The 72,089-nt window shown below is 42.4% G+C and overlaps 2 protein-coding genes across 2 annotated transcripts in view; both read left to right on the forward strand.

Moving 5' to 3' along the window:
- The window catches only part of TP53RK (TP53 regulating kinase), a 4,678-nt gene extending 3,858 nt beyond the window's left edge, over positions 1–820 (forward strand). Inside the window, exon 2 of the mRNA XM_063425614.1 lies at positions 252–820. Coding sequence (XP_063281684.1) covers positions 252–730 — 479 coding nt within the window. The 3' untranslated portion in view covers positions 731–820. The remainder of the gene's footprint in view (positions 1–251) is intronic.
- Positions 821–12,292: 11,472 nt separating this feature from the next.
- On the forward strand, positions 12,293–29,759 carry LOC134566204 (immunoglobulin gamma-1 heavy chain-like). Its single transcript, XM_063425912.1, has 7 exons — positions 12,293–12,382; positions 13,496–13,837; positions 15,520–15,840; positions 22,276–22,401; positions 24,535–24,888; positions 26,128–26,436; positions 29,443–29,759. The coding sequence occupies exons 1-7, from the start codon at positions 12,340–12,342 to the stop codon at positions 29,757–29,759; spliced, it is 1,812 nt and encodes a 603-aa protein (XP_063281982.1). The 5' UTR covers positions 12,293–12,339.
- The last annotated feature ends 42,330 nt before the right edge of the window (positions 29,760–72,089 follow it).

Raw genomic sequence — 72,089 nt, forward strand, 5'->3', positions numbered from 1 at the left:
TGCTGCCAACAATTAGTATAGCATTCACTAATGTGGAAGCTTTATCACGGCACAAAGTTTGTTGTTTTGTTTTTTCCTATATATTGTAGTTACAAAAATGCTCAGAGGCTATTCCATACCAATTTATATTTTTTTTATGTAATTTTTTTTTTTTTTTTTTTTTTTGACACAATTTGCGTATGGGGCACTTTCATATGAACTAGTAGATATATGACCAACTCATCTCTTATTTTTTTTTTTTTTTTATTAAGGCATTTCAGCTCCTGTGGTCTATTTTGTTGACTATGTTTCCAACTGCATTTACCTTGAAGATATTGAGCAATCCACCACGGTCCGTGACTATATCGTGAGTACGCAGCAGACCGAAAAAGCCGACGGCAAACTGTCTGATTTGGCAGAGAAGATAGGCCAGTTATTGGCACGAATGCATGATGAAGATGTAATTCATGGAGATCTTACGACCTCAAACATGCTCTTGCGCTCCCCGTTTGATGAACTGAACCTAGTGATGATTGATTTTGGTCTGAGTTTTATCTCCGCACTTCCAGAGGACAAAGGAGTTGACCTGTATGTTCTTGAAAAAGCATTTCTCAGCACTCATCCCAATACTGAAAAAATTTTCAAGGCTTTGCTCAAAAGTTACACTTCAACATCTAAGAAATCAGGCCCAGTGATTAAAAAACTTGACGAGGTCAGACTTAGAGGGAGAAAAAGATCTATGGTGGGATAGTGTAAATCTTTGATGGATTGTATTTGTTTATATTTAATCAGTAACATGGAAAAAATACTTTGTTTTATAATAAAAACGTGTAAAACCACAGTTCATATTCCTGTCATTTCTTTTTTTAAATAACTACTAAAAGCATCACAACCAAGTTACAACTTTTTTTTTTCCCCTCCTCTTTGGTTTTATTTTAACATTTATTTATTCATTTATTTATTTATTTTTCTCATCATCATTTTGGGTTGAGGGTTAAATCTAAACAGGCAATACTATAGCCTTAGGAATGCATGTTTGTATTTCTAACGCTATAATGTTCTTTTTAAATCTCTAAATAAATTATTCTGACGGGTATAAACATTCCTTATTATGAGTCATTGGGTGAGATCTGTCAAGGTGCGCTGTTCTAAAAATTAGTGCAAAAATGAAGAAGTGGATGATTCACTAATGGAATGTGCCTGTTTCCACGTTGAATGTCCCACTTTAATACATTTTTTTTTTTTTTTTAAGCAAAACACATTCACTGAACCACTAATTGTGGAGAATCTAACATTTTAGACAATATAGCCGAATTGGAAGCATTATCCAGTATGCAATTACCTTGTCAATTCACAATAGATGATCTGTTTACTGGAAAACACCCAACATGATTTTGTTTGGTTTTGCTCATTGAACAGAGAACTGTCAGGAATTAGTCCAACATATATTTCCGAATAGGAAATTAAATTTTTCTTATTTTTCTGTGTTTTGAACACTGCAATTTTGGTTTAAAATGTGAAATTCCTGGGGATTTTCTGGACACATTTATGAAAAAAATATGAACATACTCAAATTAGAGGGAAACTCCAGACCTGCAGATATAACGAAAAGTGAAGCTATAATGGCCCACTAGGTCCGTGATCCAGTTGAGAAGATTTGATGGCCGGGTGGGAGTACTTAGGACAGGATAATTTTGTTCTACCTCTAGGGGTCACAGCGTAATTTCACCATTACGAGATTAACTCTCCTCTCAATAGACTTCCAAGGAATCCTAATCTGTATATTGATATTCCAGTACGAGATTAGACATGAGAAAGAGAACTCATTCTATTAATTCCGTCAGTAGGTCTCTCATACAGTAACACTGTGGACACTTAGTTATTTTGCCTCAAGGACCTTCTCAATAGTTCTAACAAATAAAAGTTCAATTTTATTTATTTAACCCCTTAAGGACACATGACGTGTGACATGTCATGATTCCCTTTTATTCCAGAGGTTTGGTCCTTAAGGGGTTAAGAGCCACTAAACAGACACACTACCCTCGCTTGGTCATTTAAATGGACATATACCGGCCTTTTATTTCGAGGTCTACCATTGGTCATTGCCTTTTTGTAATCTGGATAAAATTACAACATAAATTGTACAGCGCTACGGAATGTGATGGTGCTATATAAATAATAAAATAATAATAAGTCCAATTACTTTTTTTTTTTTTTTTACCCGATTTGATAGCTATTTAACTCCTGAGGGATGTTCCTACTTAGCCCCATTTGATTTATTATTTAATTAATTTATAGCAGTCAGAGATATAATTGTCAAAGTAAGGTTGTTTATTTAACTGTGTTGAATCCCCTTAATTTAAACTGAAGCCTAACACTTGCAGTGGGCGTATACTTCATTTCCAGTAGCTCAGTGGTAACTGATTTGCACTGTGAACCTTCCTCCATGAGTTCGAATCCCCGGTACAGCAAGAGTCCAAGCACTGCAGTGTCAATGTATCTGCTGTGTATTTACACGCTTGCTAGAGAAACACGTGTGGATCAAGTGCCCGGTCTCCAAATCTAATATGGGACTGTGGTTCCACCGATCCATATTCATTTTATTAATCCATCTACGCTGTATCAAATCCAGGCACCCCCACCAGCCCCTGCAAATAATGTATTCTGATCGATATAGCCATTAATACTATATGCATACACAGCATTCCACAGAACATTCTATTACATTCACATTAATTACATTCATTCTCATTAGGGATTCTTTTGAACAAGAAAAATAATTCTTAAAAAAATGTTCTTACCTAGGAAGGAATGAATAGTCCCCCCCACCCCCCCATATTATTTGTTTTAAACAATATCACTATTTAATGTCATAACTTGACTTGTTTGTTGTCAATTATTTTTCAAATTTTCCTCCTTTTTTTTAAGAATATATATAAATGAAGAAATTAATTAATTGGCCCTTCTTATTGTAGGAAGTAGGTTTGAATTAATGGCAATTATTTGTACCAGTAATGGGACTTATTCACTAAACAGTGATCTGTGCTGACTTCAAAACAGAAATGTAAAATTTAGGTTGAAATGGATTATTTGTGTAGGAAAACAAAATCACCAGTTCAGGTGTAGAGACAGCACGGCTATTTTAGTCTGAATTCTCTGCAATTCGCTGTTTAGTGAATAAGCCCCTAATGGATATTAACGAGCGCGTATAATGGTAATTACTGTGTAGCATTAATTGTTTTCTCATATTTTTGCTAATTTTCTTATCCTGTGAGGCATTTGAAAGGTGCTCAGATATATTGTACTGTATAGATGACCCCAGACATGAGATAAGTGGGGACTACTAGTGCGATTTAAGGTGACACCCACTGGGGGGGCGGAGTCTGACCACCAAGCTGAACGGACGTGTGGGGAAGGAGCTCCTGCTGGGCGACCCGAAAATAGGGCAATATCGCCGGCTACACAGCCCCAAAGACCCACCAAAGTGTACTACCCACGTCGGGGGTGCACCGGGGAATCGGGGGATACCTCTCTGGAGCCTGTTGGGGCGCACAGACCGGGCCGTACCCTGAGGCCTACAGGAGTAAGAGCTGGAGAGAGGCGGCCGCTCTCTACAGCACAAGGTACCCCAAGACTCGATACCGACTCCCTAACCCCCCCCCCCTGGACCGGTGGGGGTCATCCCGGTCCCAGCTAGACAAGCGGGCAAAAGCCACAAAACGAGCAGAGAGAGCCAGGACAACGGGCAGTAGCAAAAAACGGCTGGAACTTACCCAAGATGGCTACCCAACGAAAGCAATGCAAGCAGAATGCGGGCGCCCAGGCCCACACGCACCCCGTGGAGGCTCTTGACCGGCTCTGCTCAACCCTCTGTATGCTGCTGCGAGCCAGGGGTATGCCCTACCACCATGCCGCTCGGACGGTGGCCTCGTGGATTCGCCCGGTGACCCGCCGGCGCCACTATGGAATCCCACTACGGGCCTTTGGAGCAGCCACCCGACCACGTAGGCCCCGACACGCAGGAGGGCGAGGAGTGAAGCTAGCCGACCCGGGCACAAGCATCTACCTGCATCAGCGCAGTAAGGAGGATGCCAAGCAGACTAAAAGGCCCTGCAACATATCGAAGCAAGGCACACTGGACAAGCGAGTAACCACGCGGCGACCCAGGGCTGCAGACAACCGCCACATGGCGACACAGGAGGCACCCCAGTTACACCAAGCCAGGACCAAGCACCCACTGAGGGAACCCAACTACCCTGCAAAAGGATTTGAACTGTGTCTGACAGCCATGGGCATAGGCTGAGTAGTACGAGCACAAGGGGACACTTGATATGTCAGGGCAAAGATTTGCTGTTCCCTCTTACACGCACAGCTCTGATATAGCATAGCAGCATGTGTTATGATATACTGTTTTATACATATACTACTGTTATACCCACTCGGTCATTCTACCGCTTGTCACACAATTCTTAACAGACCTGGTGGTTTCCTCTTATTAAGTAATGCTTAGCATCCTTAACCCCTTAGCCTGTGTGGTCTAAACAACAACCTTAATGTTTATGAAAAGTGTATATTTGAAAAAGTTGTGCTAGGTATTATAAGCCCCCAATCCTTCTGCTTATTCTAACTACAATACCTGAGCCTGCTGCTCTGCTGCCCCCTGATGGAAAACTTATGCCTGCAGAAACCCATTATTAAAAGAGTCCTTAACTCGCGTCCCACGACAAAACGCAGCTCTATGTTATGTTACTCACAACATCTGCCCTGCAAGAATGCCGACTTAGCTATGTTAAACGACAGTTATCCTGATGCATTTCTAGTAGTCCACTAGACCACTTATACATCTGCCAAGCTTAGCGTGATTAAACCAATCTATTATTGTTATAAAGCTTGATATCCCTATGTGCTTACATAAAATGTAAATCGATGTATCAACGTTACATTAATTAAGCTGGATAACCGAGACATACATTTTAATCCACCTGTTTGAATAACCCAATGTTTTAAGCTTGTTTAAAAAATATAAAATGAGGCTGATAATCCAAGGAGATTTTGTAACCTGTTATGACGATATTTGCCTGTATAACCCCTGCAAGTCTCCCTCTCTTTATTCTGTACCACCATAACCATATGCCTCAATAAAAGAAAGATTTACAAAAAAAAGGTGACACCCACTGCGCACACTAGCACAGCACCCTGTCTGTGTCCACGCACTTCACTCTGCCCTGAGTACAGAACTATGTGCCACACACACACACATGCTCACAGAACAGATACTGCAAGTGGTAATAACCAAGTCCCATTGCATCGCTGTGTCACACTAGTCAGAGCTTGGCTAGTTTACAATTTTATATAGCACCAACATATTCCGCAGCGCTGTACAATAAATAGACAAGGCAAACATTTAATTCCAAGAAAATGTGTTGAACATGCAAGAACAGTGAAGGTGAACATGGCCCTTTAGCCTAAATAAATTGTCCCATTTGCATTTCAATGAACTACCATTTTTAAAGAAGAAAACCCCCTTAGGGTCATTATTGCGTTGTGGAAAGCATTGCGATTACAGCAAATAATTTGTTATGGGTTTCCAGGGCCTATCGAATATGATGTCTGTTTTTTACCAATGAAGACCCACTAAAATGACACAGGGACCCATTTTTGGGTTCTGACACGGGGTGTGCAATTAATATGAGGATAGTATATATTTCCATAAAACATGGTGGATATATCAGCCCTAACTGCATGTCCCTCAGATACTAGAGTTTCAACGTCCTCCTGAATATAAAGGCTTTATTTACTGATTTGCAAAGTGTAGAGAACTGAACGAAAAATTGCAAAATTCAGATTAAAATAAATTGTGTTGCGACTTTAGCCGAGCCTGAATCTAAAGGATTTTTTTACATCTGCTATTGATTTCACAATTATTCGGTGGAATGAAATGGACCCAATACAGTATACTAGTTTATTAAAGGGACACGATTGTCACCCAGACCACTTCAGCTCAATGAAGTGGTCTGGGTGCCAGGTCCCCCAGATTTTAACCCTTCACATGTAAACATAGCAGTTTTAGAGAAACTACTATGTTTACATTGCAGGGTTAATCCAGCCTCTAATGGCTGTCTTCCTGACAGCCGCTAGAGACGCTTCCCCAACACTCAATGCGAAAATCGCATTGAGCATGTAGAACAGTGATGGCGAACCTATGGCACACGTGCCACAGGTGGCACGCCGGGCCCTTTCTGTTGGCACGCGGCCATAGGTCTGCCATTAATGCAGAGTAGGCACCTGCCTGCCCGAAACGGCAGGCGCCTACTCTGCTTCCGGGTCGGGAGGCAGGGGGAGGGATCTGTGATGCAGCTTCCCTGTCCTCCCGCGCGATGCTGTGTGGAGCGTTGCCGAGCGTTTCAAATTTTCCTCCTTTTTTTTAAGAATATATATAAATGAAGAAACGAATTAATTGGCCCTTCTTATTGTAGGAAGTAGGTTTGAATTAATGGCAACTATTTGTACCAGTAATGGGACTTATTCACTAAACAGTGATCTGTGCTGACTTCAAAACAGAAATGTAAAATTTAGGTTGAAATGGATTATTTGTGTAGGAAAACAAAATCACCAGTTCAGGTGTAGAGACAGCACGGCTATTTTAGTCTGAATTCTCTGCAATTCGCTGTTTAGTGAATAAGCCCCTAATGGATATTAACGAGCGCGTATAATGGTAATTACTGTGTAGCATTAATTGTTTTCTCATATTTTTGCTAATTTTCTTATCCTGTGAGGCATTTGAAAGGTGCTCAGATATATTGTACTGTATAGATGACCCCAGACATGAGATAAGTGGGGACTACTAGTGCGATTTAAGGTGACACCCACTGGGGGGGCGGAGTCTGACCACCAAGCTGAACGGACGTGTGGGGAAGGAGCTCCTGCTGGGCGACCCGAAAATAGGGCAATATCGCCGGCTACACAGCCCCAAAGACCCACCAAAGTGTACTACCCACGTCGGGGGTGCACCGGGGAATCGGGGGATACCTCTCTGGAGCCTGTTGGGGCGCACAGACCGGGCCGTACCCTGAGGCCTACAGGAGTAAGAGCTGGAGAGAGGCGGCCGCTCTCTACAGCACAAGGTACCCCAAGACTCGATACCGACTCCCTAACCCCCCCCCCTGGACCGGTGGGGGTCATCCCGGTCCCAGCTAGACAAGCGGGCAAAAGCCACAAAACGAGCAGAGAGAGCCAGGACAACGGGCAGTAGCAAAAAACGGCTGGAACTTACCCAAGATGGCTACCCAACGAAAGCAATGCAAGCAGAATGCGGGCGCCCAGGCCCACACGCACCCCGTGGAGGCTCTTGACCGGCTCTGCTCAACCCTCTGTATGCTGCTGCGAGCCAGGGGTATGCCCTACCACCATGCCGCTCGGACGGTGGCCTCGTGGATTCGCCCGGTGACCCGCCGGCGCCACTATGGAATCCCACTATGGGCCTTTGGAGCAGCCACCCGACCACGTAGGCCCCGACACGCAGGAGGGCGAGGAGTGAAGCTAGCCGACCCGGGCACAAGCATCTACCTGCATCAGCGCAGTAAGGAGGATGCCAAGCAGACTAAAAGGCCCTGCAACATATCGAAGCAAGGCACACTGGACAAGCGAGTAACCACGCGGCGACCCAGGGCTGCAGACAACCGCCACATGGCGACACAGGAGGCACCCCAGTTACACCAAGCCAGGACCAAGCACCCACTGAGGGAACCCAACTACCCTGCAAAAGGATTTGAACTGTGTCTGAGAGCCATGGGCATAGGCTGAGTAGTACGAGCACAAGGGGACACTTGATATGTCAGGGCAAAGATTTGCTGTTCCCTCTTACACGCACAGCTCTGATATAGCATAGCAGCATGTGTTATGATATACTGTTTTATACATATACTACTGTTATACCCACTCGGTCATTCTACCGCTTGTCACACAATTCTTAACAGACCTGGTGGTTTCCTCTTATTAAGTAATGCTTAGCATCCTTAACCCCTTAGCCTGTGTGGTCTAAACAACAACCTTAATGTTTATGAAAAGTGTATATTTGAAAAAGTTGTGCTAGGTATTATAAGCCCCCAATCCTTCTGCTTATTCTAACTACAATACCTGAGCCTGCTGCTCTGCTGCCCCCTGATGGAAAACTTATGCCTGCAGAAACCCATTATTAAAAGAGTCCTTAACTCGCGTCCCACGACAAAACGCAGCTCTATGTTATGTTACTCACAACATCTGCCCTGCAAGAATGCCGACTTAGCTATGTTAAACGACAGTTATCCTGATGCATTTCTAGTAGTCCACTAGACCACTTATACATCTGCCAAGCTTAGCGTGATTAAACCAATCTATTATTGTTATAAAGCTTGATATCCCTATGTGCTTACATAAAATGTAAATCGATGTATCAACGTTACATTAATTAAGCTGGATAACCGAGACATACATTTTAATCCACCTGTTTGAATAACCCAATGTTTTAAGCTTGTTTAAAAAATATAAAATGAGGCTGATAATCCAAGGAGATTTTGTAACCTGTTATGACGATATTTGCCTGTATAACCCCTGCAAGTCTCCCTCTCTTTATTCTGTACCACCATAACCATATGCCTCAATAAAAGAAAGATTTACAAAAAAAAGGTGACACCCACTGCGCACACTAGCACAGCACCCTGTCTGTGTCCACGCACTTCACTCTGCCCTGAGTACAGAACTATGTGCCACACACACACACATGCTCACAGAACAGATACTGCAAGTGGTAATAACCAAGTCCCATTGCATCGCTGTGTCACACTAGTCAGAGCTTGGCTAGTTTACAATTTTATATAGCACCAACATATTCCGCAGCGCTGTACAATAAATAGACAAGGCAAACATTTAATTCCAAGAAAATGTGTTGAACATGCAAGAACAGTGAAGGTGAACATGGCCCTTTAGCCTAAATAAATTGTCCCATTTGCATTTCAATGAACTACCATTTTTAAAGAAGAAAACCCCCTTAGGGTCATTATTGCGTTGTGGAAAGCATTGCGATTACAGCAAATAATTTGTTATGGGTTTCCAGGGCCTATCGAATATGATGTCTGTTTTTTACCAATGAAGACCCACTAAAATGACACAGGGACCCATTTTTGGGTTCTGACACGGGGTGTGCAATTAATATGAGGATAGTATATATTTCCATAAAACATGGTGGATATATCAGCCCTAACTGCATGTCCCTCAGATACTAGAGTTTCAACGTCCTCCTGAATATAAAGGCTTTATTTACTGATTTGCAAAGTGTAGAGAACTGAACGAAAAATTGCAAAATTCAGATTAAAATAAATTGTGTTGCGACTTTAGCCGAGCCTGAATCTAAAGGATTTTTTTACATCTGCTATTGATTTCACAATTATTCGGTGGAATGAAATGGACCCAATACAGTATACTAGTTTATTAAAGGGACACGATTGTCACCCAGACCACTTCAGCTCAATGAAGTGGTCTGGGTGCCAGGTCCCCCAGATTTTAACCCTTCACATGTAAACATAGCAGTTTTAGAGAAACTACTATGTTTACATTGCAGGGTTAATCCAGCCTCTAATGGCTGTCTTCCTGACAGCCGCTAGAGACGCTTCCCCAACACTCAATGCGAAAATCGCATTGAGCATGTAGAACAGTGATGGCGAACCTATGGCACACGTGCCACAGGTGGCACGCCGGGCCCTTTCTGTTGGCACGCGGCCATAGGTCTGCCATTAATGCAGAGTAGGCACCTGCCTGCCCGAAACGGCAGGCGCCTACTCTGCTTCCGGGTCGGGAGGCAGGGGGAGGGATCTGTGATGCAGCTTCCCTGTCCTCCCGCGCGATGCTGTGTGGAGCGTTGCCGAGCGTTACCATGGCAATGCTCCACACAGCATCGCGCGGGACGACAGGGGAGCTGATTCACAGATCCCTCAGCCTGCAGTGCTTTCCACCACCGGACCACCAGGGATGGCTGTGCCGCGCCCCCCCCCCTACTTAATTAAAGGTAAGAAGGAGGGAGGGGGGGATACTGACACCCAGCACCCACACCCCTACTCCCCCAAGCACCCCTATCCCCCCAGCAGTACCCCTACCACCCCTATCCTCCCAGCAGTACCCCTACCACCCCTTCCCCCCAGCATTACCCCTACCCCCCCAGAAGTACCCCTACCACCCCCAGCAGTACCCCTACCACCCCCAGCAGTACCCCTTCCCCCCCCACAACAGTACCCCTACCACCCCCACAACAGTACCCCTATCCCCCAGCACCCCTATCCCCCCAGCAGTGCCCCTACCACCCCCATTAAAGTTAAGAAGGAGGGGGTTAGGAGGAGGGAGAGGGATACTGACACCCCCCCCCCAGCAGTACCCCTACCACCCCCAGCAGTACCCCTTCCCCCCACAGCAGTACCCCTTCCCCCCACAGCAGTACCCCTACCACCCCCACAACAGTACCCCTACCCCCAGTAGCCCTTCCCCCAGCACCCCTATCCCCCCAGAAGTATCCCTACTCCCCCAGCAGTACCCCTACCCCCCACACAGTACCCCAACCCCCCCTTCAGTACCCCTACCCCCCAGCAGTACCCCTACCCCCCCAGCAGTACCCCTACCCCCCACAGCACCCCTACCCCCACACAGCACCCCTACCCCCACACAGCACCCCTACCCCCACACAGCACCCCTACCCCCACACAGCACCCCTACCCCCACACAGCATCCCTCTCACACACGCATTACCCCTCATACACACACACATACAGCACCCCTCTCACATACACAGCACCCCCACACACACACAGCACCCCCCCACACACACACAGCACCCCCCACACACACACACAGAGCACACACACACACACAGAGCACCCCCCCCCCACACACACAGCACCCACACACACACACACACACACACAGCACACACACACACACAGCACCCCCACACACACACACACAGCACCCCCCCACACACACACACAGCACCCCCCCACACACACACACAGCACCTCCCCCACACACACACAGCACCTCCCCCACACACACACAGCACCTCCCCCACACACACACACAGCACCCCCCACACACTTACACAGCACCCCTCATACACACACACAACACCCACACACACACACACAGCACCCCCCCCACACACACACAGCACCCCTACCCCCCACAGCACCCCTACCCCCCACACAGCACCCCTACCCCCCACACAGCACCCCTACCCCCACACAGCACCCCTCTCACACACACATTACCCCTCATACACACACACAGCACCCCCCACAGCACCCCCCACACACACAGCACCCCCCACACACACACAGCACCCCCCCACACACACACACAGAGCACCCCCCCACACACACACACAGAGCACCCCCCCACACACACACAGCACCCACACACACACACACACACAGTACCCCCAAACACACACACAGCACCCCCCCACACACACAGCACCCACACACACACACACACACAGAACCTCCCCACACACACACACAGCACCCCCCACACACTTACACAGCACCCCTCATACACACACACAACACCCACACACACACACACAGCACCCCCCCCCACACACACAGCACCCCCCACACACTTACACAGCACCCCCCACACACTTACACAGCACCCCTCATACACACACACACACACACACAGCACCCCCCCCACACACAGAGCACCCCCCACACACACACACAGCACCCCCCCACACACACACACAGCACCCCCCCACACACTTACACAGCACCCCCCACACACCCACACAGAACCCCCCCCACACACAGCACCCCCACACACACACGCACCCCCCCCACACACACACACGCAATTGCCGTGTTGGCACTTGAAGGAAAAAAAAGTTGGCATGTATTGCGGTTTGGGCACTCGGGCTCAAAAAGGTTCGCCATCACTGATGTAGAACGTCCATAGGAAAGTATTGAGAAATGCTTTCCTATGGGCGTTTTTAATGCGCGCACGGCTCTGGCCGCGAATGCTCATTCGGCTCCACTCGGGAGCTGACGGAGGGGGAGGAGAGGTCACCAGCGCCGAGGGAGCCCAGCGCTGGATAAAGGTAAGTGGCTGAAGGGGGTTCTAACCCCTTCAGCCCAGCGGGAGGGGGATCCTGAGGGTGGGGGGGACCTAAGGACTATATAGTGCCAGGAAAACGAGTTTGTTTTTCTGACACTATAGTGATCCTTTAAGTGTCTCCAGCTGATCCCTGTGCAGTGTAAGGTGTGGTCACAGCTGTCAAAGTCCACGGTTTGAGTACGACTCTAGCCCAGCAAGCACACATGACGGGAGTACTCCAGAATTATGAAATTCTTCATATGGCTATGGATCTTCCTTCCCTTTACAGGTATTCGTACATTTATCCAAATACTACTTTATTTATATACTTAAAAATCCATTCATATAATTGGCTTTTAATGGACCTTATGTATTGGTGACCCGATCTTACCTTAAACCCAGGCAGTGTGCTCTCTAATGTTTGAATAGTCATAATTTACTGAATGGTAAATTACAGGTCTAAATAATCTAATTTAAAAATGAGCTGATTTGTAAATGTTTGCTGTTAGTCTAAAATTTAAAATACATTTTAAGTTCATTTGGATTTTCTTAGAATATTAGTAAATGATTTTGAGAGTGGTTTGGGCACAAACTAGGGACTTTGTCTGCTAAACCAGGACTCTTGGGAAGTATGATTGCTGTATTGTTTGAGCTAGTGTTTGTTTATTGTACATTGTTGATATACTCTGCATGAAGAAACCTTTTCAGTGACAGCCACACACCCTTCCCTTCTGGGACAAATCAGTGCATCTCACAATGGACATTGGACATGCACAACTCCTTTTCGCCTCCAACAAGAGAATCTAATTCCTGTTAATCAGCGCCAAAACCAATCTATTTGTCCAGGGAATTACGTGTTGGACTTATTCGTTCAGGCCCAGATTAACAAGAATTTGATTCATTCGTCGCAAGTGAAAAGGGTTTGTGTACAAATCTAATGGATACTTCTATCTTCTACTTAGTACAATGCATGGATCAAATTCTCTTTATTCTGCTCTGAAGTTATTTGCAAAATACACATTTATGATATTCTATGAACTAAAGATGGGAATATACACTGAACAAAATTATAAACGCAACACTTTTGTTTTTGCCCCCATTTTTCATGAGCTGAACTCAAAGATCTAAGACTTTTTCTATGTACACAAAAGGCCTATTTCTCTCAAATATTGTTCACAAATCTCCCTAAATCTGTGTTAGTGAGCACTTCTCCTTTGCCGAGATAATCCATCCACCTCACAGATGTGGCATATCAAGATGCTGATTAGACAGCATGATTATTGCACAGGTGTGCCTTAAGCTGTTCCCCAAAAATGGGGGCAAAAACAAACGTTTTTGTTAAGTGTATGTGTCGTGATTTTATTTTTTATGTTTTTTTTTTTCCTTATATACTCATGTTCAGATTTAATGGAGGTTAAAACAAACACACCGGAAACTACGAGCATGTTGGGAAAAGACGTTTTACTTGACTGTCATTTTATAAACGCTGGATCCGTCAAACTGGAAGACATAGCCGTGAAATGGACAGTAGACAGAAGAAGTCAGATTAAAACTATTTACTTGTTTGACGGAAAAACAGAACAATATCACAAGGACAGAATCACATTGGATTTGATGCGGATTGAGGAAGGCAATGCATCGATACACCTGCAGGACGTCACCCTGGAGGATGAGGGAGACTATCAGTGCACCATCTTAATCACCCCTGACGTTGGTAGCTCCACTGTCCGACTGAAAGTGGCAGGTAAATTATCATCAGTCTTAAAAGGGATACTCTCAGCACCAAAACAACTTTAGCTTAATGAAGCAGTTTTAGTGTATAGGTTATTATTATTATTTTATTATTATGTTATTATTTATATAGCGCCATCAGATTCCATAGCGCTGTACAATGGGTGGAGTAACAGACATGTAATTGTAACCAGGCAACTGGACCTACAGGAACAGAGGGGTTGAGGGCCCTGCTCAATGAGCTTACATGCTAGAGGGAGTGGGGTAAAGTGACACAAAGGGTAAAAGTAGGGATAAGAAGTAAGTTGTTAGAAAAGTATTCACTAAGGGCTTAGTAGGTAATTTTTGACAGTTATACCCCTGTAGTCTCACTGCTCAATTTTCTGGCATTTAGGAGTTAAATCACTTTTTTTGATGTGCATGCAGCCCCAGCCACACCTCCCCTGGCTGTGACACACATACCCTGCATAAAAAAATGGTTTCATTTTCGAACAGATGTGATAGCACAGTGTGTTTACTTTAGAAGATTTTCTCTCCTGCTCTGTTAATTGAATGTTAATTACACACAGGTGGCTCCTGCAGGCTCTTAACAGAGCAGGACATAATACATTATTATTTAAACAGACTGTGCAGTAAAGGAAGTTTAAACATTAGATCTCTCTTTACAGGAAGTGTGTGGAAGGCTGTGCAAGTCACATGCAGGGAGGTGTGACTAGAGCTGCATTAACAAAGTGATTTAACTCCTAAATGGCAGAGAATTGAGCAGTGAGACTGCAGGGATGATCTATACACCTAATCCATTGCATTAAGCTAATGTTGTTTTGGTGCTTATAGTGTCTCTTTAAGCATAAGCAACTAGAAACAATAATTATTGGGGAAGTAACCACCACTTTTCAGAGTATTTAGAGGACTTGTGTGCCCCCCAGTTTAACTATTTTTAATTAAAGGCAAAGAATTACTGAAACTTTGTGTCACAATATTTATTCATGAAACTAAAACGTAACAATAATTGATAAACTCTTCATCAATTATTTTAACTTGCCTTAAGCCAATATGAACCAAATGTGAATAGGCTAACCCATTAAGCCCTTATTTAATTCTTTTGGATAAACGTTTCAAAATGATCTGTCTTAAAAAAAAAAAAAAAAATATTCGCATAGACTTTAACGGTCACTTATGTAGTCAAATCATTAGATTTTTATTTTCAAACAGATTGTGATTATTTGAAACGCTTGTTCAAAGGAATTGAGATGTATAAAAATGTAAATGCAAAAAAAATAAAAAAAAATGATTTTCTAAAATTGGATAAAACACATTGCTATATCTAGAAACATTCCTATTTCGCTATCACTGAGATTATGTGAAATATTAACTGTTTCCATACCGGCCCTTTCAGATGCTCCAACTGGTTAGGACAGATGACTATAATTATATGCAACCCTGGTTTATTTAAGGCAATTTTCAAAACAGACCATTAAACCCTAAATCCCAACCCATTAATTCGAAAATATTGATACGAAGGTAGACCATCTAAGGTTGAGCATCTATCTGTCCATCCGTCCATTTATCCATCCGTCCTGGCTGGCAATTTGCCCCTTTTGCCTCAATACAAAGACTGACATTGAGTCTTTGTATTGTATCCAGTACCACGTTAGTCGCGGTGGCTGTCTAAATGAAGTCTACTTTCCCTCACAGCTCAACCTTCCGTGGCATTGGCGCCAGTGAATCCGCAACTTTCTCATGGAGAGACTAAAACATTTTTTTGCGAAGCCAGTCAGTTTTACCCACAAGACATTGAGATAATCTGGCTTTTAAAAGCACGTGGCGAAGAGGTGCCACTGACCACGAAAATCTGCACCGGGCTTCCCTCACTCATTGATAATGGTACATTCAATGTCAGCAGTCAGATATCGATGATCTTCAGTGAGGAAGACGCTGGGAGTGTCTACATCTGTGAGGTCAAACACGAGTCTCTTCTGAGGCCACTCAGAAGAAATACCACTGTACTCTTTGCAAGTAAGTACCTGTAGCACCCATTATATATTGTAATACTGTAATTTATAGCCCCCCTGGTTCAGGACCCATAATTTAGTCCTCACGAGGCTGCTTGGGTACATCATATTCATCATCAAAAATGCAAATGCCTATAACAGGGGTGCCCAAAAGGTAGATCCCCCAGATGTTTTAAAACTAAAATATCCATGATGCTTTTTTCCTCCTAAAGGCATGCAAAGCGTCATGGGACTTGTAGTTCACCAATATATGGGGATCTACCTTTTGGGCACCCCAGGTCTACAATAAGGTATTGGCACAGTCTCCCCAATCTCTGACACTTCGAATATGAAACCATTGCCCTACATAGACCCAAACCAAAGATAATAGATTTTGTAATATTATGTGTTACCAGCAGGTGGAGACAAAGACTTTATTAAATGTTAGTTGGAAAAAGGCATAAAAGTTAGTGAAGAAAATCCCTCACTCACAAAAACCATGTAGCTGCAACTCCAAAATTAAAGGAACACTATAGTCACCTAAACAACTTTAGCTAAATAAAGCAGTTTTAGTGTATAGATCGTTCCCCTGAAATTTCACTGCTCAATTCACTGTCATTTAGGAGTTAAATCACTTTGTTTCTGTTTATGCAGCCCTAGCCACACCTCCCCTGGCTATGATTGACAGAGCCTGCATGAAAAATAAACTGGTTTCACTTTCAAACAGATGTAATTTACCTTAAATAATTGTATCTCAATCTCTAAATTGAACTTTAATCACATACAGGAGGCTCTTGCAGGGTCTAGCAAGCTATTAACATAGCAGGGGATAAGAAAATCTTAATTAAACTGAACTTGCAACAAAGAAAGCCTAAATAGGGCTCTCTTTACAGGAAGTGTTTATGGAAGGCTGTGCAAGTCACATGCAGGGAGGCGTGACTAGGGTTCATAAACAAAGGGATTTAACTCCTAAATGGCAGAGGATTGAGCAGTGAGGTTGCAGGGGCATGTTCTATACACCAAAACTGCTTCATTAAGCTAAAGTTGTTTTGGTGACTATAGTGTCCCTTTAAATAAGCATGGATATACTGGTTTTCATTATACTATAGCAGTTCAATAGGTGCAATAACAGGGTTACCTTCTCGGTGCTGGAATCCTTCCAATAATCAAATTATTTTACACAGGATTAGTTTGTTGATCCACACTCATAGGCAATCCCTAAAATACATCAGGAAGAAAAGTAAAAAAAGAAGATACATATGGCAAAATACTGGAACAGCAGTCCTCATATGCTGCATTGGTCCAAGCATGTTAAAAAAAAAAAAAAAAGTTGTGAGTGAACAGAGTATAGAAAGTCCAAAACCACCGGGCTTTCTCAACTTTACCAGCAGGTGGAGACAAACAGGGTTATTCACTAAATTAACCCCTTAAGACCGCAGGACGTTCTATGCCGTCCTTATTTAGATGGCTCTAAAATCCGCAGGGCGGCATAGAACGTCCTGCGATCTTATGTACTTACCCGGTCGCCTGCGATCCCACGCCGGCGATCGCGGTATGGGGGACTTACCTGGGAGCCCAGGGAGTCCCCCTCCGTCCTCTTCGGCCCCCCAGGGCCATGTGATCGCGAGGTCCTTGCGAGTAATGACAGGTACTCCCCCTGCTGTCTGAAATTCAAATAAAATCCGTTAAAACAGTGTAAAAATAAGATTATATATACTTAGATCATATATATATTTATTGTATATATATATACACACATATACACATAAATATACATACACTGTCTACATGTATTTTAATATTAATATATACATAATTATATATATATTAATATCAAAATACACGTACAATGATATTGATTAAATATATATATAATTTTTATTATATATATATATATTTATATTATAATAAAAATAAATAAATATATAAATACGTTAAAAAATAAAATTAAAAAATAATACAAAATAAATAGATAAAAAATATATAAACATGCGTAATTTCGTTCTAACTGTATTTTAAAATTAATATATATATAGATATCAAAATACATGTAGAACGAAATAATATATATATCTATATACATAAGTATATACGTATATATCACTAAATATATACCTATATATAAATAAAAATAATAAAAAAAGTATATACATATATATGCACACATATATATATACACACCTATATATATAACAATTCTACGCATATATTTATGTAATAATTTTACATAATTAGGTCATTTTATTAATTACAATTAGCAGGACCTGCCTGACAACCCATGCTGAAACTATAGGGAATTTAATTTGCTAGCACTATATTTAACCCTGTAACTTTCCAAGACACCATAAAACCTGTACATGGGGGGTACTGTTTTACTCGGAAGACTTCGCTGAACACAAATATTAGTGTTTCAAAACAGTAAAATTTATTACCACGACGATATCGTCAGTGACAGTGACATTTTTTGCATTTTTCACACACAAATGGCACTTACACTGACGATATAATTGTTGTGATACGTTTTACTGTTTTGAAACACTAATATTTGTGTTCAGCGAAGTCTCCTGAGTATAAAAGTACCCCTCATGTACAGGTTTTATGGTGTTTTCAAAAGTTACAGAGTCAAATATAAGGTTTGCGTTTCAGTTTTTTCACATTAAAATTCGCCAGGTTGCCTTTGAGACCGTATGGTAGCCCAGGAATGAAAATTATCCCCATGATGGCATACCATTTGCAATAGTAGACAACCCAGGGTATTGCAAATAGGGTATGTTTTTTTTTTGTTTTGTTTTTTTTTTATTAGCCACTTAGTCACAAACACTGGCCAAAATTTGCGTTCAAATTAGTTTTTTGCATTTTCAAACTAACTTTAACACTAACTTTGGCCAGTGTTTGTGACCAAGTGGCTACTAAAAAAGGCTGGACATACTCCATTTGCAATACCTTGGGTTGTCTACTTTTGCAAATGGTATGCCATCATGGGGGTAATTCTTATTTCTGGGCTACCATATGGTCTCAAAGGCAACGTAACCAATCTGGCGAATTTCAATGTGAAAAAACTGAAATATGTAACATGCTATATTTGACCCTGTAACTTCCCAAAACACCATAAAACCTGTACATAGGGGGTACTGTTTTACACGTGAGACATCGCTGAATACAAATATGTGTATTGTATTGCAGTAAAAGCAAACAGTATTATGACATTCACAGTTAGAATGTCACGTAGAACTAAAACAATTTAAAAAATTCTTATTTTCTCCCATTTTTTTATATTTTTTTCATATTAAATTATGTTCCATACCTAAATATTTGATGTTAAACGAAAGCCCTGTTTCCCCTGAATAAAATGATATATAATAAGTGTGGGTGCATTTAATATGAAAGAGGTGCATTACGGTTGGACAGACATGTAGCGCAAATGCCAGGTTTTGTTTACGTTTTTTTTGGATCACAAAGGTGCTTTACTTTAAGTTTAATTAAGAATGGAGATATTTGACCCCAAGTAATTAACATATATGGACAGGGGTCAAGTCCTGGGGAATAAAGTGTGGGAACTCACCCAAGATTCACCCCCACTCCACCCAAAAAATAATATACACTTGTGTGTGTGTGTGTATATATATATATATATATATATATATATATATATATATATATATATATATATATATATATATATATATACGCGTGCACACATACATACACAGATACACACACAGACACACACACACTCACAGACACACACATACACTCATAAATTATTATTTTTTTTTCCTACCTGGAGAGCTGGCGTGGACCTGTCCCTGGGGTCCAGTGGGGCGGGCGCCTGTCTCCATATCAGATGTGGCGAGGAAGCTGTGTTCTCTCTTGAGAGGGAGCAGAGAGAACACAGCTCCCTCGCCGCGTCTAATATGTAGACAGGCGCCCGCCTGGATGGGGTCCATCAGGTGGCCATCAGGCAACCTTTTGGGGCCCCCCATGACAGGGGTACATGGGGGGGCATTTGGGGGCGGCAGTTCTTGTAAAAAAAGTGCAGGAACGCCGTTCCTACGCGTTCCTGCAGGACTCGAGCCCTGTATACGGAGTATTAACAGAGAGAAGAGGTTAAGAAGGCCCTGCTTGAACGAGCTTACTATTAATGAGGAAGGGGTTAAGACACACAAGAGCAATAAGAGCATGTCAGAGTAGGAGGAGGGACTGATGGTTAACATGCCCGTCGTGTGGAAATAATCCGGTAAAAGTGGTGGGTGGAAGAACCAATCAGTGGCAGGAGAGAGAGGGCTGGGCAATGGAAGCAAGGAAACTGATGAGGGAAATTTCATAGAGATTTCCCAATGTAAAAACACTATAGTAACTCTAAGTAAGATGTAACTCTAACACTATAGTCTATTATGGCCCTGCACGCCCCACCCCCTCACGGCAATTAAAGGGTTAAAAACCTTTAAACACCACATTCCAGCGACGAGGGACCTTGGTGCTGGCTCCATCTCTGCCTCCTCTGACATCATCGCGAGGTTGAACCTAATACACGTGCGCGGCAAGCAACGTACACACATTCAGTATTCCCAATAGGAAATCACTGAATAAATGCTTTCCTATGGGAAGGCTTAATATTTTATCATATGTTACCAGCATTTATCAGGGTTATTCACTAAAGTGAGAATTCAAGATAAATTTAAAATTTAAGGTCAAAATAGCTGAAGTGGATTGTGCTTTAATTTCAGCCACTCTGGTCTTCAATTTGAAATTCACTTTGTGTGGGGGTCTACTCGCAGGGGACGCGATTGTCTGCCAAGAACTCCCTTTCCCCCCCTTAGTGATTATAGCCCAAGTGCTGGTAGCCAGTATAGCTTTCACACCCAAACACTAGCCGAGACTTAGTGAAGTGTGAAAAAGAACTGTTTTATTGGAGTCAATGGCATGCTTTTATACCTGGGTCCCCAAATGGGGGTCACCAGGCGAACAATGGTCATTGCACAATACCTGCTGCCTAGGTGTCTGTACCTGACCAGAAGATTTTATTAGCCGCCAGACACCTCGGCACCTAATAACAGTTAGACATAATAAACAGGGTTTCCGTGCCCGCATCTCCAAGCCAGGGCAATCCCTGGATAACAATCTACGGAGCGCCCATTGTGTCCAAAATAGCGCTTGGATTGGACGTGGCTAGCCCAAGTGGTCTGAATGTCAAGTTTTGATCGGGCCTCGAGCTCGGAGTTCCAAAGTGCTGAATGGAAAGTCCTGTTCACTTTCAATTTTGTAATTTTCCGTGGGTACATTGAGCAACCTCGAGTCCTTGGTACTTTTCGATGCCTCACCACCTACTCTGTCACCCCTCCAAATAGCTCCCTGTTTGTTGGTCGCAGGACTGAGAGCGACCTCAAAGAAATTTTACTGGATCACAGCAGCTCTGCAATTCGAGTCCCAGGTGATTTGTAGATTGCTCCCAGTCAGGCTCGCCTTGCCTCTGCGAGTCTCCTCCGGGGTTTTGATGTCTCTAGGACTGCTGGATAGGATGCTCCAGCTGAGAGGCATGGTCTGGAGGTTGAATATTTGGGTGATCATTGTTCTTTTAGGAGGAGGTGATAGTTAGGAGCCATGTACAAGTCCTAAGTGACCAGGTGGTCTGTCACACGTTGAAATACAGTAACTTTTCAATACACCAAATAAACGCCCTTTAGGGAATGACTCAATGTCTAATCATCTTGAGAACCACTTTAAAATGTCATACAGAAGGTAGGATTGTAGCTACTACAATGATTCTCTCTCCTAGATTGGGGTTATTTAAGGTAATTCTTACAGTGTTTAGTTGGCCCGAAACGATTGTCATCACTCATATATTGATAGCAGCAACCTCGGTTATATCGAGATATTGGAAATATTCAACTGCTCTAAGTAAAAAAAACTTTCTCTAGTCATAAAAAATAGGAGCTATAAAATGGTCATGAGACAATCGTCTGCAATTAATGCACAATTAGGTCAAGTATGGGATTCTTGGGAAAAGAAAATGAGAGAGGCATAATAGTTAAATATGGACCATTTTTTAAGGTCAATTATTATAATATAAAAAAATATTTATGTTCATGGTACATGGTCAAAATACGAAAGTTGTAATAATGATTTGTAAATTGTAAATGTTGCTTATTTTTATATAAAAATCATTGCAAGTGAATTTGGTAAAAAAAATATATATATTTTTTTTTCTTTAAATGACAAAATTGATATGTCAATGTCATGTATGTTTGTTTTATTTCATATCAACCTGCTTTTCCCTTTTATTTTTTCCCTTTTTTCCTTAATTCTGTTACCCCCTTATTTTTTAATTGTTATTTATGATTATTATATATGATGTTTCTGTCTAAAATTGTGAAAATTTAAATAAAAAGAATTGGAAAGAATCAGATTAGTTACAAATTATAATAAAAAGAAATTACAATCTGTTCCTTCTAACTTGAATTGTTTGTAGTTCCAGAGATGATTCAGAGGGACACGGAATTCATTGTGGGAGTTGTAAGTGCCATTTTAATTACACTAGTCATCTTCCTGGGGGTCGGCATCATGTACCAAAAGCAGTTTGCAAAAGGTATTTTCCAAATATTCTATTACAGCATTATTTTTAATGTGAGTCCCACTCATATATTACCTTTAAACAACACACTTCTATTATATTACAGTAGAGGGAGGTACAGTAAGTGCAGTAGATATGCAGTGTATGTATATTTTATTTATATAGCGCTAACAGGTGTACTCAGCACTTTACAGGTTACATTACAGTAGAGGGAGGTACAGTAAGTGTAGTAGGTATACAGTGTATGTATATTTTATTTATATAGCGCTAACAGGTGTACTCAGCACTTTACAGGTTACATTACAGTAGAGGGAGGTACAGTAAGTGCAGTAGATATACAGTGTATGTATATTTTATTTATATAGTGCTAACAGGTGTACTCAGCACTTTACAGGTTACATTACAGTAGAGGGAGGTACAGTAAGTGCAGTAGGTATACAGTGTATGTATATTATATTTATATAGCGCTAACAGGTGTACTCAGCACTTTACAGGTTACATTACAGTAAGTGCAGTAGGTATACAGTGTATGTATATTTTATTTATGTAGCACTAACAGGCGTACTCAGCACTTTACAGGTTACATTACAGTAGAGGGAGGTACAGTAAGTGCAGTAGGTATACAGTGTATGTATATTATATTTATATAGTGCTAACAGGCGTACTCAGCACTTTACAGGTTACATTACAGTAGAGGGAGGTACAGTAAGTGCAGTAGATATACAGTGTATGTATATTTTATTTATATAGCGCTAACAGGTGTACTCAGCACTTTACAGGTTACATTACAGTAGAGGGAGGTACAGTAAGTGCAGTAGGTATACAGTGTATGTATATTTTATTTATATAGTGCTAACAGGTGTACTCAGCACTTTACAGGTTACATTACAGTAGAGTGAGGTACAGTAGGTATACAGTGTATGTATATTTTATTTATATAGCACTAACAGGTGTACTCAGCACTTTACAGGTTACATTACAGTAGAGTGAGGTACAGTAGGTATACAGTGTATGTATTTTTTATTTATATAGCGCTAACAGGTGTACTCAGCACTTTACAGGTTACATTACAGTAGAGGGAGGTACAGTAAGTGCAGTAGGTATACAGTGTATGTATATTTTATTTATATAGTGCTAACAGGTGTACTCAGCACTTTACAGGTTACATTACAGTAGAGTGAGGTACAGTAGGTATACAGTGTATGTATATTTTATTTATATAGCGCTAACAGGTGTACTCAGCACTTTACAGGTTACATTACAGCAGAGGGAGGTACAGTAAGTGCAGTAGGTATACAGTGTATGTATATTTTATTTATATAGCGCTAACAGGTGTACTCAGCACTTTACAGGTTACATTACAGTAGAGGGAGGTACAGTAAGTGCAGTAGATATACAGTGTATGTATATTTTATTTATATAGCGCTAACAGGTGTACTCAGCACTTTACAGGTTACATTACAGCAGAGGGAGGAGCAGTAGGTATACAGTGTATGTATATATTATTTATATAGCGCTAACAGGTACTCCGTTCCACAATAAATGTTAATATAACTGTACAGAATTCTACATTTATTTATTAGATCACACAAATACATATGTGTTAAATTTAGTGGGAAACGTAAACATAATATTAAGCATCATGGGATTTTTAAATAAATAATGACTTTTTCCAGCCTGCTCTTCTTTTTTTTATTTTACAAAAAGTGCATATTTCAATATAAATTGGCACTTTTAGAAATTAATCTTGTCACACCCCCCTGGCTATCAATCAGACAGCAGGTCCTGTTACTTCCTGCTTTGTAAAGCTCACTGGTACTTAACTCAAGAGGCAGCTATTGCCCGGAGCACCTGTCTTGCAAAGACTTATCATTGAGCTGCATTTGGAAGTCTGTGATTGGACAGCCACATAAAGTCTGGGCGGGATTAGAAGGGGAGGACTTGCAAGGACTGCAGACTAGAGATTGCAAGTTGATTTTATATGTATCCAAGTGTAAAAATGCATTTTAAATGTTTGCATGTTTCCATTGGGTCTATATTAACTAAACAGTGTTTTTTTTTTAAATTAATAAAAAAATGTAATTGGGCAGCAGAGTGTCCCTTTAAGATTTTGTATTTTTAAAATGTATTGATTTATTTTAATTTCAGCTCCACCACTAGTCTCAGATGTAATCCTGCCAGATTTTGTTCCTGCAAATGAGGCCATGAATGTGATATGCAACATAAATGGATTCCGACCCAAAATCATAAGCATTCGGTGGTACCTTCTAAATCGAAATCACGACTCAACAGGCAGAGATTCTCCAGAGGAGTCCCTTCTATCTCAGGATCTCATCAGTCAGGCTGGCCAAGCTGTGACCAAACACGGAAGCACCTATAATGTAACTTCCCAGTTGTCTTACGTCCCCACTTTGGCTGACGATGGGACCATGGTTGGTTGTGAGGTCAAACACAAAGCCTTACAGGCATCAATCCGAAAAGAGAAAAAAATAAATGTTATAGGTAAGTGTTCCTTTGGGATTGTGCACAATTTAAGAGTATAAAAAAAAATGACACGAGCGACATCAAAATCTAATTAAGACCTCAATTTAACATGAATAAGCTTCTCAAATGATTATTTTGGGATAGATTTTTTTAAATGATTTCATGTTATGAAAAATATATTAATATTTTGACATACTCTCTTGCACATTTTTTTTAATCTCCTATAGTTTAAAGGGTACTCCAGACGTGGACCCCTCGCTCACGGGGCCTACAGGGTTATGAGCTATACGTCACTGACGAGGCCCGAAAATATACATGCATTTATTCATTGGGGGTTTCAACTGACAGGGAAGGGGTTCATTTTTATTCGGATTGGGTAAAGGGGGGTGGGATTTTTTAAACTTTTTTAATAGTTATTAAAACTTTTTTTAAACTTTGTTTTTTACTTTTTAAACCTTTTTTTTTTTTTTTTTTTTACATTAGCCCGTAGCTAGCCTAACACCAATTTTCCCAATTCCCCACTAACTTCCACCCACCCCAGCTAGCTAAATATATAATTTTAAAATATTAAAATTAATTAATAAAATAAATTTAGCCCCTGGGGGTTAAAAAAAGGTTAAAAAAAAAAAAGGTCAAAAAAAAAAATCAGATGACAGTAAAATGTAGTCCCTGCCAATTGATCACTGTAGTCAATGATCATTCGACATGGAAGGGGTTAATTTTAGCAGGGGAAAGGGAGGGCGGGATTTAACTGTAACTTTATTTATTTTTTGCAGGGAGAAGATCACTGCTGATCCGTCTCCCTGCACTTCACACAGAACGCGAAAGCACAGGGAGGCAGATCAGAAGTCCCTGCAGAAAATGTGCAGCCTGTCCGAGCGATCACTGCTGCAGGGACAGTGCGATCGGGTGCTCCTGGTCTGCCTTGAATACCGAGGCAGACCGAAGGAGCCTTAACCCCGCGATCACCGCAATCGCAGCAATCTGGTGTTAACTTTAGTAAATGACAGAAATTTTTTATCAAGGGTCCTTAACGCAAGGACAAGCTTGAAGTAAAATTTCCGTCTTTGGTCGGAGAAAGGGGTTAAAGAAAAAAAAAAAAGAAAATCTTCATTAACAATATAAACTGGGGTCCCCGGAAATAGGAAAACAAATAATATATAACTTCCACGAGCAGGTTAATTTACCTTTTAATAAAAATGAATAGTTAGGGCAAATGTGTTTCACTTTTCTGACTTCCATTCATCTCTCTCACAGCGAGACCTCAAAAAAGTTACATCACAAAGTGGCCACAGATTCCTCAACTAGGCGAAGTCCTGAAACTCAGTTGTATTGTAGAAAAGTTTTACCCGAAAGAAATTACCTTAACGTGGCTGAAGAACGGGCAGATGGTGACCAACGTTACTCAGTTTGGACCTTTTCCTTCTGAAAATGACTATTACACCGTCTGGAGTCAGATGGAACATTTACTAAGGGAGAATGACGATGGGCTCACATACACTTGTCGGATAAACCACATCAGTTTGGGGAAGATTGAAGAATTGTCCTATGAAATCAACTTGAAGGGTGAGTGAAGGTTTTACATCTCTCTATTTATTTGTACAAACACACAGAATTGTTTTTGACCGGTCTGACTGAGGATTTGAGGATTTCAATGCCTGCAGATATATGTGATATATGTCACGACTATTGTAAACCATGCCTATTCTTTTCCTCAATAAAAACATAGATTAAAAAAAAAAAAGGGGGGGGGGGGTGGAAAAAATGCAAAATATTGTAATTATCTTTATTCCTATAAAAAACTGGGCAAATATCAAACTCCCCATTTAATCCTCTTTGGGGGAGTGTTTTTAATTTAAATATCCACCTCATCTCTTGCTGTAACAACCTCTTATCAAAATCTAATTTGTTGGGATCACCATTATATTCCTTTAAAAAAATGTAAAGCTAACAGGTGTTCTATAAAAACCTATCATGATGTTCCTAATATAATCTTCAATACGGGTACGTACTTGTCTCGTCGTGTTTCCCAGGCATTTAAATTTACACGGGCAAGTTAAAACATAAATGATATTGGTAATATGACAAGTTGTCCATCAATCTTCTATACTTTACCCTGTGGATATATCTTCAAATTACGTTGTCACTTTCTTTTAAAAGGTCCCCTCTATTAAACTTATACACCACTTCATAGGCTTTTTCTAAAATATCAGAGTAACGTTTTTCTAAAAATTCATTCCTAAAATCTTTGCTTTTTTTTCTCATATATAGCTGACTTCGAACAGTTTCTCCTCATTAATTGACCCTTGGGGATACTGCTCTACTATGGACTATAGCAGGGGGTAGGCAGCCTTTGGCACCCCAGATGTTGTGGACTACATCTCCCTTGATGCTTTGCCAGCATTTTGGCTGTAAGGGCATTATGGGAGATGTAGTCTAAAACATCTGGAGTGTCGAAGGTTGCCTACCCCTGGACTATAGTAACAAAAAAGGATAAAACTATTAACATCTACCTTCTTAAAAAGGTGTTGGTGTGGATACAACTGTCTAAATATAAATATTCTAATCTAAAAAAAAAGTAACATTAGTGTCACTATAGTCCACAGTTGGCTTAATCCCACAGGAATTCGAATTGAGGTGCTCATTGAAGAGACAAAAGGTCCTCCTTGAATCCCCTCCAAATTCAGAACAGGTCATCTATGAAATGGCAATAGGCAACCAGATTACACGCCCAGCCATGCCCACCATAAATATACGATTCTACCCAATAGATGTCTCTCCGCAGTGACAATGATCCATTGTGCTATGATGAGTAAGGTCTGTGGGGGAGCTATGGGCCAGTAAGGAAAACGTAACATTTTTATACTAGTATACTATTTGCATGATGAGCAGATGCCTCAGAATTTCACTGTATAAAAATTTAAGCCAGCACTATATCCTGCAGTAGCATATTGAGTTCGCATGCGGTGTGGTTCGCCTTACGTTATTCCACCAGGGAGATGAGAGACAAAAGCCTGTTATTTGTGAAGCACAGGCAGCCATATTGATCACTGGAATTTAGGTGGAGCCAGGGCTAAAGTTGCGCAAGTGTGAGCAAGATACTGCATGAGTAATGAGGGAAGCTCCAGAATGGACATTCTACAGGGAAAAGTAGGCCCCAGAAGGCTTTGCATGGAGGAAGCCTAAGGTTGAAGCCTTTCGGCAGTGGGGGAACTGGGTCAAGCATAAGACTCTGCAGGGAGACATATACAGAGCAGAGCTCTGCAGGGAGAAATATACAGAGCAAAGCTCTGCAGGGAGAAATATACAGAGCAAAGCTCTGCAGGGAGAAAGCAGAGGGCACTGGAGTGTACTGGGAACCAGAAGCACATAATTTATCAATATATTATTATTATTATTATTATTATTGCCATTTATATAGCGCCAACAGATTCCGTAGCGCTTTACAATATTTTGAGAGGGGGGATGTAACAATAAATAGGACAATTACAAGAAAACTTACAAGAACAATAGGCTGAAGAGGACCCTGCTCAAATGAGCTTACAGTCTATAGGAGGTGGGGTATTAGAGACATTAGGATAGGAGATATCAAGTAGGAGTGAAGCAGAGCTGGAGGAGAGAGCAAAGCACTGTCCCATAGGAGAGCAAGAGACAGGTATGTAAGGGAGAGATTACTCTGGGAGGCCATACGCTTTCCTGAAGAGATGGGTTTTAAGGCCCTTCTTAAATGATTGAAGACTAGGGGAGAGTCTGATGGCACTAGGCAAGTTATTCCATAGGAGAGGAGCTGCCCGTGAGAGGTCCTGCAAGCGCGAGTTGGCCGTACGGGTGCGAGCAGCGGTCAGGAGGTGGTCGCGGGCAGAGCGGAGGGTACGAGGAGGGGCATACCTCTGGATCTGTGAAGAGATATAAGAGGGGCTGGAATTGTTCAGTGCTTTGAATGTATGGGTTAGCACTTTGAATTGACTCCTATAGGATACAGGGAGCCAATGTAAGGACTGGCAGAGGGGTGAGGTGTGAGAGGACCGACTGGAGAGGAAAATCAGTCTAGCTGCAGCATTCATTACAGACTGTAGCGGGGCAATATGGCTTTTGGGGAGGCCAGTCAGGAGAGGGTTACAGTAATCCATGCGGGAAATTACTAGCGCTATATTGGATATATATCTAAACAGGGCCAGTAATAAGGGTCTGTCTACTCTAAGCAGCTCCGCTAACTGCTAATATAGTTCACCGGCCCATCTATAGATCTTCTCTCTTACTGGACACATGAACTGAATTCATACCCATAGCTCAAATACATATAATTGTATCACTTATCTTCTGACCGCTTGGTGTGAACGTTCCAACACAAACAGGACCTTTTCGGCCACATTGTGTTTAAACCCCTTAAGGACACATGACATGTGTGACATGTCATGATTCCCTTTTATTCCAGAAGTTTGGTCCTTAAGGGGTTAAAGCCACATATATTCTAGAACGTAACTCGCTGCATATGTAATCCAATGTCTATCTTCTGAGATCGTGATGTCTTCTCCTGTTATATTTCTTTGACTTCCATTTCTTTATTTTTAGGAACACCTCCCATCGTTAACTGGATTACAGCCGACCCTCAAAATCCCACCGCGGGGGAAGATCTTCAACTCAGATGCCAGATTAGTAACTTTTCTCCTACTGATTTAATAGTGGAATGGTTCAAAAATAACAATAAGCTAAACACTGGCATTTCAAACTCACCCTGCGTCGCCAGTGCGAAAGGACTCCATTCAATGTGGAGTTTTTTAAATATCGTCCCTCAAATTGAGGACAATGATAGTGTCTTTACATGCAGGGTCCAACATGTTGCTCTCAGGGAATTTGAAGAGAGAGCCTACATACTGAATATACGTTGATGTACAGATTTACGATAAGTTTTGAGGTAACATTGTAAATATATGAATTGAAATAAAATGTTATATATATAAAAAAAAACTTCCTTAACCTTTTTTCATTTTATTTTACATTTTCGATGCATGGATAGTCAAAACGTATCCTAAATTATCATTTCATAGATTTTGTAAAATCACCTGAAATTTTTATTTAAGAAGAAATGTTTGTTGTTGTCAAATACAGTTAATATTTTGCTTACTTATCCTCTATATTTATTTAACAAATATGTATGGTCTGAAAATTGAAATAAAACACCCAGAACATGGGTAAGTACCGTATATACTCGAGTATAAGTCAAGTTTTTCAGCAAATTTATTGTGCTGAAAAACCCCAACTCGACTTATACTCGAGTCAATGTCTGTATTATGGCAACTTACATTGCCATAATACAGACAAGGGGCTGTGGGGGCTGCAGAGAGCGCTTACTTACCTCTTCTGCAGCTCCTGTCAGCTCCCTTCTCCTCCGCGCCGGTCCGGTCAGCTCCCTCTGCAAGTCCCAGTGTAAGTCTCGCAAGAGCCGCGGGGTCATAGTGCGGCTCTCGCGAGACTTACACTGGGACTTGCAGAGGGAGCTGACCGGACCGGCGCGGAGGAGAAGGGAGCTGACAGGAGCTGCAGAAGAGGTAAGCGCTCTCTGCCAGCCCCCCTCCACTGAACTGCCAATGCCACTGGACCACCAGGGAGTGAGAGCTTCCCTCCCTGCCATGTATCAAGCAGGGAGGAGGAACGAAAAAAAAATATATATATATTATATATATATATATATATATATATATATATATAAATAATAATATTTATAAAATAAAAAATAATAATAAAAAATTATTAAAATAATAATAAAAAAATAAAAATAAAAATGCCCACCCCCCACCAAGGCTCTGCAACACACACACTCACACTGCACTCATACACACACACACACACACACACACTGCACTCATACACACACTGCATTCATACACACACACACTGCACTCATACTGTCAGGGTATTTATATCGGCAGACATTTTGTGCTATGATAGAAATTAAAATGTATATTGCCTAAATCACTCTGAACAGAGCAGACTCCATTTTGTTATTTTCAAGCTAACATAAGACACAAGTTTTCTATCCCTTCTGTAAAACTAACCACTTTGCCAGAGCTAAGGAATTCTTACTATATACAAACCTGTTGATAAGAAATGAGAATGGGGGATGGACAGACTGTCTAAATGCTAATGGAATATAATTAATTCTAAAACCAGACATTTATGACAGAGAAGATTAAATAATTTAATTTTACTTTCGATATTGTATAAGATTCCCATTGTAAGAGAAAGGGGTCATACTTAGTTATAACTGTCATATTAGAAATCATAGCAGAATTTGCCAGACACATAGTCTGAAGAAAGCCCAAAGAAACTCTTGAACGGACAGAAAACTTAAGTTATAGACAACCATAAAGATAAGGTAAATGACGTCAAAATAGCCACCAGGAAAAGTTAACTCTTTCCTGGATAGGAATGTTTAGTGGGACGAGACTGCCCTCTATAGACCAAATACTTAAATTGCTATCTGGAAGGTAACCACACCTCCAGTTTTCTATTGGTCTATCACCTAGTGACGAACAGATAATTTTTCCCTTTAAAAGTTAAGACAAAGGGAAGAGGGGGATGCAAAGGAAGCAAGAAAGTAAGCAAAGAAGCAAAGGGCTAAGCAGTCGGGGGAAGGAGTCAGAGGAAGCAGTCGGAAGCAGGCTAAGTCAGGAGACAGAGAAAGAGACCCATGACATTCAAATTCCTGAGAATACCTGAGAACATCTGATGAGAACATCTCTTTAACTGGTAATTATATTGGTTTATCATGATATATGACTGGATAAATCACGATCAGATTTCGATATTTAGAAATCTTAGTTACTAAATAATATATGGTTATAACATCCCAATCTGCAGATGGGAAATTAATAATTATGTATTAATGTGACATATCACATGTTAGCATATCGTGATATTTATCAAGGTGTATTGATTTGCTCTAAAATAAGATAAAATATCTGTTTAGGCAAGTTAAGATTATGCTTATAGAATTTGATAGATTTCTCTTATTGGATGGTTCCAGGAAATGACTAATGAGCTGGTTTAAATGTTATTTTATTTAAAATCACATGAGAATAGGTCTTAATTACCTAGGAGGTCTAGCCAGCATTGAAAGGGTTATTCTAACTGTCAGCTAAAGTTTTATGGCTTTAAGCTGCTAGCTCTGTGTGTGAAACTTCACTTTAGTTCTCTGTGAAGCCCATCATAAATCTTTTTTGACAATTGCTATGTTAACCAGTGAAATGTATTGCCATTTGTATTGCATACTCATGTTATACTGAATATTCATTGATTATTATCACGCATTTATTATTATTTAATTTGTCACAATAAATTGTATCTATAACAAATTGTGATTTTATTTATATGGAATACATTTCACTTACACGATAACGATCTTTGGGATCTGAGAATTGAAATAGTGGGCAATTCTCAACTGTTTACTATTATTATCCCATAAATATCCCCACAATACACACACACACTGCATTCATACACACACACACTGCACTCATACACACACACACTGCACTTATACACACACACACACACTGCACTTATACACACACACACTGCACTCATACACACACACTGCACTCACACACACACACACACACACACACACACTGCACTCATACACACTGCACTCATACACACACTGCATTCATACACACACACTGCACTCATACACACACACTGCATTCATACACACACACTGCACTCATACACACACACTGCATACATACACACACTGCATACATACACACACTGCATTCATTATATACACACCCTGTAAATAAATATTCAATTAATATAATTTTTTTAGAATCTAATTTTATTTAGAAATTTACCAGTAGCTGCTGCATTTCCCACCCATACTTATACTCGAGTCAATAAGTTTTCCCATTTTTGGGGGGTAAAATTAGGGGCCTCGGCTTATATTCGGGTCGGCTTATACTCGAGTATATACGGTATATCCCAAGGAGACCATTTAGTTGTGTGTCACATAAATCCAATTTTATATCCATCTACAAATTCCGTTATCAATTGTGTTCCATTTTTGTATACATTATGAGCACAGTTGTTGGACTTTTTTTTGTAAATCTTTATTTTTCTTGTGCTTAAAAGTACAAAGCATCCTGCCATGCCCAGGGTGAAAATAAACCAGGACACCCATTAAAAATCGCTAAAAAAATAAAAAATAAACTTGAGAAATACATACACACTAGAAGTCTTTAACCTATTCCTGGATGTTGGCCGTTACAGCTCATCCCCTTCCTGGTACTCAAATAAGTGTCTTTTCATTCACATTTTGTAGGAGAATGATCAGGGCACAAACATACCCTAGAACAGTGAAATACTAATGGTGTTGTCACAAAACTGTAATAATCATGCAGGTATTGAGGTCACCCCCTCCAGTATATAACCCCCAGAAAAATATACATAGAAAAAAAATCTAAATAATACCGCACTCAAAGTATACTGCAGAAAAAATTAATAATTTAATATGTTGTTATTGCATAGGAGGAGCAAAAAAATAGGTGTCATCCACAGGTATATAACTAAAAAAAAAAGTATATTTCAAATTATACCAAAGAGTCAAGAATATGTTATGTCAATTTACATATATATCTGTTATTTCCGTAACACAAAAGGCAGCCAATTAATACATTTTAACAATAGCCACTATGAGGTCTGGTGGATCCACCTAATATTGTCACTTCATTATTATGATCAAGTAATTTCCCGCATGGATTATTGTAACCCTCTATTAATTGGTCTTCCCAAAAGCCCAAAATGTATTAATTAGTTGCCTTTTGTGTTATTGAAATAACAGATATATACGTATTGTGGCGAAACCAACCTCGCCACTGGGCCCTGGAGAAGCCTGTTTGCCCGCCTCCTACCGGCTGACTATGGCCCCTGGATTATTTGGGGCATATTGTATTCTATTGTGCGACTGCTGGCCCTTTAAGCACAGTGAATGGTATTTTATTGTACTGCTGCTGGCCCTTTAAGAACTGTCTGGGGACATATTGAGACTTTGGGTAACAATACCCTTTAAGACTATGGCCCCTGAAAACGTATGGACTTTTATTTGGTGTGTATGGCCCTTTAAGAACCGTCTGGGGACATCTTGTAACTTTGGTGAACAATGCTCCTTTAAGACTATGTCCCCAGACCTGTAAAATAACTTGCCCCTGGCTTTCCCCCACTTGGTTCAGTATATAGGGCTTACTGAACCAAGTACCACACAGGCGGACCACCCAGAAGTTAAAGTGTGCAGGCAATTTACCTCCCAGGCTGTGAGGTTACTGCAGGTTAATTGCACGTGGCGGCGGCCATCTTTGTTCAGTCGAATGCGGTCAGCGGTGTATGCTAAAGATTCTGTGGAACTGAAATCGGCTACACATTTTGCCGAACACCGCTGACCCTTACCTTCTTCCATACTGAACTTGCAGCTCCAGAGACTAAGTCCCGTTCGAAATGGGACTTAGTCGTTTTTTCGCATGAAATTGACCGACCGCACAGCCCAAATCTATGGAACTGTTTTGGGCAGGAAATTGTGCTTGCGGTCGGTCATAAAGGACTTCCAGCTAACTTTTGATCCACTGGAGGGATTTGGCTGATTTTTGGAAGGGTTTATGTTTAAAGTGTGCTGATTCTAAATATGTGGTTTTTGGGAAGATTGGATGTATGGATTTAAAGTTATAGCACATGTATAAAAACTGTAGTTTTCCTGGCTGTAATAATTATGTTAACTGGTTATCTGAGGGGAGGGGATGTGTGGGTTGTACCATGTATGTGATTGGTTATTTTATGCCTCCCCCTGGGTGTGGCCTGTAAGTGTACAAGTGTAATAAAAGCCAGGCTGGATGAGCAAGTCCAGAGTTCCTGTTTTACCCTCAAAGTGATGTGTCGTCTCATTATTGGGGGGAAGGATTTATTGCATGCTGTTCCAGTTGACTGCTAGGAGTACAAGCCTATTCGTATGGTTCCTATTCAATGGTCTACAGCATTCATATGCTTGGGAGAATTTAAAAGGTTTCTCGGATTCGGTGATTGTGGTGTCTGCCAGAGTGCTTGGAGTCCTCAGGAAGCACTAGGAGCATCCATTAACGGAGGTACTCAGTCGGGGTGCCAGGTCATCAGTTACACGTATATACCCCTTAGGAGATTTCTTCTTCACTGTGATCTACATACCCTAGAACAGGGCCATCGTAACATCATAATAGGGACCCTGCCTACGCAACCACACACAGGAATAGAAATATAAACAATCAATAAAAGTAAGCTTATATTTATAGGTCCCGCTAACAAATACACACACGCACAGACTGCTGAATACACACACACAAACACAGACTGCCGAATAAAGACACACAGACTGCTGAATACACACACAAACACAGTCTGATGAATACACACACGGACACATACTGTGGCAGTGTGAGTGAATAGCACTATATTAGCCCCAGAATGACACTTTCCATGTTCCCTGACTAGAGGGGGTTCAAAATCAGGCTGCTCTAGAACACTGATGAGGGTGCTACACAAACCCTATGCAGAGGGGAATCAGTCTCTCCTGTGAAGACCTGGAGTGTAGACAGAGAGACTGTGAGCCTGAGAGTCCAAGACTGCTAAACCAGTATAGCAAGAAAAGGTATTTTGCAAGCGTTTAATTTTGTTGTTTGTTAAACTACCAGTTAGTTGGTCTCCAGTGTGGAGTAGGATTTAAATTTGTGTTCAATGTTGTGTTGTGGCTAAAGTAAGACTGGCTTGCTAAACAAAGCTTTTCTCTTACTGGAAGAAAGAGCTGTTTCTGTGGTTTATGACCCAAGAGCCGACCAACCTGCTACATACATACACAAACAGACTACAAGATACACACACACAGACTGCTACATACATACACAAACAGACTGCTGAATACACACATACACTGCTACATACCTCACACACACACAGACTACTGAATACACACACACAGACTGCTACATACATACACAAACAGACTGCTGAATACACACATACACTGCTACATACCTCACACACACACAGACTGCTGAATACACACACAGACTGCTACATACATACACAAACAGACTGCTGAATACACACATACACTGCTACATACCTCACACACACACAGACTGCTGAATACACACACACAGACTGCTACATACATACACAGACTGCTGAATACACACACATACACTGCTACATACCTCACACACACAGAGGCTGCTTAATACATAGAGACTGCTGAATACACACATACAGACTGCAGTGAGGGGTGCAGTGTGTGTGTGTGTGTGGTAGGGTGTGTAATGTGTGTTGGGGTTGCAGTGTTTGTGGAGGGGTGCAGTGTGTGCAGGGGTTTAGTGTGTGTGGAGTGGGTGCTGTGAGTGGGGAGGCATAGTGTGTGTGTGAGGGGGTTCAGTGTGTGTAGGGGTTGCTGTGTGTGGAGGGGATGCTGTGAGTGGGAGGGGAATAATGTGTGTGGGGCTAATGTGTGTGTGTGTGGGGGGGGTTCAGTGAGTGTAGAGAGTGGTGTGTGTAAATATATATATATAGATAGATAGATGTACTTTTCAGAATAAAGAAGACTTTGATTTGGAAAACCTTGGAGTGCTGGTATTTTCTCACTTTATATTACCTAGCAACCAGAGCACCAGGTATTAACTATTTTTGGTTGGAGTGCAGGGGTTAAATATATATATATATTTTTAGCTTTATATTATTATTATTATTACAATTTGTTTATTATTATTTTTTATTATTATTATTATTTTTTAAAGCTTTATATTATTCTGGAATATATAGTCCAGTTATCAGCTTTTTATTATGAAGACGTTTAGCTGAACTACAGCTTCCAAAATCTTCTGCTGTATTTACTGATGTCATGAACTGTGAGAAATAAGATAGTTTAGGCAGAAGAGCCAGGAAGGGATTGGAGTCGTTACCTAGGCAGGTATACCAGGAAGAAGAAATGATTACACAATGGGAGTGGTGGGACAGGCGATGCAGGGTTCAGAATACTGCAAAACTTTATTTTCTTCCAACTACTATACAAAATTGACCATGCAACAATACAGCTAATTGTTTAGACCTTGAGTTATAGAAGGTGCCTAGATTGTCCCTTTCAGACTAGGATTGCTCCCTTTTCAGTCTGTCGCCTTTAGGTGTCCCCGAGTGGCATACGCCATGTCAGTAGAAGAATCCCGTCCCGATTACATTCCTTCCACTTTTGGATTTAACGACAGCTATTTGTGACTGCACCATGGGACGCTACAGAATGGATCCACTATAAAAGGTAATTCTTTTAATGTTTAACTTTTTCTCAGGGTAACCAGGCAGACTGTTTTGGCCTACAGACAGAGCCTATTCGTACATGGATTTATTATTGGTTTCCCTTTTCTGGCAAAAAAAAAAAAAAAAAACATGTTCATACAGGCAGTTTAAATAAAAGTCTGGGAAATCTAAATTTTTTTTTTAAATTTTAAAAAATCAGGCAGATATAATAAAACTCTGTGAAATGTAAATCTTATATACAAAAAAATCAGACAGATTAAATAAAACTGTAAAATCTTTTTTTTTTTTTTTTTTAAATCACGAAGATTAAAACTATCCAAAATCTAAATTGTATTTAAAACAAACAGGCAGTTTAAATAAAACTCTGGGAAACCTAAATCTTAGATTACTTTTTTTTTTTTTTTTTTATTAAGCACATTAAATAAAATTCGGCGAAATTTTAATCTTTCAAAAAAAAAATGTATTTATTTTTTTTTTTAAATCAAGCTGTTTAAATAGAAATCTTCAAAATCTACAAAAAAATAATTTCATTCTCTTTATTGTGTCTCCCGATATAAAAATGCCTGGTATCCAAAAAGTTAGAAATATTTGTTAATGTATCCAAAGCTTCTATAATAGTGGTTTCTGAATCTAAAAATGAGATGGCTTCTCCAGACGGAGTGTTGGACGAGGTGTCTGTCTTGTATAGCTGTGTTGCAGACACTGAGAATATGTTTTCTGTGAAACTACGGGTTGTGCTACAGTTTGTGTATATTAACCTGCAGTATGGAAGAGTGTGTAGAACTACCTTCCTAGAGAGGTCTGTGACAATGAGTCACCCAGCCCCATTGACATTCATTATCTTGCTGAGTCTGAGCTCTTACATAGACTGTGATTGTAAATGGCTCCACCTACAGGCAGAGATAAGTAACAACAAATTGCTGCAGGCATTCAATCGACTGGTGAGTTTCAGAGACTGTTCTCCCAAATCTCTGATTTTACTTTTAATTAGACAGCAACGCAATTCTTGCTTTTAGATTCCTGCCGCAACTAGAGAGTGTATGCATTTATTGTCCGTATACGGACACTCTAGGATATGTAAAAAGTAACATGGTTAAACTGGACAAATAAAGCTGTGACTATTTTTTTAAAATTTAATATTATAGTATTTAAAAACATAATTAAAATAATAAAATGCATTTAACAAAATATAAATAAATGAAAGACCTATAATTATACTGCATTAGATGGTCTCCATATTATACATTGAACCTTATGACTCTGTTATTGGTCAATGTGTTGCAGTTTGTGTTCTGAGTGTTCAATGGATTATGTATTTTATTTTCACTAGATTGTGCTATTCGTATTTGTAGTTTGATACACTTTATGTGCCGGATGTTTGGTTAGTTTATATTGGATAGATATTTTTAATTTGGAGTGGGGGTTATAGGCTATAGCGTTGGATTGTCCTCTCGGTCATGTTATGTTTTTCTTTCTCAACAGAAAATGTTGTTTTGTGTATTTTATTTTCCTTTTTTTGTGTGTGTGTTTTTCAGATCCCTGATGAAGACTTCTCCAACAACTGTCCATCGGGTCCAAAACTTCCAAATATAAAATCTGGTGGATCTCCGGTAAGTAAACATCCAATCGTAAAGAATAATATCGGAGTAGATTACATCGGTTAAAAATAAAAAAAAAAGGTAAAGGGGGAGGCGGCGCCACAGGTGAAAAAAAAACAGATTATAAACTATACAAGCACATATACAAGACACTATATAAGAGAAAATACACACAAGATAAAAAAAACAAAAAGAGTTCGAAATATGTATAATGAATAATAATCAAGAGTCCAAGAAGTAAGTCCAAAAGAGTCTATGCCTGATAAATACATTAAAAAGTCCAAATAAAACCTTGTAGAAGAAGTCAATCACAATCTTGTCAGGGGAAGTATGGACATGGGATATTCAGGAAATCCGTATGAAAAAATAAAAAGACAGCAAATAATGGTGCAGTATTACCCAACAGGTACTACGTATTATTTTGTAAGAGGTCTATATGGTCCTACTCACGTTTTCCAGAGCCATAAGACTAGCTCTAGTGTGGATGGCAGTCAGTGGTACAATTCCCACTTATGGGATACGTGAAGTTTTGTAGTAGATGGATATCTTGTTGGTATAAGGACCATATGAAATATAAAATAAACAATAATAGTGCTTATTGTATAAAAGCCAGGGATGAAATAATAAAATACCAAACTGAAAACGAAAAACTCCAAAAAGGCAGGAAGCAAGCCTTAGCCTCAGAGTTTAAAGGGAGGGGGGCGGCTTACAGAGGTATAAAAGGGCTTAACCCTAAAAATATAGAAACTAATAGAGGTGGATCACTCCTAAGAATAGGAGAGAAAACAACTTAATAAAGAATACCTCTAGTGAGGATACAATATAGGGTAATAAACTTTTTTGAAAAGAAGAGAGTAGTCACATACAAAGCAAAAAAATAACGTATCAAAACATGATATGTGAGATCAAAATGATAATGGTAGAGCGCAGGTTATTGATCTTAATAGCTCAGTGAGTACAGTCGGTTACAAATGTAACTTAGTCTACTGCTATGGATAGGTACTGAGCTGTTATAACGATCTAAATTGGTACAAAGTATCAGACCTGGTAAAGTATTACAAGTGAAGTAACTGTATCGTAAACTCCACCCTCCATATAGCCCCAGGTTCGGGATAATTGTAGCCATTGTGCTTAACACAGTACTAATGGTCACCCTCCTATTACTAGCAGACCTTTTACGTTTTTAGGTTTGAGAGGGGCTACTAGGCACTTACTACCTCCTATAGAGATTATTATACCGTCCTAATCTCTGAGACGGCTTTGGTCCATGTGAGGGTGACTGCTTCCAAGCAATAGGGGTGTGACTCATGTTTACGTAGGTGCTCACATCGTTAACCTTTCTACATTTGTTGAGGATCATGCACCTTACCCTTCTCCATCCCAGCAAGTCCACCCATAACCCTTGAAGTTCTGTAATATACCCATATGGGGTGTACTCAGACTGTTCTGAGTTTGGGATCAATGTAGCAGTTAGGCTAACCGCATTAATGAGGATCACCCTCCCCTAACTAGCAGATCTTTTACTTTCTTAAAGGAACACTATAGTCACCTAAATTATTTTAGCTAAATAAAGCAGTTTTAGTGTATAGATCATTCCCCTGCAATTTCACTGCTCAATTCACTATCATTTAGGAGTTAAATCACTTTGTTTCTGTTTATGCAGCCCTAGCCACACCTCCCCTGGCTATGATTGACAGAGCCTGCATGAAAAAAAAAAACTGGTTTCACTTTCAAACAGATGTAATTTACCTTAAATAATTGTATCTCAATCTCTAAATTGAACTTTTATCACATACAGGAGGCTCTTGCAGGGTCTAGCAAGCTATTAATATATCAGGGGATAAGAAAATCTTAATTAAACAGAACTTGCAATAAAGAAAGCCTAAATAGGGCTCTCTTTACAGGAAGTGTTTATGGAAGGCTGTGCAAGTCACATGCAGGGAGGTGTGACTAGGGTTCATAAACAAAGGGATTTAACACCTAAATGGCAGAGGATTGAGCAGTGAGGCTGCAGGGGCATGTTCTATACACCAAAACTGCTTCATTAAGCTAAAGTTGTTCAGGTGACTATAGTGTCCCTTTAATACTGATAAATACTGAATCATCACGCTAGCATTGAACCCACATGTCTAGACGTTCTATAATCTTGGAACATGTTTGCTGCCCATATCTAGATCTGATCCAATACCCACTTCCTGATTTTGTTGAGGGGAATATATGGAAGGTCTGTTGTATATAACAACAACTTGATACGTATCCCAGACTTAGTGGACGTACTAACAATCAGCTAGTTTGCATCTCAGTTTATTTATTAGAAGGTCACTGCAGGGTGGAGTATACGATACAGTTACTTCACTTGTAATACTTTACCAGATCTGATACTTTGTATCAATTTAGATCTTTATAACAGCTCAGTACCTATCCATAGCAGTAGACTAAGTTACATTTGTAACCGACTGTACTTGCTGAGCTATTAAGATCAATAACCTGCGCTCTACCATTATCATTTTGATCTCACATATCACGTTTTGATACACGTTATTTTTTTGTTTTGTATGTCTGTTCTCTTGTTTTCAATAAGGTTTATTACCCTATATTGTATCCTCACTAGAGGTGTTCTTTATGAGGTTGTTTCCTCTCCTATTTTTAGGAGTGATCCACCTTAGTTAATGAAATACGAAGTGGTTACTCACATTTTATGGAGCAGGCAGGCTGCTCAATGGATAAAGCTTGAGTGGTATAATCCCCACCAAGGATTCTTTGGAGTCAAATTCTCACTGGAACAATAAAAACTCTGGTGCCAGGTAAAAATGAAGAAGAGTAAAATGGCTGACTCACAAGTTGAAAGTGGCAAAACACAGCAATTAAAATACCACTTGGCCAAAAGACCTTTAATAGAATACAGCAATTACAATACCACTTTCAACTTGTGAGTCAGCCATTTAACACTTTTATTTATTTTTACCTGGCACCAGAGTTTTTATTGTTCCAGTGAGAATTCAACACCATTATTTGCAGTTTTTTTACATTTTTCATACGGATTTCACGAATATCCCATGTCCATACTTCTCCTGACAAGATTGTGATTGACTTCTTATACTAGGTTTTATTTGGACTTTTTGCTGGATCTATCAGGCATAGACTCTTTTGGACTTACTTCTTGGACTCTTGATTATTATTCATTATACATATTTCAATTTTTTTTGTTTTTTTTTATCTTGTATGTATTTTCTCTTATATGGTGTCTTGTATATGTGCTTGTATAGTTTATAATCAGGTTGTTTTTTTTTCCCACCTGTGGCGCTGCCTGCCCCTCCACCTTTTTTAGTTTTGTCTACGCTATAGGGCCTCTGAGGGAGCCCTATTTTTCAGGTGTGCTGCCTTATATTTATCTCTGTAAGATCTATTATATTCGCACTGATCCTTTGCACATAGATTACATCCGTTGCAGTCTTACTGTTACTTTGTAGGTCTATTGATATACAGTGTACACTTGCACTTATTATAAAAGTAAAACATATAGAAAATAATCTATTTAGGACACAGTGAGTTGTAGAAGACTGGCTTGTGAATTTAGGCTGAAATAGTTCAACAGGAAACTTTTTTTCAACTCTACTAAATTGACCTAAATTTTATATTTTCTCATTCAATTTTAACTCAAATCAATAAACCCCTCTCCCGAAATTTTCGAGGACACAACACAGAGCCTACATTTTGATACCTGATTATCACCCACTTTATTCAACTTTTTGAACTTCCATTTAAAAAAAAATAATAAAATAATATATATATATACACACACACACGGTCATTCACTAAAGTGAGAATTCACTGTGGATTCAAAGTGAATTTCAAATGAAGAGAGTCATTCCACCCATCATGACCATCTTGGTGATTTAAAGTGGTCATGCTGGTAGAAGTGTGTGTGTAGTATTTCTGTTTGAAACGCTGCACTTACAGAATAATCTGCACTTTTTTTGATGGGGGCTTGTTACACCCCTCAGCACACGTGACTTTGGAATCGTGGAACTCTGTTCTGGGATCCTCCTATAACCGCCATCTTGTTCTCTTTTCAGATTAGAGCTGCAGCCAACGTTCGGAAGGTTCTAAATGAAACAAAGTTATTTTTGGAGACGCAGTACAAGAGACTGGGCTTCGAGCAGCTAGCCTGGGGTGAAATTAGGGAATTGTTTAAACATCAAGAAGAGGAACTGCGTAAATGTGTAGGTAGAACCCAATGTTACACAGATACTGCTTTTTGACTATCCCCTTTTTAGAAACCTTATATACACAGGAGGGGGGAATCACAATTACTTACTCAAATGTTTTAGTTTCTTGGAAAATAAACTAATTTCTCCACCGGAATTCCAGTTAGTCCCTCTGCATCAGTTACAATTTAAAAACCCAATTCCCTCTGGTGCCCAACACGAACCCATGCAAGGTCACATAGGGTACATGGCTGGATTCTAAAATCTAGGGGGAATTCTGTACAAGCTATGTGGTATATTTGTGGCTTAATAGCAGCCTGCATTGCCCTAACATAGCACAGGCATCAGGGCCAGACTGGGGATACAAAGCAACCCTGGAAAAAAAATCTATGCCAGCCCCATAAGTCACTGTGCCGTGTATTGTCACATGTAATACGTACGGCTATGTCTTGCCACCCTAGATCAGCGGTTCCCAAAGTGTGGGTCGCGACCCACTGGTGGGTCGCAGGGCGATTCCCAGTGGGTCGCGCTGACCCACACATCCAGGGCCGCTGGGGAGTCAGGCAGACTGACACCAGGAGGGAGCCCGGCGGCCTGCCCTGTATGCCGCCGGGCTCCCTCCAGTCAGTCTGCCCAGCAGCTCCGGTCTGCAGCTCCACCCTCAGGGCACTCTAGTGCCAGGAAAACGAGTATGCTTTCCTGGCACTAGAGTGGTCCTTTAACTGGAGCCGCGCCGTCTTCCTTCCACCCTGGATCAGTTTCTGTCCTCCAGGACCGTGTGGGGAAGACCTCTCCTCCAGGAGAGCGTATCCGGAACAAGCTCTTAAAAGAGCTAAGTGATTAAAGCTCAGGGGAATATGCAGAGCATAGCAATCCCCAGTGTGATACAGCAATTCCCTCCAATAACGAGACGAGGCTACGTTTTGAAGGGTCAAGAAGAACTGAGGTGCTGGCACACCCAGCCTGGTTTTTATTACAGTCAGGTACAAACAGAACACACCCAGGGGGAGGTATAAAACAACCAATAACATAATAGTACAGCCCACAGTTTCCCTCCCCTCTGCTTGGGAGATAATTGAGTTTCCTACTATATCTACTCAATTATCTCCAAGCTAAAACTTACACATTTTTATACATATTTATAACTTTATGATTTTACATAGTACATGAATAAAACTTACATTTTTATAATCAATCCATTCAGGGGAACAACATATTAAAAAATGGCACGAATCAAGGGTTCAAAAGTTAAGAGAAAGTCCTTTGTGACTAAATGAAGCATGGCTTTCCGGCTTAGACCGGTTTTACAGAGCCCTCTCTCCTGGAGAAGTAATCCAATTACCTCCCAGGACAAAGACAGACAACATTGAGCACATGGTTGCAAAAAGACATAAAACACTTTAAAATACATAAAGTCCCCTTTTACACATAACACACAGACATTTCACATATCCCCAGATAGCTGGGATCTGAGCGCACAAAACTACCGAATAGCGCGCAGATCCTATTCAATTGCCATGGAGCTAAAGTCTTTCCCATAGTCTTTCATTATATGAATAGGCTCCATGGCATAGCTATCTGGGGTATCACCGCTCACACAGGGCAAGTACCGAATGACCCCACTGTATTTAAAGGGCCAGAATGAGTGACATGCACTCTGTTAGGGCCGAATACTGTTTTTAAAGGGCCCAATCTTCCAGGGCCATAGTCGCAGGGGAGGAGGCAGGCAAACAGGCCTCTCCAGGACAAAGTGGCGAAGGGCACTTCGTCACAGCGGCATTTCCAAGTCAAACGCTGTACATACAGACTTCAGACACCATGACCACTTTAAATCAATGAAGTGGTCGTGGTGCTTGCAGTAACCCTTTACGTAAAGCAGTAATAAAGTTGAATGTCATTGGTTTTATAGGTTTGATCTTTCTATAACCCTATTTTGAGGTCAATGTTACCAGTGCGTCGACATTCAGCCCTTTGGGAGATCAAAGTAGAAATTAATTTTCTATTTGGCACAAAATATATATTTCTCCTTGAAAAATTATATTTTAAAAGACTGCAGGAGAGCACATAGCCCCTTTATTGACTTCCCTTTGTCTACCAACCTTATATTCTACTTGCTATTTTTAATGTTACTATAACAATTTCTATAATGTGTGTTTTAGGCCAACACGGTGTGTGCCCAGACGATTGTTCAAACTGCGATCAAGTCAAACTTACTGGAGGTCCTTCACCTTTCCTCTTCAGCGAGACGATGGAATCTGATGAAGAAAGATCGTTAGACAAATAACAGAATCAAAGCGATAGGATTGTTTGTGAGTCTGATGTGATAGTTCAAATGACGATCTCACAATCAGCAATGTAATTGTCACGGTTATTAAGACTGCTGCCAAATGTATATCTGTATCATAAAATTTGTATTTAAAAAAGTTTAATGCTGTGATATTCGCATGAAACATTTCTTCATCATTATATGTGATACTGCTGTATATATTTTCTGGGGGGGAAAAAATAAACTTAATTGACAATCAAAATATGTGTAATCATCTATGTGGCTCCACTAAGTATTTCCACTAAACATGGAATGGCAAATTGGAAGCAAAAGTGAAAAACAGCTGGTTTCGGAAGAAATTAGCCAACTGATTTATAGTCATAAACCAACTGTTATTTTCTATTAATAACGCAGAAATATTGATAAAGTTCAGATTTTCATTCACATAAAATAATAGTTGTGTATTATTATATTGTGTTTTAGGATTTTGGTTGTAACAGCTGCAACCATCCACTAGAGGGGGTTTATGTATTGAGTAAGTATAGTATCAAAACACGTCAGATAATGGGGAAAAAAACGGCTATTCCAATTGCACATATTGACAAAAATAAAAGTAACAATGGTCAAAGAATTTGTTGTTACCAACACCTAAAGAAAACCAACATTTAATATAAGTAGGCGTTATGTCAGAGTGACTAGGAAACAGGAGAGAAAAGTCATAGAAAGTAAATTAAAAAGTAGAGAAATACAGGTAGGTGATTCTCGGAAACGTGGGCTGAGGTAACTGAAAAGATCTCCACGAAGGGAAATTCAGAATGCCCCAAAAAAAAGGTACAAAACATAGTCAACACATTAGCCAGTCTGGGGTGTGAGTACGTGCCCCTAATGTACCATCAAAAGAGAAAGAAAAAAGGTAGGGCATGTGTTTTTGTACCGGATTAGCTGGTATAGAGCAGTGTGATTTACTAAGCTGGCGATTGATGTCCTCCTCTGTTAGGCAGCGTGTGTGGATATTAATGATTAATGATTACCGTGTACAAAATGCGCTAAGATTTGGCGTTTTAAGGAGCCTTTTTCTGCGGTCTAGAGCTGGCTAGGTTACAGAGATAACAGGCAGAGCTGGGTTAAATACAGAGAAACAACACACAGAGCTGGGCACAATAAGCAGATACCATAACTATCCCACACAGCCAGGATCACTGTGATGGATTCAGGCCCGGACTGGCCATCGGGCAAACCGGGCAAATGCCCGGTGGGCCGCGATGGCCACGGGCCGGGGAGATCCAGCCGGTCTATGCAGGGCCGGCGCTATCCAAGCGCCGGCCCCGCTGTGTTGCATTAAGGGCCGGTGGGGAGATCAAAGATCTCCCTCACCGGCCCACTTGCAATCAAACGCGGCCGCCGGCGGGGGAGAGAGGGAGGGAGCCAGCCTGCCTGGAGGAGGACCCGGCGGAGCTCTAACTTGCAGCTCCGCCGGGTTTCTCTCGCGAGATCCGGTCCGTTGCCATGGCAACCGGCCCGGTCTCGCGAGAGTGAACTCTAGCCCCAAAGGGCTAGAGTTCACTTACCACGAGGACCACCAGGGATGGATGTCAGCAGCCCCCCCTCCCCTCCAGGCTATAGGTAAGAAATTAAGAGGGGGGGGGGGGGTATAATGTCCATTTAAAAAAAAAAAAAAAAGTATTATTAAAAAAAAAACACATTAATATTGGCATTTACCTGCCTCCCCTTACTACTGGAGGGGTTAAAATATATGTTTATTATTATCATTGTATGAGGGTGATGTGTGTTAGGGTATTATTTAGGGTACACCACCCTCATACAGCATCCTAACACACATCACCCTCATACATCACCCTAACACACATCACCATCATACATCACCCTAACACACACCACCCTCATACAGCATCCTAACACACACCACCCTCATACAGCATCCTAACACACATCACCCTCATACATCACCCTAACACACTTCACCCTCATACAGCACCCTAACACACATCACCCTCATACAGCACCCTAACACACATCACCCTCATACAGCGCCCTCACAAATCACGCTAACACACACAGCACGCTAACACACTCAGCGCCCTAACACACTCAGCGCCCTAACACACTCAGCGCCCTAACACACTCAGCGCCCTAACACACTCAGCGCCCTAACACACTCAGCGCCCCAACACACTCAGCGCCCTAACACACTCAGCGCCCTAACACACTCAGCGCCCTAACACACTCAGCGCCCTAACACACTCAGCGCCCTAACACACTCAGCACCCTAACACGCTCAGCACCCTAACACACTCAGCACCCTAACACACACACACCACCCTAACACAGCGCTCCAACACACAGCACCCTCACTCACACACACAGAACCTTCACACAGCACCCTAAAACAGACACACACACACATCACCCTCGCACAGCACCCTAACACACACACACATCACCCTCACACAGCATCCTAGCACACACACACACTGCACACCTCACACACACAGCAGCCCCCAAACACGCTGCACCACTCACACACACACACAATACTACACACCAAACATATATGTATATATACTACAGAACCCCTCACACACATACTGCACCCCTAAACACATTAAATTCCAGCCAAACAATAGATTCCTACCCAACTCTGGATAACTACAGATATACACACACTAAATCTCTATATACACTCTGAATCCTCTATACACGCACACACACACTCACTAGATCTCCTATACACACTCCTGAGTCCTTCAAACACACACTAGATCCCCTACACACAGACGCTGCACCACCTACACACACACTCTGGATCCCCTATGCACACACTAGATTCCATGTAAGCAAACACATAGCGTCTCCATAAATGGGATACAGTGAGTATCCCAATTATGGAAACCCCTGAGACAAGTTTCAAGCAAACAATGCAAGCATGTTATTAAATTTGCTTGCACTGTGCAGAACAAATACAGGGCCTTTTTCTCATGCCCTGGAAGAGCATTGAACCAACATGCTCACTTTGAGATGGGGCGTGCTTGTCATTGGGGATGACAAAACACACCCTATCTGGCCCCGCCCCCTTTTCAGTGGGCCGCTGTGAACAAAAAATGCCCGGGCTGAATTTTTTTCCCAGTCCGGCCCTGGATGGATTACACAGAGCTGCCATACAGCACATATCTCTGTATAAGGCTCCAGCGCTCTCTCTGTCTATCTGCCTAACCTTCTCTTACCTCTGTCTTTCATGGTCTCATCTTCAGTACCGCTCCTGCTTGGAAAACTGTAGCTTTATATTAAATGTTACTGCTGTTATAAAGAACATGGTTGAAGCAGCAAGATTCTGATAGACTCTGACCATGGCAGCCAATCCTGACTCACCGTTAGCTCTCAGCATGCAGTGTGCACCGGATTAAGGCAGCAGGATACTGATAGACTCCTTATTACCTTTGCAGCCGGCAATTAAAACAACATGCAGAGGTAAAATGGAGTCAGTAAGTAGCTGACATGGCTAACAGGAATGCACTCGTTACAGATCTAAACAGACTGAAATCTGAATCAGATCAGTCATCAAAGTCAAAGCCCCAGTCCTGCTGTTCGAAGCTTCACAACTTTTGAACTAGCTACAGCACGAGTGTCTCAGCTGCAGAGTGACTGAGCACTTTAACCCCTTAAGGACCAAACTTCTGGAATAAAAGGGAATCATAACATGTCACACATGTCATGTGTCCTTAAGGGGTTAAAGAAGGTGGTTGGTTTGAGCAGTAGGGGTTACTGAAACTATTAATGTCAGGCAGCACAGTGCTCTGTGTCAGAAATGTCCATCTCCCTGTCACCCCTGGGCTTCCCTGGATTTGTATATGTTAATTGAATATTTTAGCAAATTCCCTTGTTTAATCAGCCCTGAGACAGTCACTGTGGCTATTGGAGGAGAGAAGAAGATAATATTATACACTTACAATTGGCAGAGGCCAGGAACTGCTGTTCTCTTACTGTGCTGCTTCCAAGGGCTTCTTGCTTCTCTCTTCTGTGGGCACTGTAACCCACCCCCTGGTGCAATCAGTCAATGATGAACCCCTGAATAGAGAGGCAGTTAGCATGCCTCCACTCATTTGCAGCTGGCTCTGCTTCCCATTGGTAATGTGGTGGAATCTCGGTAAAAATAAATTTAGTAGGCCGAGATTACCACGTGGCATGTGTACGTGCATATGCTGACGTATCGATCAGTTGGTTGCACGAGGCAAGATACGATCAGTAGTGTACTGAGCATGTGCAAGAATACAGGATATAGTATTCCCCTCCTCCATTGTGCTGGACAAGCCATGCGGTCAAACAGGAAGTTAATTCTTATTTGTGTTGATTGGTTAAGAGAATGTGCGGGTGGAGCTTAATATGGGAGGAGTTATGTGCCTATATAAGGAGCCTGCACTATTGTCCGGGGCTCAGAACTTGTTGTATTTTGGTGACGTTAGTCCCTCTGAGTCCCGATCGGTGATCCAATAAAGAATCTCTTCCTTCCTGAAGAAACCTGTGTCTATCTCTCTGTGCTTCGCTTCCGTCAGTTTCTCCGGTATCAGTAACACTATGGAAATTCCAGAAAACGGAACGAGGAGGTAAGACAACTGCTGTTTTAGACGGCAGAACCCACTAGGGGTATACCGATTGTGCGGTAGGCCCAAAGGGGTTTAAATCTGTGTATCTGCCCCCTCTGTCGGAGGGAAGGAGCGAAGGCGCACCGCTCGATCGAACGCTCTTTAGTCAGACCGTTTGATTTGGTTAGTCAGGCGGGGTCCTGGTGTAAATAGCCCTAGCCGGACACCGGTGTCTTGTCTAGACTAGCGTTCTAGGGTGTATATTACGTTCGCTAGGTCGGAGGGACCGGGAGACTAAGCGGCGCCTGTGTAAATTCGGTTCGCTAGCTCTCAACCTATCTGGGCTAAGTGGGAAGGCGTGTAAATTTGGAACCCACTAGACTTTTGATAGTTATCGACTAAGAGGCGCCTGTGTAAATTCGGTCCTCTAGCTCGCTATATGTGGTGATTGGGCAGTGTGGCTAACCAAAACGGGTGTATATAGTTTTAGGTAGTCCATTCAAGGTACTGGCCAATAGTTTAGTTGGGAATTGTAAATGTGATAAAGATTGTTTAGTAAAGTGTATATCTTGTTAGATAGCGCGAGCTCAGCCGTCTAGCGAGAGTGTTAATAGTGTGTTGCTGTATTATAGTGCACGGTACCATAACCCTGTATATTTACTGACACTGTATATAAGTACTAATCATTGTCGTCTATTGCATGTTTAACACCATAACCACTAATAATTGTATTGTGACCTTAACTTGTGCTTTGACCTATGCTAACCGTACTGTAACCGCTATTTGTAAAAGACGATGTTACTGGGGTGTGTTATAGACGGGTAATTCATATATAGAGAATTATAGCGTGGGTGACTGTATAGTTTCGCCAAAGGGCATAATATTGATTATCTAGTGACTGGTGTAACAGCTGTGTGTGTACGGGAATTCCCTGAGTGTTTATTGTATTATTGTGTACGTTTCACTAGGTAACCGTACCACGTGGTGCTGTTGCCAGAGGAAACGGGTGTGACTGTTCAATAGTACGCGTGTATAGTATTCGTTGTCGACGACGTTCCATTGTTAAGTATGGGTGCGTCGCAGTCAACGATTCCGGATCCCTTAGGTTGTATGGTGAAGAATTTTAAAAAGGGATTCAAAACTTGTGATTTTGGGGTTAAAATGTCTCCTGTACGTTTGGTCACTTTGTGTACTAGGGAGTGGCCTACTTTGGTTGCGGCATGGCCGCCACGTGGCAGTTTGGACCCAACTCTGGTACAGCGCTTACACGTGGCTGTATCGGGTAGGCCTGAACTTTACGGCCAGTTTCCTTATATTGATTGTTGGAGACAGGTCGTAAATGACTCGCCAAAATGGATCCAGACGTGCCACGAGGAGCAATGTCGCCTCATGGTGGCTAGGACTTGTTTGTCCACTAGGACTGGTGTTAGGCCCATTTTGGACACGCCCCCTGAGTCCGAGATCCCTTTGCCGCCCCCTTACTTTCCTTTAAGAGGAAGTGACGCAAATGCAGGAAGTCCTGCACCCCTCCCCTCATTGCCCTCATCCACTTCCGCTTCCTCCTCCAGTACAGAATCCACCCCCTCTCGTACTAAATCTCCCCTTCCGGAACCAGAGCCAACCCCCATTAGATCCGAATATCCTGATTTGGCGCCACTTCAGACTTCCGGTCAAGCTTCTTCTAGCTCGGCTCGAAGTGTTTTATTCACTACCTTTTCCCAAAACCAAGCTCCCACATCTTCATGCCCTATCTCTCCCCGACTGGAACCCATGACTGACGCCCCTCTACGTAGCCCCATACAAACCCGACAACTGACCGGTACCCAACAATTAAGACATTACCAGATGCCTCTTCGCCTGAATCCCGGGTCAGCCTATATCGATGCCGCAGGTCAAATGGCACATGCTGACCCAGTCTTCGTATATGTCCCATTCACTACAACCGATCTCTTAAACTGGAAGACCCACAATTCCTCGTATACCGAGAAACCACAAGCTATGACTGATCTGTTCACCTCAATAGTACAGACACATAACCCGACATGGGCTGATTGCCAGCAGTTATTAATGACTTTGTTTAACAATGAGGAAAGGACAAGAATAAATCAAGCGGCCATTAAAGCGCTAGAGGATAAAGCCCGTACTTTGAACCAAGCCAATCCATCAGCATGGGCCGCAACACATTATCCCAACACCGATCCCGACTGGAATGTAAACGGTGCTGATATGGTCCAACTCAGAGCCTATAGAGACGCTATAATTGCTGGCATGAAAGCCGGAGGAAAGAAAGCTATTAATATGTCGAAGACAGTTGAGGTGATTCAGAAAAGCGATGAAGCGCCCAGTGTCTTTTATGACCGATTATTGGAGGCATACCGCTTGTATACCCCCTTTAATCCGGAAGACGCAGATAATTCCCGAATGGTGAACTCCGCCTTTGTCAGCCAAGCTTACGGAGATATTAAGCGCAAGCTACAAAAGTTAGAAGGGTTTGCAGGAATGTCCATCACCCAACTAATGGAGGTAGCAAATAAAGTGTATATGAATAGGGAAACAGAAAGTAAGAAAGAGGAAGAGCGCAAGATGCGTAAAAAGGCTGATATGCTAGCGGTAGCGATCGCAGGCGTAGATAGACGGGGCCCAGATAGAGGCGATAGTAGATGGAGTAGGGAGCCTTTGAGTAGGAATCAGTGCGCGTATTGCAAGGAAGAAGGACATTGGAGGAACGAGTGTCCGCAAAGAGAGCAGTACGAGAGAGACCAACCCAGGGCAGGTTACGGAAACTTTAGAGGCAGAGCGAGAGGTAGAGGAGGCCCCGGAGGGAGTAATGGTAATAGAGGGAGTAATGGGAACAGAGGAAGTGTTAGGGAAGACAGGTATTTTCCAGCAGCGCAAAGGTCCCGCGATAGAGAAGGTAGGGACTTTGTAGGATTGGCTGACACGGTCATGGAGGACTATTGATACCGACCGGGCTCCATCCCCCTTGGTCGAGCGGAGCCTATGGTCGATGTATCAATAGGGGGAAAAAGGAGTGCGTTCATGATCGACACTGGTGCTGAACATTCAGTGGTGACTAATCTAGTTGCTCCTCCATCTGGAAGGACTATTACTGTGATAGGAGCAACTGGAAGAAGTGCTGAAAAACCGGTTCTTAAAAGTCGACTCTGTACATTGGGAGGCCACGTAGTAAAACATCAATTCCTTTATATGCCTGAATGTCCAGTCCAATTGCTGGGACGTGATATGCTATCCAAATTACAAGCGCAGATTACGTTCCTACCAAATGGAACAACATCCTTAAAGTTTAATGGACCTTCAGGTATTATGACATTATCCGTACCAAAGGAAGAAGAGTGGCGACTTTATACAGCGTTGACTAGCCAAAACCCTAGGAGTGATGAGTCCTTATTCAACATACCAGGAGTTTGGGCAGAGAACAACCCACCAGGATTGGCCCGCAATATTCCACCTATTAAAATCGAACTAAAACTTGGGGTTTATCCAGTGAGCCTAAGACAATACCACATCCCGCAGAAGGCTAAGAAGAACATCCAATCTTATCTGGATAAGTTCATACGGTATGGTATCCTAAAATTCTGTACTTCCCCCTGGAACACCCCATTGCTGCCTGTTCAAAAGCCCGGTACAGATGAGTATCGACCTGTACAGGACTTGAGAGCAGTCAATGATGCGGTTGTTAGTATACATCCAGTTGTACCCAATCCATATAACCTGCTTGCTTTAATTCCGGGCGGGGCTACTTACTTCACGGTCTTAGATCTCAAAGATGCCTTCTTTTGCCTCCGAATTGCCGCAGAAAGTCAATGTATCTTCGCTTTCCAATGGGAAAACGCTGTATTGGGCTCAAAACGCCAAATGACCTGGACAAGACTGCCCCAAGGGTTTAAAAATTCACCTACCCTATTTGGTTCAGCTCTAAGTCAAGATCTACTGGATTTCGAGTCCATCCCAGGAGAGTGTGTATTGTTACAATATGTAGATGACTTGTTGATAGCAGCAGTTACAAAAGAAATATGTCAGCAAGCGACGCACGATCTACTACACATTCTCTGGAAGGCAGGATACAAGGTGTCTAGAAAGAAGGCTCAGTTGTGTTTGCCAACTGTCAAATACCTGGGATTCCATATCTCTGAAGGTCAAAGAATTATGGGGCCAGAGAGAAAAGAAGCTGTCTGCCAAATACCGATACCCAAGAATAGAAGACAAGTGCGAGAATTCTTGGGGGCAGCAGGCTTCTGTAGGATATGGATTCCCAGCTACGCGATACTGGCAAAACCTCTGTATGCAGCTATCAAAGGTACAGAGCACGACCCCTTCTTATGGACTCAAGAACAACAAACGGCATTTGAAGATGTGAAGAAGGCTTTGATGAGTGCCCCAGCATTAGGTCTACCTGATCACACACGACCATTCTACCTGTATGTACATGAGCAAAGAAGAATGGCTGTGGGAGTATTGACACAGTACTTGGGATCATGGCAAAGACCTGTTGCCTACATGTCTAAGCAATTGGATGCAGTGGCCAGCGGACTTCCACCTTGTCTAAGAGCCGTAGCTGCAGCCGCCCTGCTAGTAGCTGAAGCCGATAAACTCACTCTGGGTCAAGAACTTTATGTACGAGTCCCACATGCAGTACAGACGTTGTTGGATTACAAAGGAAATCATTGGTTTAGTAACAGCCGTATGACCAAGTATCAAGCAATGTTGTGTGAAAACCCAAGAGTGCATTTAGAGACTGTAAATACCTTAAATCCAGCTACCCTTTTGCCACAACCTACTGAAAGTCAACATGATTGTTTGGAAGTAATGGATGAAGTATTTTCAAGTAGACCAGATCTTCGTGATTTTCCCATCCAGAACCCCGATGTTCAATATTACACCGACGGCAGTAGTTATGTGAAAGAAGGGATCCGCTATGCAGGATATGCAGTAACAACAATAGACAAGGTGATAGAAGCTCAGCCACTGGCGAAAGGAACATCAGCACAAAAGGCAGAATTAATAGCACTAACACGAGCGTTACAATTGGCTGAAGGTTTAAGAGTGAACATCTACACGGACTCCAAGTATGCGTTTTTAACCACTCATGCCCACGGAGCTTTGTATAAAGAAAGAGGACTACTGAATTCAGAAGGCAAAGAAATCAAGTATGCAGCTGAAATCCTACAACTATTGGAAGCAGTGTGGGAGCCGAAAGAAGTCGGTATTATACATTGTCGAGCGCATCTGAGAGGAGATGGTGATGTGACCAAGGGAAATCGGATGGCAGACAGTACAGCTAAGCGTGCCGCTGAATCAGGAAGACAGGAATATGTGGGGCATATAGCTGCTCTTATACCAACTCCACTGTCTCAATGGACTCCAGTTTATACAGCTCAAGAAGAGGAGTGGTTAAAGACTGAACTAGGAAAGTATTTGGAGAACAAGTGGTATCAGCTAGAAGATGGAAGAATAGTCATTCCAGCATCACTAGCGGTAGAAATTGTCCAAAACTACCACAACAGGACACATTCTGGGAGAGACAGTACAGAAGAATCTCTCAGAAAACATTTCTACATACCAAGATTGTCCAACTTGACTCAGGCCATTGTACGCAGATGTGTAACGTGTGCTAAAAATAATGCAAGACAAGGACCAGTAAAGCCACCAGGAGTCCAGTTTATGGGGGGACTCCCCATGTCCGATCTACAAATAGACTTTACAGTGATGCCTAAATCGGGTGGACATCGTTACCTGCTGGTAATTGTGTGCACCTATTCAGGCTGGGTAGAAGCATGTCCTACTCGTACAGAGAAAGCAGGAGAAGTTGTGAGATTCCTGCTACGAGAAATAATACCCCGATATGGACTACCCTGTTCTATAGGATCGGACAATGGTCCAGCTTTTGTTCATCAGTGCCTACAACAACTGACTCATATGCTTGGTATAAAGTGGAGGCTTCATACTGCATATAGACCCCAGAGCTCTGGTAAGGTAGAGAGAATGAATAGAACTATTAAGAACCAGTTGGCTAAAATGTGTCAGGAAACCCAACTTAAGTGGAACGTTCTCTTACCCATAGCTCTATTGCGAATCCGCAGTACCCCTACCAGAAGGATGGGCCTCTCTCCTTTTGAAATCATGTATGGGCGACCACCTCCCGTACTTGGTAACTTAAGGGGGGATTTGAGTCAGTTGGGAGAAGGAATTACCCGGCAGCAGGTTGTAGAGTTGGGTAAGACTATGGAGGAGGTACAGAAATGGGTACAAGATAGATTACCTGTGAATATTTATCCCCCAGTTCATAGTTACCATCCAGGAGATCAAGTGTGGATTAAAGAGTGGAATAATGTACCGTTAGGGCCCAAGTGGAGAGGTCCTTATGTTGTTCTTTTGTCTACCCCTACAGCGATAAAAGTAGCCGAAGTGACTCCGTGGATACATCACTCCAGGGTTAAACCAGCAGCAGTCGATTCTTGGCAAGTTACAGCAGATCCAGAGAATCCCTGCAAGATCCGGTTAAAACGCACTACTCAGTCGGAGTAACGAGGAACTTTTGTGGATTACAAATTTTATTGTTACAGGGATTTGGTGAAGTGAGTGTTTTTAGACGGCCATAATAAAGCCTGTCCGCTCACCGACATATAGTATATAAGCCAGGGAAAGTCTCGAAGGGACTCCTGTGAAGACGAGCAGAACTCCATTCCCTGCAGCCCTTACATCCTGGAAGCTGAGGTGCCTTCGCACGGACGAAGACTGAGGATGACGGCGAAAGATGTGTTTTTGATAGTGTTTATTTATGTGTGTTTTTATATTCAGGAAGGTAGAGGTACCGACACTCCTAGCTGTGAGGTATGCATTAAGACTACGAGAACAGGTAACCATATTTCCCAAACCCTAATTTGGCATTCACAATACGAGTGTAAAGGAGATATATCAAGATGTAGATACCTTAATATCGAATATAGTGTGTGCCATTTAGGAGTAGGAGAACCTAGGTGCTTCAGTCCGGAGTATCAACCTCGTACAATTTGGTTGACTCTCAGGAATGGAGATCCTCAGGGGACCCTAATTAATAAGACGGTGTTAGAATCCGTACATTCTTCGGGTGTTCTGCTATTTGATGCATGTAAGGCGATATCAAGTGGTAGAAAGCCGTGGAATGTATGTGGGGATCTTAGATGGGAGAGGACGTATGGGTCTAATGATAAATATATTTGTCCCAGTAATAAAAATAAATATGTGAGTCCTAGATGCCCAAATAGAGAGTATAACTTTTGCCCATATTGGTCTTGTGTGGGGTGGGCAACTTGGGGACAGACAGTAGACAAGGACATGATAGTGACTAAGTTGCCTACTAGCCCATATTGTAAGTCTATGGAATGCAACCCAGTCCATATACTTATAAATAACCCCGACAAGTTCTTAGACAAGTATGGAAATTTATTTGGGTTTCAAATATACGGGACGGGTTTAGATCCTGGGACAGTATTATTTATAGGGATAGAGACTGATACGGTATCCTCCCAAACTCATCAAGTATATCATTCCTTTTACGAAGAGATGAGTATAGATAATAAGATCCCCCATAATGCTAAAAACCTGTTCATTGATTTAGTTGAAAGTATTGCCGGTAGTCTTAATGTTACCAACTGCTATGTGTGTGGAGGTACTAACATGGGAGACCAATGGCCTTGGGAAGCAAAGGAGGTAATGTCCGGTTCTGAGGCAGTTGAACAATTAATATCTTCACAAGCCGATTATCATATGAGTGTTAGAGGTAAATCTGAGTGGAGATTAAAGACCTCCATCATAGGTTATGTTTGCATAGCAAGGAAAGGAATAATGTATAATACTTCTGTAGGAGAATTAACTTGTCTAGGGCAAAAAGCTTATGATGATGATACAAAGAATACAACTTGGTGGTCGGCTTCAAATGTCTCAGAACCATCTAACCCGTTTGCTAGATACGCCAATTTAAAGGATGTGTGGTTTGACCTATCCATCACATCTACCTGGAGAGCCCCAGCAAATTTGTACTGGATCTGTGGTAAGAAAGCCTATTCGGAGTTGCCACAGGACTGGGAAGGGGCATGTGTGTTGGGTATGCTCAAACCATCCTTCTTCTTGTTACCTATTGAAACAGGTGAGACTTTAGGTGTTAAAGTGTATGATGTGAATCATAGGAAGAAAAGGGGACCCATAGAGATAGGCGCCTGGGAAGATAATGAATGGCCTCCCCAGCGTATTATAGATTATTATGGGCCAGCCACGTGGGCAGAAGATGGTACCTTTGGTTATAGAACCCCTATTTATATGCTCAACCGTATTATAAGATTACAGGCGGTGGTTGAGATTATTACTAACGAGACATCACAAGCGCTCAATCTTCTAGCGAAGCATAATACCAGGATGAGGACAGCAGTCTACCAGAATAGATTAGCCTTGGATTACCTTTTGGCAGTAGAGGGAGGTGTATGTGGGAAGTTTAACCTGAGCAATTGCTGTCTTCAAATAGATGACGAAGGGCAAGCAATAGCTGAGCTTACTAGCCATATGGTTAAACTAGCGCATGTGCCTACTCAGGTATGGAAAGGGTACAATCCAAGTAGTTGGTTTGGTAGCTGGTATGAGTGGTTTGGAGGGCTTAAGGCAGTGGTAGGTGGAGTCCTACTGATTTTAATGTTGTGTCTACTCCTACCGTGTCTTATACCCTTAGTAGTTAGGTCTGTGCAAAGCCTGATAGAAAATATAGCAGAGAGGAAGGCTGCTGCACAGATAATGGCAATATATAAATATAAGGCTCTAGATCAGGGAGAACCAATGCAGGAAGATGAATGTTGAAGATTCACATCATAAGATAAGTCTGGTCTGGTTCAAGGTAACTTGCGGTGTAAGCAAACTAAGGTTAAGTGATGCCTCAAGTAATTGTAAAATATCAAGAGGCATCAAAGGGGGGAATGTGGTGGAATCTCGTTAAAAATAAATTTAGTAGGCCGAGATTACCACGTGGCATGTGTACGTGCATATGCTGACGTATCGATCAGTTGGTTGCACGAGGCAAGATACGATCAGTAGTGTACTGAGCATGTGCAAGAATACAGGATATAGTATTCCCCTCCTCCATTGTGCTGGACAAGCCATGCGGTCAAACAGGAAGTTAATTCTTATTTGTGTTGATTGGTTAAGAGAATGTGCGGGTGGAGCTTAATATGGGAGGAGTTATGTGCCTATATAAGGAGCCTGCACTATTGTCCGGGGCTCAGAACTTGTTGTATTTTGGTGACGTTAGTCCCTCTGAGTCCCGATCGGTGATCCAATAAAGAATCTCTTCCTTCCTGAAGAAACCTGTGTCCATCTCTCTGTGCTTCGCTTCCGTCAGTTTCTCCGGTATCAGTAACACTATGGAAATTCCAGAAAAGTCTTGCTAAAGGGCACTAGGCATGTGCAAAACCTGCTGAAACAGGGCAGATTTCAAACCAGCCCCATTTTTGTGACATGCCTAGAAAGCTTCTCCAAACAGCTATCAATGATGGGGGAAGGGCCCTGCAGAACTGAAACCTATTAAAGAATTATCATTCTCCCCTCCAGAAAAGCATTTTAGGGTTTCTAAACTACTGAAAATATTTTTTTCCTCCTCAAACTGGTGGGGCACCACAGCATGTGCCCCCGAGGACGAACCACCACTACCAATAACTTTATCAGCAGCGTTCTCCCACATTATTCAATATATTAAAAGGGTGAAAAATTACAAAATGTCCATTAGAGGGCACCATTGTACAATACTGTCAAGGGCATATTTATTTTTTTTCTATTGAACAGAGATAACCAAATGGTTAATTAAACATAATGGAAACGATAAACAGAGAGGCAATAAAAAAAAATCACTTTTTAACAATACTGTTTAAACAGGAATGGCGTGTTTACGTCTATAGAAATAAATGGCCCTTTTCATTGCGCACTGTCCCAATTAAGTTTAATGAGTTTAAAGGAACACTTTAACATCTATGTAATTAATTATACCTGCTCTTTAATTGATCTTCTTTGTTAATTAAACTCCAAAGCAGCTATAATGTTGTTTATTTTTCGATTTCTGTAGTTTTATGATGCCTTTCTGAACACCAGCAAAGTTAACATCTCTGACATTTGCTTGAAGAAAGTTGTCAGTTTTACAGGCTGTTAGGCAGGACATGAAAAGTACTGCCCTCCAAAAAGTAGGATTAGCATGAGAGATTTAAATCATTGAGTTACAGGGGTACCATCAGTCCACTGGAAATGACAACAAAAATAATAATAATCAGAATCAACCACAATTTGAATTAAAGGGACACTATATAGTCACCTGAACAACTTTAGCTTAATGAAGCAGTTTTGGTGTATAGAACATGCCCCTGCAGCCTCACTGCTCAATCCTCTGCCATTTAGGAGTTAAATCCCTTTGTTTATGAACCCTAGTCACACCTCCCTGCATGTGACTTGCACAGCCTTCCATAAACACTTCCTGTAAAGAGAGCCCTATTTGGGCTTTCTTTATTGCAAGTTCTGTTTAATTAAGATTTTCTTATCCCCTACTATGTTAATAGCTTGCTAGACCCTGCAAGAGCCTCCTGTATGTGATTAAAGTTCCATTTTGAGATTGAGATACAATTATTTAAGGTAAATTACATCTGTGAAACCAGTTTTTTTTTCATGCAGGCTCTGTCAATCATAGCCAGGGGAGGTGTGGCTAGGGCTGCATAAACAGAAACAAAGTGATTTAACTCCTAAATGACAGTGAATTGAGCAGTGACATTGCAGGGGAATGATCTATACACTAAAACTGCTTTATTTAGCTAAAGTAATTTAGGTGACTATAGTGTTCCTTTAACGGTTGCACTGTTCTTTTTAAAATTTCCATTAAAGATTTTGCAACTAATTATCACGCTCTGGTTCGGACGTGGCACAACCAAGGCACACGTTATATTGGAGGTGGAGAATCAGTATGAATCTCTCTGTATGCTGACGGACAGGTACAAAGGGCAGAGGTTTTAAAGCTTTTAAAGATAAAATCATTATGAAATGCTGATATTGATTGCATCGGAATTTCTGTGAAATTCCAATACAGCCAGTAGATATCTGACATTAGGGGCTACTTTTGAGGCTCAAAGCTAAACCTTTTTCTTGTGTATAGTGTAGTATGGATTTCTGGATTTTATCGTTCTGCCCTCACAAATACATATTTGTTAAAATGACACTATAGTCACCAAAACAACTTTGGCTTAATGAAGCCGTTTTAGTGGCAATTCTCTGCCATTTAGAAGTTAATTCACTTTTGTTTCTGTGTATGCAGCCATTGCCACACCTCCCCTGTCTGTGACTCACACAGCCTCCATTAAAAAAAAGGTTTTGTTTCAATCAGTTTTTTTTTATCTTCTACTCTGTAAATTGCACTTTAATCACTCATAAGGGGAGTCCTGTATGGTCTAGAATGCTGTTAATAGAGTAGGAGATAAGAAATGTTACATTTAACAGACCGTGCAATAAAGGAAGTATAAACATTAGATGACTCTTTGCAGGAAGTGTTTAGGAAGGCTGTGTAAGTCACATGCAGGAAGGTGTAACTCGGACTGCATAAACAAAGTGATTTAACGCCTAAATGGCAGAGAATTGAACAGTGAGACTACACGAGCAAGATCTTTACAACCAAGTTTGTTCATTAAGCTAATGTTGTTTTGGAGACTTTAGTGTCCCTTTAAATATAGGCAATAAATAAACATAATATTAAAATTCTGGAAATCAATGGTAGCCCATTAATCATGTGATATGTTTAGTATGTGCTTAGTATGTTAATGTCCTATTTGCAGGGCCGGATTTAGATGAAAAGAGGCCCTAGGCTATTCCACTTATGAGGCCCTTTCACCTCCCATTTTTAAGTTTGTAAATTACATGAGAGACAATAAAATACATCATTACTGTGATATATATCAATATGTTAAATGAAACATGTTGTGATTGGTACTAACCTTTATAAAAAATGTGGCACGGATAATACATTTTAAAAAAGTCGAGATGAGGAGAGGGGGGGTGATTGTGAGAGGGAGGGGGTGATGAGGAGAGGGGGGTGATTGTGAGAGGGAGGGGGTGATGAGGAGAGGGGGTGATTGTGAGAGGGGAGGGGTGATTGTGAGAGGCAGGGGGTGATGAGGAGAGGGGGTGGTTGTGAGAGGGGGGTGATTGTGAAAGGAAGGGGGTGATGAGGAGAGGGGGGGTGATTGTGAGAGGGGGGTGATTGTGAGAGGGGGTGATTGTGAGAGGGGGTGATTGTGAGAGGGAGGGCTGTGATGAGGAGAGGGGTGTGATGAGGAGAGGGGGAATGATTGTAAGAGGGAGGGGGTGATGAGGAGAGGGGAGTGATTGTGAGAGGGAGGGGGGTGATGAGGAGAGGGGGGTGATTGTGAGAGGGGGTGATTGTGAAAGGGAGGGGGTGATGAGGAGAGGGGGGTGATTGTGAGAGGGGGGTGATTGTGAAAGGGAGGGCTGTGATGAGGAGAGGGGGTGATTGTAATAGGGAGGGGGTGATGAGGAGAGGGGGTGATTGTGAGAGGGAGGGGGTGATGAGGAGGGGGTTGATTGTGAGAGGGGGTGATTGTGAGAGGGAGGGGGTTGATAAGTAGAGGGGGGGTGATGAGGAGAGGGGGGGTGATGAGGAGAGTGGGGGTTGATGAGGAGAGTGGGGGTGATTGTGAGAGGGGGGGTGATTGTAAGAGGGAGGAGGTGATAAGGAGGGGGGGTGATTGTGAGAGGGAGGGGTGATGAGGAGAGGGGGGTGATTGTGAGATGGAGAGGGGTGATGAGGAGAGGGGGGTGACTAAAAAATTGCCTTAAATCCCTGGTGGTCCAGTGGGGGCTGCCTGGTGGTCCGGTGGGGTCCCTGGTAGTCCGGTGGCCCTCATTTCCGGATTTCCTCATCTCCACAGAGCTGCAGACCATGGATCTCGCGAGACCCAATCAGAGCGTTGCTGTGGTAACCCGCGGCAACGCTCTGATTGGGCAGTGCACGCGAGATCAATGGTCTGCAGCTCTGCACATTGCGGAGCTGCAGACCGCCGGTCTCGGCGATCGCGGCAGGAGGGGCATTGCAGTCTGGCACCCGGGGCGGGCCGCCCCCACTGCCCCCCCCTTAGTACGCCACTGGTCCATGGGCGTAGGAACCGGGGGGGATGGGGGGGGATGCATCCCCCCCTGCAAATCATGCGGGTGGGACAGGTAATGGGTAAATCCCCCCCAGCTCCGCCGGCCCCCCTTTTGCTGCAGCCGCCCGAGCACTCTGCAGAGAGCCTCAGGCGGCTGCAGCTTTGCCCGGGCTGGTGCGTCCATGGCGCCCGGGCGCAGCCAGAGGAGAGGGGCTGACAGGAGGGAAGCGCTCAGCGCTCCCTCCTGTCACTCCCTCACTGTAGCGTGGCCGAGCCTTGTATAGTCCGCCGGTACAGGGAGCATCTGTCTCCTGTACCCGGCCGGACTAAAAGGAAGTGAACACTGAGTGTGCACTTCCTGTTAGTCCGCCGGGTACAGGAAACAAAAGCTCCCTGTACCCGGCCGCGGACAGTACAGAGCTCGGCCACGCTACAACACAGGTAGGGGAGAGGGGAAGAAAGAAACAGGGAGGGAGGGGAGGGGGGAAGAAAGAAACAGGGAGGGAGGGGGGATAAAGAAACAGGGAGGGGGGATAAAGAAACAGGGAGGGGGGGAGAAAGAAACAGGGAGGGAGGGGAGAGAAAGAAACAGGGAGGGAGGGGGGGAGAAAGAAACAGGGAGGGAGGGGGGAGAAAGAAACAGGGGGGAGAAATAAACAGGGGGGGGAAGAAAGAAACAGGGAGGAGGGAGAAAGAAACAGGGAGGGAGGGGGGGAGAAAGAAACAGGGAGGGAGGGGGGGGAGAAAGAAACAGGGAGGGAGGGAGGGGGGAGAAAGAAACAGGGAGGGAGGGAGGGGGGGAGAAAGAAACAGGGAGGGAAGGGGGAGAAAGAAACAGGGAGGGAGGGGGGGAGAAAGAAACAGGGAGGGAAGGGGGGAGAAAGAAACAGGGAGGGAAGGGGGGAGAAAGAAACAGGGAGGGGGGGAGGAGAAAGAAACAGGGAGGGAGGGGGGAGAAAGAAACAGGGAGGGAGGGGGGGAGAAAGAAACAGGGAGAGGGGGAGAAAGAAACAGGGAGGGGGGAGAAAGAAACAGCGAGGGGGAGAAAGAAACAGGGAGGGGGGGAAGAAACAGGGAGGGGGGGAAGAAACAGGGAGGGGGGGAGAAAGAAACAGGGGGGGGAGAAAGAAACAGGGAGGGGAGGGGGGGAGAAAGAAACAGGGAGGGGAGGGGGGAGAAAGAAACAGGGAGGGGAGGGGGGGAGAAAGAAACAGGGAGTGGAGGGGGGGAGAAAGAAACAGGGAGGGGGAGGGAGGGGTGGAAGAAACAGGGAGGGGGGAGGGAGGGGGCGGAAGAAACAGGGAGGGGGGAAGAAACAGGGAGGGGGAGAGAGGGGGAGAAAGAGTGACAAGGGAGGGGGAGAGAGAGTGACAAGGGAGGGAGGGAGGGGGAGAAAGAGAGTGACGAGGGAGAGAGATTGACATCCATCACACACTCACACAATCATGCCACCCTTACACACACAGAAACACACAATTCATCCTTACACACACACTCAATGCACCCCGTGCACACACACACACACACACAATCACACAATCATGCAATCCTTACACACACAGAAACACACAATGCATTCCTTACACACACTCAATGCACCCCGTACACACACTCAATGCACCCTTTACAGACGCACACACTGCATCCCGTACATACACAGAATCACACCTTGCAGCCCTTACACATACAAACACAGATTCACACAATGCATTCCTTACACACATATCAGGACATCCCCTACACACTCCACCCCCTGTGAACAAACTCATTGGTGGAACGTGAAGGTGGACCCTGGGACCCAGACCTTGAGCTGTGTAAAGGGTCCCCAAAAATGGAGCTGCTTCCCGTTCTCACAGAACATTGATTTTTGGGACCAGTTACAAACAGCCTCCAGAGATCCTGTTCTACACCAGACCAGTGGAGCCAGACTGCAGCTAGAGCCCATCATCATCCTCATCTGGTTGTAAGTAGGCAATCTAGCATATTATTCATGGCACTAATCTCTAATTTACCTCACATTAAAGAAACACTATAGTCCCCAGAAGCACTGCAGCTTAATGTAGTGGTTCTGGTGTCTATAGCCTGTCCCTGCAGGCCTTTTAATGTAAACACGGCGGCAATCCAGCACTGGCGTTAGTTAACATGGCAGAAAAATAATTGGAAAGGGTTAGGGGGGCTACTAATAAGGATAGGGGGAGAGGGGTAGGTAGAAAAATAATTGGGTTTAGGGGGGCTACTAATATGGATGGGAGGAGGTAGAAAAATTATTGGAAGGGGTTAGGGGGTACTAATATGAATGGAAGTGGTTAGGGGGGTACTAATATGCATGGAAGGGGTAGGGGGTTAATATGCGTGGAAGGGGTAGGTGGGGTTCTTTTGTGCATGGAAGGGGTAGGGGTGGTTCTAATATTCATGGGAAGGGTAGGGGTGGTTCTAATCAGGAGGATCCCGGCGCTGTATCCGGGTAGGTAAAACCCCTTCCTTGTAGTGACCCTTTAATGTTATTATTTAATCATTTATATAGCGACTGCAAATTCCGTAGCGCTGTACAATGGGATAAACAACTCCTAGTTTACGGAATAAGAATATACCCGGCGAGTAAAAATGCTATCCCCCCAGATTTTTTGGGGTTCCTACGCCCATGCACTGGTCATATCATATGCTGAGAATTTCTCCTTATTTTCGGTTCAGTGTTTTAGTGTTCACTGTTTTTAGAATAGTGTAATTTTAATTTTGCTAACAATTTGAATGTAGGCCCCTCTTGATCTTGAGGCCCCAGGCTGAAGCCTAGTTAGCCTATAGGAAAATCCAGCCCTGCCTCTTTGATATACAGGTATTTTATATCTACCCTCAATGCATAATTTTGTACAAATTACTGAGAATTAAAAGAATAGTTTGGTTTATACACTAAACAGGGTATTGTGGTGAATGGATAACTAAATAGTATTGTAAAAATCCTTGTATACATTTTTTTTTCCAACCCAGGAATTTCTAGCCGTTTTTTGCAATTCAGGTGTCAATTCATAAGAATTAAAACCCTTCACTAAACAAACCAAACTGGCTTGAAAATGTTTAAATAGCTTAAAAGTGAAATAAACATACAGGGTTATAATCTATTGTTAAAATTGTCAGGAAGTAATTTCGAATTTTAGAGAAAAATATAATGATGATATATGGAATGAAATATGGCATATTGCGTCATGAGGTACAATACGAAATGGATTGGTGTGTGATTTCATGAGGTGAAATATTACATTTTGATTATATACAGGGCTGTGGTGTAAAATATAATATCTAGTGTATAGGATTATGGGATGAAATTATATCAATTCAAAGACCATCACAGATTTTTGCTACCTCAAAAAATAATTGCATGGACGTGGTGCACCAGTATTTTACTTCCCCCAAGTAAAGCCTTTGCAAGATCACCATTAAGGCTGCAAAATGAGTTAAGAAGAGACTAAAAAGGCATAAATAAAATGGTTTGAAAAACAAATGGAGAAAGTCGTCTGTGACTTTTAAGTATTTGTTTTACTTTTCTATCCTGAAAATGTCTCTGAGGATGTTGACAACACAAGTCGCAGAAGGGTTAATGGTTTATTGGGGTTAAGTGGTGGGGGGCTATCTCCCCCACCTCCTTTTTCTGTGTGAGTTTTTCTGGTTTGCTTTGGGTGGGGTCCCTAATAAGGAAACCGCACCTCCACTGGAGTCAAGCGGCTCTCAGACTGTATCCCAGAGAGACCCTGTCTCTCTCACTCCCCTTCTTTCGCTCCAAACCCCCCCAGTGTTGGGGAGGGGTAATGGGGAGGGGAGTCCTGTAGGATGGGGGGCTCAGGGGAGATGGAGCACAGATTTAGCCTGTTTCAGACATAGAGTGTGAGGCTCAGGTGGATTGAACTCTCCCTCAGCCCCTTTTGTTATCTCCCAATTTCCCTAGATTCTACAGACAAATAAAAAAAAAAAGTTTATCTCTCACATGAGCGGGGGGGGGGGGGGGGGCTGGAGGGACACGCAGACTCAGGAAATGTCCTATATTTCTCATTTCCAAAAAGGAACTGAAAGTTTCCAAAATAGGTATCAAGGTCAATCCCAATGTGGTTAGCCAGAAATTAACCCCGTTTTGTAAAAAAGGATGAAATATACACTACTCCTTAGCCAGCACACTGCCACCCTCATACACACACACAATTACACACACACACTGTGCCCTCTCACACAAACTGGCCAACTCACACACACACTGCACCTGACAAACACACACACTGACCCCTCACACACACACTGCACCCCACACATACACTACAACATTTACAAACAAACACACAGCACCCTTCACACACACACACTGCACCCCTCACCCACCCACTGCACCCTTCACATACACACAGCACCACTCACACAAACAATACCCTTCACACACACTGCACAACTCACACAGAACACTTCACACACACTGCACCTCACAGACACACATGGAAAAAAAGTAGAATAGGAATAGAAAAAAATGATACATTTTAGTAAATATTTTTTAAAAATCCTCCTAAAGAATTGAATTTTTTTTTATTTTTATATAAATACAAAAATCGCACTTGCCTTACAAAATTAGTTACTGCGGCACTGGTGGGCGGTAAGGAAGTTTTACTATCAACAAAGATACAAAAGTGGGCGGTAGGCATTAAAAGGTTGACTACCCCTGCATTAGGCTATCCTAGATATAAGATAAGGCCAGGGACTAATGAAAGTAATTAGAACATTGGGCAGACTAGATGGGCCGAATGGTTCTTATCTGCCGTCACATTCTATGTATCTAAGACCAGAGTAGTCAAACTGCAAGCACGGTTGACTTCGAGAATTTTTTTAGCTCAGCTATTTTGATCTTAGGTTTAAAATACACTTTAAATTCTCACTTTGGTAAAACAAACAACTGTGTCTCACACTCTCTCCCCATCTCTTGTCTAATCTGACTCTGTCCAATTCATATCCTCAATGTGTCTCCATTCACACTTCCCCTATTTTATCCCCCCTGTCCCCCGATTCCATGTCCCTCCATATTGCTCTGTCATTTCTCACCCCCTGTCTCTCCCTCTCCCCATGTCTTTCTATATACCCTGCAGTCTCATTCTCACACCTTTTCTCTCTACCCTGTCTCATTCTGTCTCCTCACCTGTCTCTCGCGCTCTCTCCCCTTGTCTTTCCTTTATCCTGGTTTCATTCTCACACCGTACCTCTCTCAGGTTCTCACAATCCCTCTCATTGTGTCTCTCTCCCAGTCTATTATTCCTTTATGTGTACCCTCATCACCTTTCCTCTCGCTCCACCTGTCTCTCTTCCCCTTCCCCATTCTCTTGCCCCATTCCTCTTTCTTTTTCTCAAACCCCCAATTTTTCCCCATCGCCCGCTCTCCTCATTTCTCCACCTTTTCTATCTCAAATTCTCTTCAAATCTCTCACTTTCTCCCAAATCCCAAGTAAACATTTTCCTTTCATTTTCTTGAGTAGTCTATTTGTTTCTGTCATGTTCTTTGTTTATCAGTCTGTCACACACTCTCTCTCCTCCTGCCCCTCCCAAGCTAGCTGTCTCTCTCAGACTATCCCCTCTCTCAGGAAGCTCTCTCTCCTCATGTCTCTCTCTCTCTCTCTCTCTAACTCAGGAAGCTCTCTCTCCTCATGTCTCTCTCAGGAAGCGCTCTCTCCTCATGTCTCTCTCTCTCTCTCTCTCTCTCTCAGGAAGCTCTCTCTCCTCATGTCTCTCTCTCTCTCTCTCAGGAAGTGCTCTCTCCCTCTCTCTCTCTCTCTCTCTCTCAGAAAGCTCTCTCTCCTCATGTCTCTCTCTCTCTCTGTCAGGAAGTTCTCTCTCCTCATGTCTCTCTCTCTCTGTCAGAATGTGCTCTCTCCTCATGTCTATGTCTCTCTCTCTCTCTCTCTCTGTCAGGAAGTGCTCTCTCTCCTCATCTCTCTCTCTCTCTCAGGAAGCGCTCTCTCCTCGTGTCTCTCTCTCTCTCAGGAAGCGCTCTCTCCTCGTGTCTCTCTCTCAGGAAGCTCTCTCCTCATGTCTCTCTCAGGAAGCTCTCTCATGTCTCTCTCTCTCTCTCCTCATGTCTCTCTCTCTCAGGAAGCTCTCTCTTCTCATGTCTCTCTCTCTCTCTAACTCAGGAAGCTCTCTCTCCTCATGTCTCTCTCAGGAAGCGCTCTCTCCTCATGTCTCTCTCTCTCTCTCTCTCTCTCTCTCAGGAAGCTCTCTCTCCTCATGTCTCTCTCTCTCTCTCTCAGGAAGCTCTCTCTCCTCATGTCTCTCTCTCTCTCTCTCTCTCTCAGGAAGTGCTCTCTCCCTCTCTCTCTCTCTCTCTCTCTCTCTCAGGAAGTGCTCTCTCCCTCTCTCTCTCTCTCTCTCTCTCAGAAAGCTCTCTCTCCTCATGTCTCTCTCTCTCTGTCAGGAAGTTCTCTCTCCTCATGTCTCTCTCTCTCTGTCAGGAAGTTCTCTCTCCTCATGTCTCTCTCTCTCTGTCAGAAGGTGCTCTCTCCTCATGTCTCTCTCTCTCTCTCTGTCAGGAAGCGCTCTCTCCTCATGTCTCTCTCTCTCTCTCTCTCTCAGGAAGCGCTCTCTCCTCATGTCTCTCTCTCTCAGGAAGCTCTCTCTCCTCATGTCTCTTTCTCTCAGGAAGCTCTCTCCCTTGCTTCTCCTCTCCCTGACATATGCCTGGTGTGTGTGTCTGTTTCCTCTGGCCCAGCGCAGCCATTTCTCTGTCTAGAGGCGTCTGTGGGAAGTTTGAATCTCCCCAGATCTCACAAGTGGTTCCTGAACTTCCTGCTCTGTCTCCATCACATGCAGGGACACTGCTGGAGTCTCCCTGGCAGCCAGCGGGGACCCCAACGGCACCCCAGGGGCTGGGTCCGGAGACGCCAGAGGAGGGGGGGGGGGGAATCATGACTTGAGTACCGCCACCCCTCCCCGGCACACGTCTCTGAATGTCCCAGAGCCACTAACTCTCACTAAGTTTCACAGGAAACCCAGTCATTATTAGACGAGGGAAACAGGTAGAGAAAGTATCTGTGAAATAAGGCATTCATTCTTTATTTAGATCACTGTAAGCCTGGCTGGCACAGACACCATATTGTCACAGCGGACACCTGAATATTGTTTTAATTCTGAAGATTCATGACATTATGAATAATAGGACCCAATTCTGCCGGTCCCCCCTTCTCTCCCCGAGACTAAGCCCTGTTTGCCAGGAGGCCTCGGTGAAAATCAGAACAGAATGGCACATTAACCAGTTGAGAAAAGTTATCAAACTATCTGCAGGTTGCATGACCCCTAAAAGTCTGCCTCTTCACCCTAAAAATCTTTACATTAATCTTCAGTCCCTGAGAATATACATGTAATTTCTGAATTTTTGCAAAATAAAACTAACCAAAATTAACACATTTTCAGGTCCAATTGTTTTCATTAAAATAGCAAATTAGGGACTTATCTGTTAAGCAAGTAAACCAGCAACATTTTAAAAAAGGACTTAATTTTGTTCTTTCATGTAATTGGTACATGGCTCCATAATTTTGTGTCTTTACATGAAATTGCCATAAATAAGGATACTGAATAAGGGACTTATTATGCGCAAAATAATGAAAAGGTAGAGGGTGGGGCTGGACCGTTGAGCTGAATGGCGGCCATCTCTGCTGGCTTCGACATTGAGCAAAACAAAATGGTGAGGTAGCTCAGTTGGTAAATATCCGGACTACAAAACCTGTTAGAAAATGCAATGTTGCAGGTTCAGATCCCATCATACGCATTATCATATTGCTGGTCAAATGTCTTATTAACAAGTTAGAATAAAAATCATTTAACACAAAATAATGAAAAGGTATACCTTCTTTGATACCCTCATGTAGGATTGAGATTTTAAGGATACCAAATGAGCAATCTACTAAACATAACAGTTCCCTAATTTGGTATCCTTAAAATCTCAATCTAACATGAAAGTATCAAATTAGAGAATCTTAGGGAACTCACCCCCCACCCAAGAACATCCCCATTCGTCCTGAACCAGAACTTGCAAAAGGTAACTAATATAACTACAGGGTGGCCAATAAGTCCCTACCCATCCATATTTCTTATGTATCTGTGTGCTGGATGGGTAGGGATTCATGGGCCACCCTGTATATTTAATAGACTCGTGCACAAACCCTTTTCACCTGCAACAAACAAATCAAATTCCTGTTAACCTTCGCCCGAACGAATCGGTCTGTCACGTAAATGTGTTTGGGCGTAGGCAGGGCCGGATTAAGAGCACACTGGGCCTGGTGCTGACAATTATGATGGGCCTAATTACGGAAACATATTGACCAAAAACACTAAAACAGTCATACCTCCCAAGCGTCATGTATCTGATAGAGATGGCGCTGGAGGGAAACTCATAGGATGTGGCTATAAGAAAACACATACTCTATTCTAATCTCTCTCTTTTTGCTTTCATCTTTCAAGTAAATCCATAACCCCTAACAGCAGTGTCCAGTGAAGCAGTCAATGGGCGGGGTAAAAGGTGGGCCACTGGTGCGAATCACGTGACCAGACCTGCCAAAAGGGGAGAACATGCCCAAAAAGGGGGCATGTCTGTCCAAAGAATTTGAAGGACAGCCTGGCATGAATGCATGTCAGGCTGCCCGCCAATCCTGCAGGCTGTCCAACTAAGGGCATACTATACAGGCAGCACCCTAAGCTTGACATAAATGCGTCTAATGTTGCGCTCACTCCATGCTTTCTAAGGACTGTCCCCTAGCACTCACATGTCCACTTTTCTCATTATTGTGTTATTAGCAGGCAGAAGTCCCTGGTATATAGTCTGAGACAGAGAAAATGTGTATGTAGTGAGTGTAGAAGAAAGGGGACATGCCACAGTGTTAGAGAGACTAACATCTGCAGTACCTAAACCAATTTTATTGTCAGCCAGTATTGTCAGTTTTGTTCCCATACATCCCTCTTAAGCTTTCAAACTTAAAGGAACACTATAGTCACCATAACAAGTACAGCTTATTGTATTTGTTCTGGTAAATAGAATCATTCCA

The sequence above is a fragment of the Pelobates fuscus genome, chromosome 6 (genome assembly GCF_036172605.1).
Source record: "Pelobates fuscus isolate aPelFus1 chromosome 6, aPelFus1.pri, whole genome shotgun sequence".
Taxonomy (NCBI): domain Eukaryota; kingdom Metazoa; phylum Chordata; class Amphibia; order Anura; family Pelobatidae; genus Pelobates; species Pelobates fuscus.

Bases quoted from the DNA above. Each gene is read 5' to 3' on its own strand.
- LOC134566204 (XM_063425912.1), top strand. From the start codon at position 12,340: ATGAAATTCTTCATATGGCTATGGATCTTCCTTCCCTTTACAG. The intron at 12,383-13,495 runs GTATTCGTACAT...ACTCATGTTCAG, and splicing joins GATCTTCCTTCCCTTTACAG to ATTTAATGGAGGTTAAAACA. The intron at 13,838-15,519 runs GTAAATTATCAT...TTTCCCTCACAG, and splicing joins TGTCCGACTGAAAGTGGCAG to CTCAACCTTCCGTGGCATTG.